The sequence below is a fragment of the Lycium ferocissimum genome, chromosome 9 (genome assembly GCF_029784015.1).
Source record: "Lycium ferocissimum isolate CSIRO_LF1 chromosome 9, AGI_CSIRO_Lferr_CH_V1, whole genome shotgun sequence".
NCBI classification, from domain to species: domain Eukaryota; kingdom Viridiplantae; phylum Streptophyta; class Magnoliopsida; order Solanales; family Solanaceae; genus Lycium; species Lycium ferocissimum.
The window spans coordinates 24,443,735-24,515,158 of NC_081350.1; the positions used below are offsets into that span (position 1 = coordinate 24,443,735).

The 71,424-nt window shown below is 34.7% G+C and overlaps 4 protein-coding genes, 1 long non-coding RNA gene and 2 pseudogenes across 11 annotated transcripts; 3 read left to right on the plus strand and 4 right to left on the minus strand.

Annotated features, from left to right (window-relative positions):
• Positions 1-58: 58 nt before the first annotated feature.
• LOC132069331 (polyphenol oxidase E, chloroplastic-like) lies at positions 59-4,341 on the plus strand. Its single transcript, XM_059462710.1, has 2 exons — positions 59-1,701; positions 3,724-4,341. The coding sequence occupies exons 1-2, from the start codon at positions 447-449 to the stop codon at positions 4,077-4,079; spliced, it is 1,611 nt and encodes a 536-aa protein (XP_059318693.1). The 5' UTR covers positions 59-446; the 3' UTR covers positions 4,080-4,341.
• Positions 4,342-11,718: 7,377 nt separating this feature from the next.
• Positions 11,719-12,322, plus strand: LOC132029977 (putative ripening-related protein 2). Its single transcript, XM_059419409.1, has one exon. The coding sequence runs from the start codon at positions 11,774-11,776 to the stop codon at positions 12,239-12,241; it is 468 nt and encodes a 155-aa protein (XP_059275392.1). The 5' UTR covers positions 11,719-11,773; the 3' UTR covers positions 12,242-12,322.
• An 18,337-nt stretch (positions 12,323-30,659) lies between these two features.
• Positions 30,660-31,743, plus strand: LOC132069332 (late embryogenesis abundant protein Lea5-like). Of its 2 annotated transcripts, none has more exons than XM_059462711.1 (2): positions 30,660-30,838; positions 31,404-31,743. In XM_059462711.1, exons 1-2 carry the CDS (start codon positions 30,777-30,779, stop codon positions 31,624-31,626), a joined length of 285 nt encoding a protein of 94 aa, XP_059318694.1. In that variant the 5' UTR covers positions 30,660-30,776; the 3' UTR covers positions 31,627-31,743. The 2 variants fall into 2 exon arrangements, with proteins under 2 accessions (XP_059318694.1, XP_059318695.1); XM_059462712.1 differs by having other exon boundaries at positions 31,407-31,743.
• Positions 31,744-32,429: 686 nt separating this feature from the next.
• On the minus strand, positions 32,430-42,475 carry LOC132029978 (poly [ADP-ribose] polymerase 2). Of its 6 annotated transcripts, none has more exons than XM_059419411.1 (22): positions 42,188-42,473; positions 40,948-41,228; positions 39,909-40,002; positions 39,703-39,784; positions 39,135-39,370; positions 38,751-39,003; positions 37,855-37,931; positions 37,657-37,738; positions 37,116-37,351; positions 36,662-36,785; positions 36,515-36,570; positions 35,570-35,643; positions 35,387-35,433; positions 35,133-35,182; positions 34,595-34,657; positions 34,209-34,289; positions 33,865-33,975; positions 33,673-33,748; positions 33,438-33,580; positions 33,186-33,259; positions 32,927-33,032; positions 32,430-32,711 (listed from the first exon to the last, which is right to left on the minus strand). In XM_059419411.1, the coding sequence occupies exons 1-22, from the start codon at positions 42,275-42,277 to the stop codon at positions 32,619-32,621; spliced, it is 2,529 nt and encodes an 842-aa protein (XP_059275394.1). In that variant the 5' UTR covers positions 42,278-42,473; the 3' UTR covers positions 32,430-32,618. The 6 variants fall into 6 exon arrangements, with proteins under 6 accessions (XP_059275394.1, XP_059275395.1, XP_059275393.1 ...); XM_059419412.1 differs by having other exon boundaries at positions 37,855-37,955; positions 39,909-39,985; positions 40,964-41,228; positions 42,188-42,472; XM_059419410.1 differs by having other exon boundaries at positions 37,855-37,955; positions 42,188-42,472.
• A 1,500-nt stretch (positions 42,476-43,975) lies between these two features.
• On the minus strand, positions 43,976-48,706 carry LOC132029980 (uncharacterized). The gene is made up of 2 exons (XR_009407965.1): positions 48,537-48,706; positions 43,976-44,235 (listed from the first exon to the last, which is right to left on the minus strand). It is a non-coding gene; the product is annotated as an uncharacterized LOC132029980 (long non-coding RNA).
• A 7,752-nt stretch (positions 48,707-56,458) lies between these two features.
• On the minus strand, positions 56,459-59,310 carry LOC132031698 (nuclear transport factor 2-like; annotated as a pseudogene).
• A 6,553-nt stretch (positions 59,311-65,863) lies between these two features.
• Positions 65,864-66,743, minus strand: LOC132029981 (catechol oxidase B, chloroplastic-like; annotated as a pseudogene).
• Between the last annotated feature and the right edge of the window lie 4,681 nt (positions 66,744-71,424).

Here is a 71,424-nt window from a genome sequence, read left to right on the forward strand (position 1 = left end):
TTAATATCCTTTTATAGTTGCTAAAACAAAGAGGAAGAACAGAAATTTATTAAAAAGGATGAGTCACATTAAGTAGGCGTTCGGTCATAAATTCCAAATATTTTCGTTTTATTTGGAATTTATGAAGTTGGAGTCAATGATGGAGTTGTGTTTGATTATATATTTTATAAAAGAGAGAAGAGAGCACTTTATTTGAAATTTTTGAAGATAGTTGAAATACAGTTTTTCCCAACAAAAAAAAAAAAAAAGAAAAAAAAAAAAGAAAGAACGAACTTCATGGATGAGGAATGGTATACAGACCTCCTAAAAATAAAACTCAATAATATGGGTCCCAATGATATATATACTATATTACGTTAAAAACGTTCCCACTTATCATCCTTAATCTCCCACGTAGCCATTACTTTAAAGTCTCACGCAAGGTCTCAAAAAACGTCAAAACCAAAATGTTGAAGACAATTCTCCTTATAGGAGAAATGCTTCTTGGTTTAGGAGGACTATGTGGTGCTACTATTAATTTAACAACTCCCATTCCAGCCCCTACTAATTATTGTGGCACCGCCGAAATTAAACCCGGTTTAAATGTACCTTATTCTTGCTGTCCCCCGAAGCTAGAGATTGATCCTAAAGATATTCCTTATTACAGGTTTCCTCCCGTGTCGAAGCTCCGTATTCGTCCAGCCGCTCATGCGGTGGACGAAGATTACATGGCTAAGTTCAACTTAGCCATGACTAGAATGAAGGAACTCGACGTTAAAGACCCTAGTGATCCACGTGGGTTTATGCAACAAGCCAATATCCATTGTGCTTATTGCAACGGTGCGTACAAAGTTGGTGACCAAGAGCTACAAGTTCACTACTCGTGGCTTTTTTTCCCCTACCATAGATGGTACTTGTACTTTTACGAGAAAATCTTGGGCACTTTAATCAATGATACAAGTTTTGCGTTGCCATATTGGAATTGGGACCATCCAAAGGGAATGCGTTTGCCTCCCATGTTCGATCAACCAAATCTGTACCCTGATCTTTACAACCCAAGACGTAACAAGGATCATCGCGGTGAAGCAATAGTGGACCTAGTTCATTTTGGTGACGATGTACAAGCAACAGACTTACAAAGGATGAGCAATAACTTGGTTCTAATGTATCGTCAAATGGTTACCAATTCACCATGTAAACAACTATTTTTTGGTAAGCCATATACCATAGAAACCGGACCCAAACCAGGGCAGGGAGTTGTTGAAAACATCCCTCATACTCCTGTCCACATTTGGGTTGGCACAGTGGTGGGTTCTGATTTGGGTAACAAGAAATCGGATGGTGAGGACATGGGGAATTTCTATACATCAGGTTTAGATCCTGCTTTTTATTGTCACCACGCGAATGTAGATCGCATGTGGACAATATGGAATACATTAGGAGGAAAACGCAAGGACATCGATGATCCAGATTTTTTGAATGCTGAGTTCTTCTTCTACGACGAAAATAAGAAGCCTGTTCGCGTAAAAGTCCGTGACTCATTGGACAATAGGAAAATGGGATTTGATTACCAACCAATGCCAACTCCATGGCGCAATTATAAGCTACTCAAGAAAAGCAAGACCAAGCTCAATGCAGGTTTACTTCCTCCAACTACCCAAATATTCCCTATTGCAAAGTTGGACAAAGTCATATCATTTTCAATCCAAAGGCCAACTTCAGGTATTGTCAACTGTCTACCCTTACTATTATAAAAACACGAAGATTCTAAGGGAATATTGACAGACTTTAATTTTTTAATTACCCTTTTAAAATATTTCATATTGGATTAAATATCATCAATTGAGTTTTCTTCCCTAAAATTTAGGAGTTCTAAATCAACTAAATTTTGTTTACTAAATCCTTCCTTATTTAATTGTAGGAAGTTCTAATATTAAATATTAAATACTCCTTTGTATAAATATTTTCTTATTTGAATTATGTAACATAATGTTATAAAAGATAAGTAGTACCAAAACTGGAAAAGTTCAAAGAGAATTAGTAGTAAAGTAATGTTGTGGTTTTAACTAATGTTCATTCGTCTATCAAAATAAGGCCGAATTCGTTCTGACAGTAGGTGGAAAAAATTATACGGTAATATTTGGCTGAAGTCATCGGCAGACCCTCGAACTTATCCGTAAAATTCATTTAGATATCTCAACTGAGACTTGTACTTTCCGAACCCTCCAAGACCAATTTTATTGTGCCACTTGAACACAAAATTAATATGCAGCCAAAAACACAAAGTGCGTGCAATTCACGCGCCAAATAACAAATAAAAAGGAGACACGTGGATATTAACTTTAAAAAAAAAAAAAAAAAAAAAAAAAACCTTGTTTCTCTTTTTTTTTTTTTTTCAGCAAAACAAAAACCCCGCCACCCCCCCCCCCCCCTGCCTTCCCTCTCAAGTGAACCGGAGCTTCTTCAACTCCCTTACTTTTTTCAATTTTCTCCCTTTCTGTTCAAATTTTTCTTTCCTTTTTAATGTCAAGCACTATCTCATCTCTTTGATTTTGGGAGAAAAGATTTTCTCCGCATTTTTGCTCACTGCGCCACCGCCGAAGCTCCGACAACGCCGTTCCTCGGAGCTATTACTTAAAAACAAAAGAAATTGTTGTTAAATAAAAAGATCAATCAACCATGTTTCTCTTTGTTTTTTGGTCTCCCCCTATTTGTGGATTTGATTGTGTTTGTTGTTCTAATTTCTACGTGGGTTTTGAAATGGGTTTGTCAAATTTTCCTTTGATTTTATGTTCTCTTAATGATTGTGTCTTTTCTTTTTCTTTTTTTTTTTTAAAAAAGAAACTGTTAAATAAAAAGATCATTCAAGCTCTTAATACACGGTGTCTCAGTTTCAAATTAGATGAACTCTTTATTTAACAGTTTGAAAATATGCTGGGTTAAAAATATGTTAACTGTCCTTGTTTTTTTTTTTTTTTTTTTTTGGGGTACTCAGGTGAACTCCATGGGTTCTTTGAAGGCAGATCAGGAAAGGGTGGGTGGGTTTATTTAGATTGGTTTTCTTTTCTTTTTTTGTTTGAAATTTTTTATTATTTAAAAAGATTTAAAATAGTTTATTTCTTATAATTAATTTTTTGATGATTAAAAAAATGTTAAAAGCAAAAAATTGGAGTCTCACGCTCTTTGAAGCAATGCGATACACGCACTGTGCCACCTCAACAAATTGTGTTCAAGTAGCACACTAAAAGTGGTCTTGGAGGGTTCAGACGGTAGAAGTCTCAGTTAGGGGGTCTAAATGGATTTTTTTAAAGTTCTGCATAAAGTGATTATTTTTTAAAATCAACCAAGTGAAATACAAGTTTTTCAATTTTCGCAAAAAGTTAAAAAAACTTTTTTTTTTTTTTAATGACATGGAAACCCGCAGCCGCTACCCTTCGGGTGCGCGTGATAAACCCATTCATGTGTAATAGCTCGCAAACCACACGGAGAGATAACCCACACTAAACAATAGGTGCGACGAGCTCACTAGAAGCGCAAATCCTTGTCGTAAAGCGAGGGTTTCGAACTTGAGAAAAAGTTAAAACAACTTTAGAGACGTTTTTATCAAAAACTAACCTCTTTTCTTTTGGCAAATGTTACGAATTTTTTTCCAACACATTTGTCAAAATAATGGTCATTTGAGCATCTTTACACGATAATTAAAGAACATATTTTTAATCATTTAATTATATTATGTCTTAATAGGCAGGACTCAGCAGGAGAAATACGCAAAAGAAGAGATGTTAACTTTCAAGAATCTCAGGTACGATGTGCGAAAGCAAATGAGGTTTGATGTGTTCCTTAACGCTGACGAAAACTCGAATTGGAATGAGCTAAACAGGGCAGAATTTTCAGGAAGTTATACTAACTTGCCCCATATTCAGAGAAATCATAGTGAACCACATATTGCCACTATTAAACAATTTCAGCTGGCCATTACTGAGTTGCTTGAAGAAATTGGCCTGGAAAATGAAGACAATATTGTAGTGACTCTGGTCCCAAAAATTGGGGGTGAATCTGTCACCATTGAATCTGCTGAGATTGTACTTGAATCTTGTTGATGAATGATGGTCCGTTCAAGTTGATTTTCTTAGCGATGATGCATTTTTGACGGCTATGCATTTGCTTTTCCTTGTTGAGATCAGCTAGTATTAAAGTTGCATTTGAAATGTTTGAACTATTCTTTTCCTCTTAATTTAATTCAATTAAGCATGATTCTTTTTATTTCTTTAGATAACACATTAAAAATTTATTGATTTTTTTATTTGAAACGTGGTTAATTTGCTTATTTATTTATGTAGGATTACTATTTCTTGTATTGAGTTTGAGTTTTGTCTCGGTATCTTTTTGTATTTGTTAACTACTCCCTCTGTCCATTTTTTACTTGTCTGGCACGCTTATTAAGGAGCCAAAAATAGAATGACAATTTTACTATATCACCCTTTGAATATAATAAATGCATTGATAAGTGATTATATAGTAAATAATAAGGGTAAATTAGGAACTAAGTGTTAAATTTTGTCTTGATTCTCTAAATTGGACAAGTAAAAATGGACATCTATTTTTAATATAGAGGATAAGTAAAAATAGATGGAGAGAGTAGTATTATTATTAGTATTTCTAGTTATGTAATTTAACTTAGATGGGTTTTAATAAAACAATTTTTTTTATTTTCTAAAGAAACAGAATTATATGTTTAATTAAATTAAATAATTGATAAAATATTAAAGAGGCTAAAGTAGTGATGCATTTTTACTACTATAGAGAAGAACCGGTTTATAAGCAAGATCGTCGTCCGTCCTTTGGTCCCACTTTTTTATTTAAGGACAAAAAAATCCTTTGTGGTCCCACCCACTTTTTTATTTAAGGGCAAAAAAATAACGTTTTATACTTTATATTACCAACTCTTCTAAAAAGTAAATAGAAATACTTTATTATATTTCTATTTTTCTACTATATAGAAGTATCGATTTACCCAAGCTTCTGTCACACCCCTACCAGGAGTATGACGGGCTCCGACCAGTAGGCCGGGAACCACCCGGCTTATCCGTTACTTTGAACATTATAAGCCATAACTCAAAAAACACCTTCACGCAAAAAAGGCCCACAATAGGAATATCCGCTCATTCAGCACATATGTACATAAGCGGACCGACAAGGTCGCCACAACATAACGTATATCATAAAGCCGGCAAGGCTAACAATAAAGTATCAAGAGCTCAAAATAAGGCCGACAAGGCCACCAATATATTATACAACAATATGAACCGGTGGAGCTATAAAACATCTAACTGTACACACACGTCTACGAGCCTCTACATAGAACACAAATGATCATAAGGACAATACCAAATAGAATGCAGCTCCGAAGTAAGTGGAGTGCTCCTGAGAATCCGCTGATAGGACACCTACGGGTCAGATCCGTCTCCCTGCCTACCTGCAGGCATGAGCGCAGCGTCCACAAGAAGGGACGTTAGTATGAATAATATACTGAGTATGTAAGGCATGAATAACAACATAATATAGCTATGAAAGGTAACATGGAATAAGAGAGATAACCTGTACATCTGAATGCCTCATAAGGCGGATGTCATGCATGCTTAGCCTTTAAAAAAAACATTTCTATACATATACATAGTACCATGCCCGGCCATTAAGGCTCGGTGTCATATATATAGTATCATGCCCGGCCATTAAGGCTCGGTGTCATATATATAGTATCATGCCCGGCCATTAAGGCTCGGTGTCATATATATAGTATTATGCCCGGCCATTAAGGCTCGGTGTTATCATTATTAACTCGCGACCGGGCCTCCCGCAACCTGGGCAATATCATAACATGCCTACTGCAGTAGTGTGCACATCTACGTGCCATGCCCGGCCGACTATAGCGCGGCGCGGTGTGTGAAAATACATACATATATATAAAGCATGCATGAGAGCCAAATAAAAGCCATAAATACATCGGAGTGACGTAAGGTCGGTAACCTCCGATTATATTATGGAATAATCATCATCGCTCTATCTCACCTTGAAGGAGCAATTATCATAAGGCGAGATCAACAACAATGAATAAAAATCAAGAAAATCACGAAAATAACTCAACATTCTCATATTCACATTGAAATCATAAGCTTGGGACTTTTAAACATGAAATCATCATCATCGTCGTAATCATCACAGAAACATTTTGATCTTTAGCATCATCATTAACATTTTAAAAACATGTCCATTGTTGTTGTCATAAAAGCTTATAGAATCATAAATCTTTGACTCGGAAAATAGGGACATTTTGGAAAATATTTATGGATTATCAAGAAAGAAGTCATGCCTTTGAATCATGAACTCTATGAATCATGAACTTCTAACTTTTGGAAGTAAGAAGGTTATGAAAACATATATGGAATCATAACATAGGAATCATGCCTTTTGAAAGAAAGGGACTAGCCTTAACATACGTGGAAGATAATTTCTCGACTTCCAACTTACTTCCTGTCTTGCAATTCACTTAAGATCATTCGTAGCCTCGTAATCTACATATATAACCATTCATACTATTGTTAGGCTCATCGTCATACGCTCGTCTTAAACCCTTAATTTAAATCCGTTTAGAATCTGTCGAAATTCGGGTAGCATCTCCCCTGTTTATATGCCTAGCCCGAAATCACAATCCAATAACCAACAACAACAACAACAATACCAACATCACAACAACATTATCAACACCAATAGGCTCCATAAAACATCTCACCCGATGTTTCCCAAGTTTCTCAACTATCCAACTTATTATACGACTATGTACTAACTTTATCTCCATAAATAAACTGAAATTAATATTAATAAGGAGAGATTCATACCTTATTCTTTCAAGAGAAGCAATATATTCAATATTTACTTGAATCCAAGCCAATTCCGCCGCAAGACAAAACTATAATCATGACTACACGTTGTCCGGACCTCGATTACTACTCCGTAACTTGAAATCTCTCAAAATCCTCGCTTTTATGTGATATATAAGCTCTCTTGCTTTGGCTGAATTTTTTGGAAATTTTTAGAAGATTATGATGGAGAAAAATGGGGTTTTTAACCCTTTTATAGGTGCTAAAGTCGGTGCCGTAGCACATGTAGCAAGATTAATAGCAATCTTTATGCTTCGTTCCTCTTGTCGAATTTATAACGTCCATAATTCTCTGCTCTGACGTCGTATCGATGAGCGATTTGTTGCGTCGGAAACTAGACTCGACAAACTTCATTTTAAGCTTTTGAAACACCTTAAGACTCCCCATATACCTGGAGATATACCCCTCCAAAATTGACCCAAAATTCTGTCCTTAATTCTGCCAACTTGTTCCAAATTTTGACAAACTTATTTTCTTTGATTTGCTTGGTCCTGGAATCTTCCAAAACTCCCCCTACATGATATTTATCATTTATTATACTTGATAATGGTCATGTTCTTGTGTTTCAAGATTGTCCTTCCCGATTACGACTTACGAGATCGTAATTCATCCTTTACTTAAATCATATACTTAATAATGTTTCGTTCCTCACACTCCAAAGTTATTTTACCTAACCATAGCTCGACATACTTACATTCAAATTTAACCAGTGCTTCTCCGACGTACGGGGTGTAACATTGAAAGTGCAGGGTGTAACTGCTTCGTCGTCAGTCACTCTTAAAAAAAAAAAAAAAAAAAAAAAAGATGGACCCCATACTAAAAACATCAAGTAATATAAAAAAAAGTGGACCCCACCCTCTCCAAACTCATAAAAAAAAAAAAGTGGACCCCATATTAAAAAAACAAGCAATGTCAAAAAACAAAAACAAAAAAAAAAGTGCACCTCATATATTAAAAAATCAAACAATATTCATGTAATTCCCAAAGTATCCCCCTCAAGTCAATAATCTTTGGATTCATAGCCACATGCGTATCAACCCATTAGTGGGAGCAAATGAAATTATTACACAGCAAAAAACACGGACCCCATATTATTACTTTTCTTCAAAAGGTTAAGTAGCCAAATACATACAATTTCCTTTCTTTTCTTATATTAGCCTGAGATCTAATCTAGATATTTAATTACTGTATTTGCTATTCTGCCATGTCATTTATTTGTTATGTTTACTAAAATAAATATAGTTAAAATATTTATATTTTAAAATAAGATAGAATTTAATTACTTTTTCATTTTTATTCTTACTCTAATAAATGTGAAAACAGATTGATATCAAATGGAGATCAAATAATGAATAAGGTAAATTAGAAAAATTATAATTCTAATTGACGTTTCCTTAAAAAACCATGCAAAAGACAACATGACAAGTAAAATGAGCTAAACTGAGAATATTTACCAAAAATTAAAAAATAGTATTTCTTCGTTTAAATAGAAAATCAATTTCTACTTTGTTTCGTTTTAAACATATAAAATTAATTTAATAATTCGAATTAGAATTATCGAAATCAAAATTTGATAAAAAATAATAAGTATTTTACACCTTTAAATTAATCGAATTAAAATTAAAAGTATGAACTGATGCTTAAATATTGCTATTGTTTTATCTCAAAGAGAGGAAAATATTTTCCTTTTAAATAAGTCTTCTCATTTAAAAAGTATTAATAATTTTTTGCCGACTTTGTATTCGTAGCAAACACGAATATAATAAAGTTTTAGATCACAAACTACAATGTTATCGTGTTTTGAACATAGTGTGTGTATATATATATATATATATATATATATATATATATATATATATATATATATATATATATTATCACTATCCAAACACAACTACATACACATAGATACACTATAATCCAAAGTGTTGGGCCCGTGCGCAGCACGGGCATAGGCCATCTAGTAACTATATAGAAGATTGAGTTGCTCACTTTTTCGTCGTCCGTCATTAAAAAAAAATTAAAAAAATAAGGTGGGCCCCAATCTTCTTTAATAGTAGAAAAATTGTAAAAAAAAAAAAAAAAGGTGGGATCCAATCTTCTATAATAGTAGGAATGAAAAAAAAAAAACAAATTTAAGGTGAGGTCCACTCTTCTATAATAGTAGAGATTAAAAAAAATTAAGGCGAGGTCCGCGTGAAGAATTAGGAGATAATTGCAAAAAATAAAAATAAAGGTGGGATCCGCGTAAAGAAGTAAGAGACAATTGCAACAGAAAAAAATAGGATATTTAAATAATGATAATAAGTTCAAAAAATGGTAAAGGTACGCTTAGAGAAAATATAAAGAAGAGAAGTTCGAAAAAAAAAAGATTTAAATTGAACACAAAAACCTCTAAAGAAGTCATAAAACCAAATGATTTAAAACTTATACCCAACACATACGTCTCACACAAATAGTAAGGAATAACATCAAGAAGATGAAATATAAAAGGTCAAGAAACGTATACACATATTTTCTTAAAATGATGAAGTTGGTCTATACTTAAAAATTTAAGACTACAGCAGATGCTGACACATGAAAGCGCTTTTCAGTATTATTGAGTAGAAAGAGATGATGGCATGAAATTCGGTAAGAAAAGGTAAATTTCAAATCTTTCAATAGAGAACCAAACCAGGAAATTCATATATGGGAGAAGCGGACTAAGTAAAATAATTTATTGATATTCTCAATTAATTGAATTATAATATTTTCTGTAATAAAAATTTCATAACTATATTACTAAAAGGTACTCTCTCTGTCCTAATTTGTGGTCTAAAACAAGTCATAGATATTTGTGTGAATTTAAATAATTTCATTAATGGTAAAAGGAAAAATTTCAAGTTAAATGATTTCTAAACATAAAAATATATCTTTTTTTTAGACAGTCTAAAAAAATGTGGTACTATTTTTTACCTGGAACTCATGTTGAAAAAAAAAAAACATGGACCCCATATTTTAAAAAATCAAGCAATATAAAAAAATAAAAAATAAAAAAAACATGGACCCCATATTAAAAATAAGCAATATCCAAAAAAAAAAAATGTGGACCCCATATTAAAAAATCAAGCAATATCCATGTAATTGTCAAAGTATCCTCCATTAAGTCAATAATGATGGATTCATTCAGTTGGATTTCTATACCACGCGCTGCATTTGCAGCATTTTTGCCAGCCCATTTGAAGGACAATTCGTGCAATTTCTTCCATTTTTTTAGTTTTTAATTTGTAATAGACAAATTCCTTTTTTAAAACCTAAACTATATAAAAGCATGAGTTAAAGAAGTGAATCGTCGACCAAGGGCAATTTGGTCAAAGCACTTGCCATTGAATAATTCCATTAGTTAAAAGTAGAATCTTACTGTAGCTTAGTATTAAATATATTCGTACTTTCCCTATTTTGCCCTGCTCATAAAAATTGCATCACAACAGATGGTGTCATTTCAAGTGGCGGGTATTAATTATGTTTTTGGCCACGTGTCACTTTTACACTCTTTTTACTTTTTATAATTCCACTTAATAGACAAATAACATTTGTGTATATGTATTAATGTTCATCTATATATATGCATCGACAGTGCAAATTTAGGTATGTTTATTAGCAATATAAAATATATATATTATCACTACCCAATACATATATCTTTACAATTGTGTAGACAACATGACAAGTAAATGAGCTAAACTGAGAATATTTACCAAAAATTTAAAAATAGTAGTTCTTCGTTTAAATAGAAAATCAAATTTCTACTTTGTTTCGTTTTAAACATGTAAAATTAATTTAATAATTAAAATTAGAATTATCCAAATCAAAATTTGATAAAAAATAATAAGTATTTTACACCTTTAAATTAATCGAATTAAAATTAAAGTATCAACTTATGCTTAAATATTGCTATTATTTTATCTCTAAAAGAGGAAAATAATTTCCTTTTAAACAAGTCTTCTCTTTTAAAAAATATTAATAAATTTTTGCAGACTTTGTATTCGTAGCAAACAGTAATATAATAAAGTTTTAGATACAGAGCACAAATTATAATGTTATATTAATCGTGTTTTGAACATATTATATATATATATATATATATATATATATATATATATATATATATATATATATATATAATCACTATCCAAACACAATTACATACACATAAATACACTATAATTCAAAATGTGCACGGACATACGCCATCTAGTTGGAGAAGAAAACATAGTACGTACATACACAATTAAGACGGTCAGACGGACTAAACCAAAGCAATCCAATCTTTAGAATTAACAAAATAAAAAAGCAATCCACTTGTCATCAATTTAAGCTAGTATTGATATTAACTGGAGCCATTTTTAGTGGAACTGAGCTGCTCTCTGAGGCATAATACCTGGATCGTCCCAAATCGAATCCCAAAGTGCAAAAAGTTGACTTCTGTTTCAGTCCATAATACCTGGGAGTTGCTCTCCTAGAAATTCTTTTGTTAAAAAAATTCTAAATTAAGGGACCTTAAGATGGATCATAAAAGTTATTGGATATAACCAAACTTCAATGACAGAGGAGTACTAAAACACCACTTTCAATTCTTTTTAAAAATTTACTACTAGCACATGTTTAAAACGACCTAAATTTTAAAAAATGTCACATCTACAAAACAAAAAATAGAGTTGCAACATTGTGTTCCATGGTTTGGATTTACAAGAAACCGCTATTTAATTCCAAGTTCCAATTATATAGTTGGCCGGCAAATCTTTCTATAAATAGCTATTATCAACTCTTCACCACACAACCATACCAAATTGTAGTAAATTCTCAAAACACTTTGGATGATACTTAGTGCAAAAATGAACAAGGGGACTAATCACCTCAGCGTAGTTCATTTTGTTGCTTTGTTGATCGTTATTTTGTTGGCTTGTAGTAACGTTACATTAATGGTGGAGGCTCAAAAGTACAAGCCAAATGGTGGCATAAAGGCAATGCTAACTATCAACGACTTCGAAAAAGGCGGTTCAGGTGGCGGTCCATCAGAATGTAGTGGCAAATATTACGATAACTCAATTCCGGCGGTGGCTTTATCCACTGGATGGTACAGCAAAGGGAGACATTGCCTTGAAAATATTAATATCTATGCAAATAATGGGATGAGTACACAAGCCATGGTTGTTGATGAATGTGACACAAGTAGAGGGTGTAAGGCTAATATTGTTGATGCTTCTGAAGCTGTGTGGAAAGCTTTGGGTGTTTCTGAAAAAGACCCAAAGTGGGGTTTGATGGACATATTCTGGTCTGATTGATTAATGAAGTTAATGATCTTAGTATTGGTTTTCTTGGTACATTGCACCATTTCAATAAGTACGTGAAAGAAATTGATAGCAAGGTTCACTTGCCTTAATTATGCTATCACAATAATAAAGATTTAACTTACGTGTACACCGTCAATATAAGGAAATTTAATGTTATCACACGATCTCTTTTTTTTATGAACATGTTATTTATAATTATCTTTTAGGAAATCTGATAGTTCAAAAATTCATTTACATTATCCGTGTATAAAAGTTAAATTCTAGTGATAACACTCTCTTCTTTTTCTTGGTTATCTGTTAGAATGTCCTTGGTAGAAGAGGACTGCAGTATTTACAAGTAGTGCTTTTAAATTCTAGTAATAACACTCTCTTCTTTTTCTTGGTTATCTGTTAGAATGTCCTTGGTAGAAGAGGACTGCAGTATTTGCAAGTAGTGCTTTTCGGAACTAATAAACATTCAAGAACTTAATGCAATGCCAGATTCATTTTTAGGAAAACAAAGTTTATTCCAAGCACTCCAATGGTATTTATTTGTCCCCAGAAACCCCCTAAAAAAAGTTTGCATTATGTTTCTCAATGAACTCAAAAGTGCTTTTAGGGGGATTGCCAGCAGTTTAGATATAAGTAGAGAGTGCTTGATTAACGCTAGCTCTGTTTACAGAGCTTGTTTACCTCCAAAGGAAAGCATGTTCCCTTGCCACTCCGTTATTCTTCTGATAACCTTATTAACCCTATCAAAATAGCAAATCCAAAAAGAATGCAACTTAGGTTTACATTTATGTCAATAACACACATACTTCGATGTCGCTAAAATTTTTCACATTTCCATAAACCTCTCCCAATTCAACTATCACAAGTGAAAAGCTATCAAGCATATGAGAAGGAAAATTCTCAAAGTATTCAAATTTTTGTATTTGCGCAACGGCTAGTGCTCTTTGAATTCTTGAAGCACGATGGAAGGGGAAAAGGCATAAATTCAAATCCCAAACACCACTCTTCTTCCTCATTTCTCTCAAATTCTGAAGTATATTCTTAGTTAACAAAGCTAAATGTTGTCAATATGTTTGAATTGACTCTTCCTCTTGGTTCCAATTGATTCATTTAGCGGAAAAAAATTGTTTCGTCATTGCTTGCTCGCACCGAGAGTTTAGCCCGCTCTCTACTATTATTAAAGTTTTTGGAGAAAAATAGAAATGTGCAAAATATTTATATAAAAAGAATGAAAGAAAGATTGTCTACTTCTTAACAGTAGAAATATTTTAGGAATTTTGAATTAAACTGCTCAAATCTTCATCTTAGTAAATAATGTTTCTTACAACAACATCCAAGATAATGTATTACAATCACATGGCTAACATCTTATTAAGTTAAGTTAACACTTTCCCATATAAATAATAATACCACTATACGAAGTTGAACGTTTTATGTCTTTTAAGAATACATTATATTATAAACAATAAGTATGAAGGGAGAAAAAGACAACAATAACTTTTTGCATGTGTGTTTATAGATACTTTTAAAATAAAAAATACTAAGATCTCTTATTAAAATTTGACTTTAGGCACAAATTTTGCTGTGTCTGCCTTATCTATCTCCTATTCTTAAATTTGTGTGCATCAATTTGACACTTATGGTTTGAATTGTGCATTGTCTTCACTTAAACCCATCTCGCAATTCAACACATCTATTTCAAGTATTTTTTTACAAAAAATTACCGCCAAACAACTTTTTTTTTTTTTGCATGTGGTAAAAAATTTAGTTTGCATATACACAAGAAGAAAAAAAAACAGATTAGGATCTCCTACAAAAAGTACCCAGCCATTTAATATATCCAACAGCCTCATCTGTATTTTTCCCTTTTGCTATGTCGTCAAACTCTAACCTATCAACAACATACAATGTAGCAGACTTCACCAACACCATTTGTTCAATCCTTTGTAGGTTTGATAGTTGTTGTTTGTTTGAGGGCTTACCCGGTTACCACTTACCACCCCCTTACTCTCTCTCGATCCCGACGAAATCCAAACATCGAATATCAGGCAACCGGCAACAACACATTTTCACTGTAAAATGCCGGAAAATCTATTTCTGAAGTTTGTTGTAGAGTCATTTGCGAAAGAAGTAGCAAAAAGCCCAAAAATGGCTGAATTAGCCAAAAAGTTTGGCATGGACTCTTCTGATCTGAAGTTTCAATTCTACATTGCGGTTGGTGTCTTAGTCATCAGTGTTTCGGGAAAGGCTGCCTATCACGCATTGAAGTCTAGTCCAAACAAAAAGGAGAATGAAAAACTCCAAGCAACATTCGAAGTGCTCAAAAACTCCGTCAAAAAGCTTGAACTATCTTGCAAAGATAGTGTCGTTAGCACGGAGGCTCGACGTTTCATTCGAGCCAAGCTAAGGGCAAACAGGGAAAAGGGAAAAGATAAAAGAGGACGTGAGAGAGATCCTGAAGAATCAATGAAGTACTCTTTTTTTTTTTGTTATTTTTGTTCTTTAAATACATAAGGACATAGATCTAGGCCTGTTTCATATGAACTGAGTACGTTTGTCCACCTGCTTCATTGTCTGTTTCATATGAATAGAGTACGTTTGTCTCGGAAAAAAAAAAGGATAGTTGTTGTTTGAGCCCTTTTTACCATTGTTAACTTTCAATCCTCACTCTGCCAAAACAGGCGAGTGTTTGGCTTTCGGATAGTTGTTGAGAGGGCTTTCTTGGCCTTTTATACTTCATTGATGTAAGTATGTGTAACGTTCCGTAAATTCGGGTTAGGTGTGAATGTGTAAAACTAGTATAAAGATGATGTTTTAGCTATATTAATCTATTCGGCATGAATTTGGGTGATAAGCAGTCGTTTTGAAGTCAAACCAAATAGTAAAGTTCGTAAGAGTTCTCAAACATGTCTAAATTGCAATAGGTCTGACTTCTAAGACAGTTTCATGAAAATTGGTTGGGAATTTGGGAAAACTTCCTTCATGAAAGTTGTAGATCTTTGAAATATCTTTCCAACGATAGGTCGCCCAGCTCGCTGTGCTAGGAGTTATGCCCATTTTACTGAACATCATCAGTGCAGTGTAAAAATTAGGCGTGCACGGCACCCTAGGCCAAATTTTCAGGAAACTAAAAATTTTGACGCAGTCGAAATAGGTATACTGTGCGCGACGCCCTAGATGTCGTCACCAGGCCATTTTATGCTTGAAGCGATTTTTCCCGAATTTTATAAAAGCTAACTTTGTTATATTCATTCCCACTTAGTTTTGGCCGACTTTTTGAGAGGAAACAACCCTAGGGTTTCCCCAAAACATATAAGGTAAGTTCTTGATCAATTCTCATCATTACTTCATCAATCTAATATCAAATTAACCTTAGTTCATCTCTCCAAACCCTAGATTCTTGAAAACTCTAGAGAGGAGAAGAAGGGGCGTGTAGAACTTCATCTAAAAGGTATGAACTTTGGTTTCCCTGATTTAATTAATGACTTTTAGGCTAGTATAGATTAAGCTACGCGATTGAAATCCACTAATGATTCACATGAGATTCAAGAACACGTTTGTAGGCTTAGAAAGCCTTAGTTTTCGAAACGAATAAAGATTTAATCTTTCTCATCTAAATCCATTGTAGATTGATTGTTGAACCCCTGGAATTCCGTTTTGCTAGCTTTTAGCGGGATTTGAGGTATGTCTCTTTTGAAAACCTTCTTTTGATGTATATCCCTTTTAAAAATCCTTTTTGACTTCAAAGGTGATTTGTATGTGTCTTTTTTAACATACTCTTTTGAAACGATTTGTGTGACTTTAGTTGTGGTTTACATGCGTGAGGGACAAGCCCACAGTAAACCTTATTTGTACTATATTATATATACGTATTCATGATTGTTTTCCTCTCTAAGGGATGATTAAAGATTGAGACATAAAGATTTGGTCTTTGAACTCGAATTACCCTTAATAGATGTTTAAACTTGAGATTTGGACAGCTTAATTATCTCATGTGAATGCTCTATAAATGGATTGTGTTGAACGTGAAACTTGTTTAAAGAAGTGAGTCTGTTTTCTAAAACTGAAATGAATTGATGTACCCCTATAATGGGAAGATGAACATAATCCATGAGGAATAATTTGGCTATCATGATATGACTTGGGATTCGGCTTCGATGGATTGACCCGGTGCATCTATTGTTGTGTTAGTCCAGAAGACGATTGACCTCCGAGGAGTATAGCTCGGTGCAGCTATTGTTGTGCTAGTTCAGAGGACGATTAGCCTCCGTGGTTTCCTAGCCCGGAGTATCAATTGTTTGACCTGCCTGTGAGTGGCTTGTTTCGTATCTTGGTTTCCTGTGAGTGGCTTATTTCGTAACTTGTTCGCCTATGAGTGGCTTGTTGATGATATTGGTCTCGAATGGAAAAGACTCAAATGGTAATAAATGGTATACTGAATCGAAAAAGATATACACTTGTCTTGATGGTTTTCTATTGATGATTTTGGAGTTGTACGATTGATCTTGTCTTTGATTTCAAATTATTCTATTGGAACTGTTTTCACTAATCATTATTGTATTATTTTGTTATATTACTTATTGTCCTCGAGACACAGGTATACCATTGTTGTTTTTGATGGTATGTAAGGTAACGAAGAAGAGCAGGTACAGACAGATCTCGCGGATTAGGAGTACTTGCTGTTTTCCAGACTTAGTGGTGAGCCCACATTCTTGTTCATGGGACACCCCATCTATCTAGTTTCATGGTTTAAGTTTCTGGGCTGCGTCCCGAAGTTAGAATATTATTTATGTCTCTTAGAAGCTCCATAGACAAGTGTCATACTGTGGGTAGATGTTGAAGTCTCCTATGACTTTTTGAGGCATTTGCCACGTTCATAAATATTCATTTATATTAGACTTCCGCTGATTTTGTTTCATAATTGTGATCTTAAATTTTATTTAGTTATTTATCACTTGTTTAATTAAATAATGAAAGATTATTGAAAAAGTGCTTGGCGTTATTGATTTATAAGGTTCTTCCGATGTTTTTCATGACGTCGGAGTCAATCACGTAGTGGGTGGGTTTTGGGCGTGACAGTATGCAAAAATCTCCACGCATGAGAGAACGTGGAGACAACCCCTACATCCTTAAGAAGAGAGAGAGAGAGGCTGCTCAACTGAGGCTTCATTAGCCATCAATGGCCCTACTTCCTATGTTTTCCCTTTGTGTACTAAGGAATCAAGAATGAAACTAAAATTAGCAATGGATTGATTCAGCAAAGCAATGCTGAAACCCTGCCCGCTGCGATTAGCTGAGGAGATTTGGCGGTGATATTTAATGACAACGATTCCTCAAAGATCGTTTTCCTTTTATTAACACTCTAAATGACTTCCATAAAAGATACAGTACTTAGTAAAACGGCTATCCATTATTTGTCTTGAACTTTTTTGCTAAAACTTATGTTATCAACCTCTTTTTTTCAACTCAGTGATGCTTTTACTTGAAGATGACCTAGTTGAATTGTTCTATAGCAACTTTCTTTCTTGCCTTTTATTTTTTTATTTTTTAAATATAGAGGTATGTCCAAGCTTTGACATATATTGCTATGGATTGACGCTTTTACAAATTCTCAACCATCAAATCACAACCAATGTTAGATTTGTGTCCAAAATGTGTATAAATTGGCGGATGGTGAAAGTATTATCACAAAGAAGTTGAAGAATAGTCGATGCTACGACTAAATGAAGTTAAGTATAGTTGGGTTTTTTCCCCTTTATATTTTATCCAAATAACGAATTTCAGTTTGATAAAATATGTCTTTTACTTCTTGCTTAGAGCCACCATCCTTCCAGTCTTGTCTTGTAAAGCACAGGAAACTTCTTTATGCTAACGTTCTATTTTTATGCAAATAACCCGAATTTACACCATAAATTAAGGGTGTCAAGTGGGCAGGGCCGGGCCGGGCCATTTAAACGTGGACCACAAGGGGTCGGGTCAGGGCCGGGCCGGGCCGTACGTTAGGGGGCCAGGCTTGAGAAGGTAAAGGGTGTCCGGCCCAGCCCACCCCGGATAGGGGCTACACCTCGGGCTAACCTGATCGGGCCGGGTTATAGTTAGTGGGCCAGGCTTTTTTAAAAAAAAAAAGTTCTAATACAAAAATAAACATTTACATTTACTAATAATAATAAAATTAACATTTACATCTAATGATAAAATTGCTAAATTAAAAAAAAAGTTTAGTCATCAAATTCAAAAAAGCTAGCTGTTGTAAATTTAAAAAATTAGTCGTTGCTAATTTTATTTGAACCCCTAAATTTATGAATAACTTCACTTTGGTCATATTTTCAAACTATAAATACTCCTCCATTCTTCTTCATTTTCACACAATTCTTCCACAATTCTCTCTTTATCTAAATTTGTTATTCAACTAGTGTACATTACTTCACCTCCACCTTCTCCTCGAGTTCGAAGATCAACTTCAAGTGCGGTGTGGATGCATTTTGAGCGAGTAAATGAGGAACATGTTAAATGTCAACATTGTGGTGACATATATTTTCACAAGTCGAGCGTCGGGTATTAGCCTATTAGGGGGGTGGGGGTGGAGGGAAGTGCGGTGTGTTGAGTAGACACTTGTGAAAAGACATGAAATTGAACTGAATAATTTATCAAAGGTATATTTGTTGAGATAAGTACTATCACAATCTAATATATACTATATACTGAAAATGTATCAAAGGTATATTTGTTGAGAAAACAAGATTGTCTAGCTTTAAAATACAATTTTATAGAAAACTAAAGTGCTTCGTAAAAAGAGACTCCTAATTTATTGGGATACAATGTTTTTAAAATACTTATTATTAGTAATAAATACAGTATTTATCTTGTTTTTTTTTTAATTTTATTTGAAGTGGATCGGGCGGTAGGTGCCCGGTGGGCCATCACCGGGATCTTGGTGGGCGGGTACAGTGGTTGTCCTTGTCCGGCGGCCAAACCCTACTAAATCCCACCTAGCCCGGCCCCTTAGGCCTCTTAGTGGGTTTTAGGCCGGTGGTGGCCGGGTTCAGCCGGGTTTAAGCCTTACCACTTGACACCCTTACCATAAATAACAAGAGAAAATCATAAAATAAATGAGCATAAGACATATTCGAAAGGTCAAATAGTTTGCATGAACTTCGGTAGACAATTAGGCTGAGCTTAAGACGTTAATTTGGCACCCCAACAGTTTTGACTATAAATCCTGGTGATATGAACAAGCAAGTTTTGTCATCAATTTGAAAATAGTTAGGATTTGTGGCCATCAACTTGAAATCACCAAGATTTGTGGCCACAATTTTGGCGATTCGTCAAAATTTGACAAAAAGTCTTGGAGATTATTATAACAAAGTAAGTTTTGCCCGTCCATTTCAAATCCCGATGATTTGTTATCATTTGCTACGCAGACCTTTCTGTGAATCTATGCTTACGAAACTTTTCTTAATGGGGTCAATGATTTGATCGATAACCCATTCTCTCTTCAATACAAAATCAGTCTACATCGATTCTTTTAATTTACTTCATTGGTTTCACTTTATAAGACATTTTTTTATTTTGTTCCTAAAAGATTGCAAATTTTTAAATTTGATAGATTTTTGGGAATTGATTAGTGGGGTGACCCTTTCGCTCTTCCATGGACTGATACATATATCCAACGCTCAAATGCAAAAACTTGAATTTTGAAATTTCGGATTAAGGGGGGTTGCTTCAAGAGTTGTTTTTTCAAGATAGCCTCGTGAAGACATTGGATCTAACCAACTTTGAATAACAAAGGAGTTAACTGAAAGCACTTTCAAATCTTTTTAAAAATTTACTATGTTTAAAACAACCTAAAATTTCAAGGATGTCACATCGACAACACAAACAAACAATAGAGTTGCAACATATTTTACTTGTATGATCGATGTATCTAATAGAGCCAAAATTTTCCTAGTAAAAGTTGTTATTCTTGTGATATTCTTTTCTTGCTAGTATTATTCTTACCCCCATTGTTTTCCATGGGCTGGATTTACATGACCACCTCTATTTACATTCCAAGTATTGGTGGTCGGCAAATCTTTCTATAAATACCTAAGCAATTCTATCAACTCTTCAGCACAAAAAGCACCAAATTGTAATAAAACTATTAAACACCACTACTAAAAAACTGCCAAAAACCGACGAAAAAAATCGACGGACCGCGTCGGTTTTTCCAATGAAACCAACGGGAAACCGACCCTTTACGGTCCGTCGGTTTACATAGCCTCGCTTTTTGAAAACCGACAGACCGCGTCGGTTTTTTTGCGACGGACTGTGTCGCTTACGTGGTCCGTCGGTTTTTATCCAATAATTTAAAAAAAATAAAAAAACCGACAGACTGAGTCGATTTTTTTTTAATTTCTGTTTTTTTATCTTAAATAAAAAAATATAAATTTTATGAAAGAACCGACGCCTTTGCGTCGGTTTTTTGTTTAATTTTTTTATTTTAAATAAAAAACCGACAATACGTCGGTTTTCTTGAAAATTTTAAGAATTAATTTCCGGAAAACCGGATTTGCGTCGGTTTCTGAAAATTTCTGCATGCAATTCTTTGCATTTTCTACAGCCACATTTTTGCTCAAAAATCGGTACCAAAATTTGCTTTTCAAAACTAGCATTAAAATGCTCCAAATCAATTCTAAAAGAGCTACAACACATAAAATCACCCTAAGTAATAATCAAACACATCAAACACTATCTAAACACATTAAATACGATCTAAATAGACCTTTAAAGTTCAAAAATATTTAAATGTCCAACCAAAAGTACCATTAACTAGTTCTACATAGTTTTAACATAAGTCCATAAAGCATAAAACATAAGTCCATTATGAAATCCAAACTAAAACATAAGCCCCACGACTATATAAATGAACCCTAACCTTCTTCGGTTTCAAATACTTCTTACAACGGCAACGAGAACAAGCACACCTAATTACCCCTTCATTTTGAAAAGGGTGAAGTGACATTGCATGTGTGTAAACTTGTCAACAAATTCATCGTGTACACTATTATTTATATTATACATCCACATACGATCCATCTACAAAAATATACCCACAAATTATTGAGGTTATAGAAATATATTTTAACTTAAGAATTCTAACTTAAAATATAACTTAAGAAAACACAATCCCAACCAATTCTAACTTTGAATTCTCAATAACAATTCTAACTTTAATAACTTATGGATTCTAACTTTAATATAACTTTTAAAAGCACAATCCCAACCAATTCTAACTTTGAATTCTCAATAACAAATCTAACTTTAATAACTTATGGATTCTAACTTTAATATAACTTTTAAAAACACAATCCCAACCAATTCTAACTTTCAATTCTCAATAACAATTCTAACTTTAATAACTTATGGATTCTAACTTTAACAATTTATGGATTATAACTTCAATATAACTTTGAAAAGCACAATCCCAACCAATTCTAAATATTGAAAAGTAAATTTAGCCAAATAAAGTCTACATTTTAGTTTTGAGGTTATAGAAATATTATGACTTAACAATTCTAACTTTGAAAAGCACAGTCATAGCCAATTCTAACTTTGAATTCTCAATAACAATTCTAACTTTAACAACTTATGGATTCTAACTTTAATATAACTTGAAAAAGCACAATCCCAACCAGTTCTAACTAAGCTAACACAAATACATTGACAATGAACATAAAAAATAGCACAATCTTAAGCAAATATATATATATATATATATATATGAAAAGTAAACTAGTCAAATAAAGTTTACATTTTTTCACAAATTCAACATCAATAATTTTTAAAAGTACAATCCCAACCAATTCTAACTTTGAATTCTCAATAAATATGGATTCTAACTTTAATTCTAAAAATTGAAAAGTAAATCTAGTTAAATAAAGTCTACATTTTAGTTTAGAGGTTATAGAAATATTATGACTTAATAATTCTAACTTTGAAAAGCACAATCACAATGAATTCTAACTTTGAATTATCAACAACAATTCTAACTTTAATAACTTATGGATTCTAACTTTAATATAACTTGAAAAAGCACAATCCCAACCAATTCTAACTAAGCTAACACAAATACATTGACAATGAACATAAAAAATAGCACAATCTCAAGCAAATATATATATATATATATATATATATATATATATATATATATGTGTGTGTGTGTGTGTGTGTGTGTGTGTGTGTGTGTGTGTGTGTGAAAAGTAAACTAGTCAAATAAAGTTTACATTTTTTCACAAATTTAACAATAATTTAAGAAAGCACAACACCAACCAATTCTAACTTTCAATTCTCCATAACAATTCTAACTTTAATAACTTATGGATTCTAACTTTAACAACTTATGGATTATAACTTCAATATAACTTTGAAAAGCACAATCCCAACCAATTCTAAAAATTGAAAAGTAAATCTAGCCAATAAAGTCTACATTTTAGTTTTGAGGTTATAGAAATATTATAACTTAACATTCTAACCTTGAAAAGCACAATCCTAACCAATTCTAACTTTGAATTCTCAATAACAATTCTAACTTTAATAACTTATGGATTCTAACTTTAATATAACTTTGAAAAGCACAATCTCAACCAATTCTAAAAATTAAAAAGTAAATCTAGTCAGATAAAGTCTACACTTTAGTTTTGAGGTTATAGAAATACTATAACTTAACAATTCTAACTTTGAAAAGCACAATCTCAACCAATTCTAATTTTGAATGCTCAATAAAAATGCTACTAACTTATGGATTCTAACAAAAAGCACAATCCCAACAAAAAAAAAATAGTCAAATAAAGTAATCACTTTTGCATGAATTCAACATCAATAATATTACAAACAATGATAACTAAGCTAACACAAATACATTGACAATGAACATAAAATATAGCACAATCTCAAGCTAAAAAAAAAAATGAAAAACAAACTAGTCAAATAAAGTTTACATTTTTTCACAAATTCAACATTAATAACATTACAAATGATGTTTAACAAAGCTAAATAGACTAACATTAGGCCTAAAATCTACAAATAAAACTAAAATTGAAACTATTTTAAAAGCCCTAATTTAAAAGAAACTACCTCAAATTACAAGTTAAAAACGGGGCTGGGGTAGGTGGGGTTGGGCTGCGCAGGTAGCGGCGGGTGGGCGGCGGCTAGCAGCAGGTGGCGGGCGTGGGCAGAGGGGGGTGGGCGGCGGGTTAGGGTTTTTTATTTTAGAGAGAAGTGGGGTTTTTTGGGGGAAGATGGCAAATGATATGCCAAACCCGTTTCTATCATATTGTTAAAAAAAAAAATCGACGGAAAAAACGACGCGGTCCGTCGGTTTTTTAAAATGTTGACCAGCCTTTGACCAAAAAAAAAAATTAAAAACTGACGTAGTCCGTCGGTTTCTTTAAAAAAAATTCGTTTATTAATATTTTACAAAACAAAATGAATTATAAATTATTTAATATATTTTAAAAAATTAATTAATTTTTTTTTTTTAATAAAATCGACGTGGGGACGTCGGTTTTTGTAAAAACAAAATTGGCGGAAATATAAGTTCAAAATTTTGCGGAAAAAACCGACGTTGTCCGTCAATTTTTTAATAAAAAAAATTAGAAATACACAAAACCGACGCCTTTGCGTTTGTTTTCCGTCGGTTTTTCAAAGCGACGCAATCCGTCGGTTTTTTGTCCGTCGAATTTTGCCAGTTTGTGCAAAAATGAACAAGGGAATTAATTATTTCAGCCTAGTTCATTTTGATATGACATTGTGCTTATTGACGAGTCGCGGAGCGGTGTTAACGTGAGACTGGAGGTTTGGCGACGAACTGCAGGTCGAAAGGGTTTCAAGTTGAGCGGGACTAAGACAGTACTTAGAGTGCAAGTTCGGTAATGGGAGTCAAGTAGAGGACGAGGACGTGCAGCGGATACTCGGGTCATCCGAAAAAAAGAAAGTTTCAAGTACCTGGGGTCGATCATCCAAGGGACTGGCGAGATTGACGACGATGTCACACATCATATTGGAGCGGGATGGATGAAATAGAAGCTTGCATCGGGAGTGTTGTGCGATAAGAAGGTGCTGCCTATTCTAAAGGGAAAGTTCTACAAAGCGGTGGTTAGACCGGCTATGTTGTATGGGATGGAATGCTGGCCAGTTAAGAAAGCGCATGTCCAGAAGATGAAGGTAGCTGAGATGCGGATGCTGAGATGGATGTGCGGGCATACCAGGAGAGATAGGATTCAGAATGAAGTGATTCGGGATAAGGTAGGTGTGGCCCCTGTGGTGGATAAGATACGGGAAGGAAGGTTGAGGTGGTTCGGCCACGTGCAGCGGAGATGCGCTGATGCGCCAGTGAGGAAGTGTGAGAGGATGGCAGTGGTGGGCACGAAGAGAGGGAGGGGTAGGCCAAAGAGGCTCGGGGAGAGGTGATTCGGCAGGACATGGCGATACTCCAGCTTACCGAGGACATGATCGGTGATAGGAGGGGGTGGAGGTCGAGTATCAGGGTAGAGGGCTAGTGGGGGGCCGCAAGATTTCCTTTCTCGTATTAGGAATATTTTTATCCTGCTTCTATGTGTTGATCTTGTCTATCTTTGCTATTTTATCATGACTTCGTTGCTCTTGCTATTTCTCATTTTCACATGGTTTTGATTTGCTTGTCCGTATCTGACTCTTTTCCCTTGTTTTCCTTGTTTTCTTTTGAGCCGAGAGTCTTTCGGAAACAGCCTCCCTACCTTCCAAGGTGGGGGTAAGGTCTGCGTACACTTTACCCTCCCTAGACCCCACATTGTGGGATACAACTGGGTATGTTGTTGTTGTTGTTGCCGCCTAGTTCATTTTGTTGCTTTCTTGATTGTTGTTTCATTGCTTGTAGTAACACATTAATGGTGGATGCTCAAAAGTACAAGCCAAATGGTGGCATAAAGGCAATGCTAACAAATGACTTTGAGAAAGGCGATTCAGGTGGCGGTCCATCAGAATATAGTGGCAAATATTACGGTAACTCCAGTTGTGGCTTTATCCACTGGATGGTACAGCAAAGGGAAACGTTGTTTTGAAAATATTACTATATCTATGCAAATAACGGGATGAGTACACAAGCCATGGTTGTTGATGAATGTGACACAAGTAGAGGGTGTAAGAATAATATAGTCGATGCTTCTGAAGATGTGTGGGAAGCTTTGGGTATTTCTGAAAAAGACCCAAAGTGGGGTTTAATGGAAATCTTCTGGTCTGATTAATTAATGAAGTTGATCTCAGAACTGGTTTTCTTTTTCTTGATGTATTGTAAAGTGAATTACAATCTTTCTCCTTGCTTTCATTTCAGTAAGTACCGATAGCAAGTCTCACTTGCCTTAATCATGCTGTTTTCCGGTGAAATCGGATTTGACCAAAAAATCAGTTAGAGATTTGTTTTCTAAGGGTTTAGACAAGTGGGATCGTATACGATCCCGAGAACTCTTATCTGTGAGTCCGTTTTGGAGTAATGGCAAGTATAAACGCGGCGAATAAGGAATAAGAATAACAAAAATGACCTCAAGAATGCCCCCGGACTAACTTCCATGAATCTCTCCATTATTAATCTAGTGACAGTATTACAAAGTGGTGGGGGAAGTCCCAGGTCTCGCCTGCTCCTCTTTCTTCCTCAGCCTTTTGTTTATATAGACCCGAACTGGGCTATCCTACCGTACAAGTCATGATGACAAGATTATGCGGAAGTCACCATGCCCATGTGCGTTATGGCGCTCTGCCTGGAGTGGGTTGATGTGACGGGATTTGACAGAAATGGGAGACAGCTGTAATATGTCCCCGAGTCGTTGTGGTCTCCGGATATGCCAACTCGCCTGGTGTCATCTTTTACCAAATACACGTGCTATCACATTAATAAGGATGTAACTTTTGTGTACACTGTCAATATAAAGAATTTTTATGTTGTCGGCGTTGTTTAACCTAGTAACTAATCTTATCTTAATTTAGGTTACGACCCTGCTTAGTGCAAAAATTCTCTTATGTAATTCGTGTATAGAAGTTAAACTCCAGTAATAATACATTGTTCTTTTTCTGTTATACAATTGGTTCATTTTAGCCCCCCGATTTCTTCTTTTTCATGATATTTCCAGATGAATACTTGTAAACTCCTGACAGAAGAGAATTTTAGTATTTCCAAGTTGTGCTTTCGGAACTAATAAACATTCCAGAACTAATTGGTGGAAAATATTAAATGGAAGTATTAATTTCGTTAGAACAGCTGTTAATAAATGAAAAAAATGCAACAATAACAATAAAAGATGTAAATGTTTTTGGTATATTGCAAGAATACAATCTTCTGGGCTTTTAAATAATTAGTTGCTGAAATTTCCCATAGAAACTGATAGCAAGACTTATTTGCCTTAATCATGTTATAACAATAACAAAACTTGTTTCTCGCTTCTATGTTAAAAGATACTTTAGTATATGTCATCACTATGTATGCAGTTGTTTGAACTAAGGAGCCGTTTAGACATGATTTGAAATCATGAGATGAAATCCTATTTGAAAATGCAATTTGGATTTCTTAAGTTGCATTTTTTCTTATAGACATAAAAATCCCACAAGTTGTGAAAACCATCAAAACTTTCCTAATTATTATACAATCTTACCAAATGAACAAGTCATAGTTCATAATAAAATTAATACGCTAATAAGACATTTCTAAAAAATACAACATCAATTGATCAAACTTCGGTTCAATAAAAAATAAACTTTAACATAAATAGTAATGTAACTACTTTTAATATAATCCTCCCACATGGTATGAATAATCTCTTCACGCCGAGCATGCATTTCCCGATCAGATGACCGAGAAGACGAACCAACATTGTTACATTTAAAAATTTTATGGGTCTTTTTTTTTTACAAAATATAAACTTATGGGTCAAGTCTTACATTTAAAAATTTTGAGATCATGATTTGAAATCCCAAATCATGCCTTTTTGGATGATTTGGGAATCGCATGTCCAAACGCTGATTTCATCTCATGAGATGAAATCTCATGTCCAAATGCCTACTAAATTTAGCATTAGTAGTCTGCTTGTAAAAATACACGTGATTTATCTCATGTCTAAACACCTACTAAATTTATATATGTGTTGGTACGAAATAACTCATAAAATTAGTTAAAATGCACACAAGCTTAAAAATACACATGATTTATCCTCATATGTCGAAGCCACGGCCAAAAAAAAAGTCTTCAACCGTTGAAGAAAAATTATATCGTGTAGACATATCAATTATTACGTATTATAGATATGTATTACATATTGAAAACCCTTTATATATATATATATATATATATATATATATATATATATATATAATGTATATGTTGCTACACATTTTGGATTAGGGTTTTGTACCACTCCATCTCTCTTATTCCAGAACAAGTGCGTAATTTATTAAATAATTTTTTCCAACTTGATCAAAAGCATTTCCGCTAATAGTACAATAGTAAAAATAATCATTCATTTTTTTTAATTAAACCATTACTTATACTTAATTGTTCTAATTTTTTGCATTTCTTTGTAATCCTAGTAATCCACTATTTGGGTCTTCTCCGTAATTAAAGTATGTATTTTGTTAGTAAAGTTATATGGGTTCTCCCATGGATACTAAGTGTTGAAATTCCATTGGGAAATTTTCTTTGTATGCTTTAATAAAGTCTTTGTTGATTCTCCTAAAAATCTAGATATTTATACGTTCGTGTTATTATAAGTTTTTATTACGTATTATAAATATATATTACATATTGAATACCCTATGTTTAATATATATATATATATATATATATATATATATATATATATATATATATATATACTTCTTCTAAAAAATTGTTCAGGAGTTGTTCTTTGAAACGGACTAGAACTAAATGCACTAGATTCCATTATATATATTACTTCTTCAAAATTCGAACACCTTTGAAGAAATTTCTGGCTCCGCCACCGAAAGTTTTGGCTTGGGCTATACATATGTGTTAAAAAGTTCACTAAATATATGTAAATAATATATTGTGAACCCAGTAAATTTGATGAAAATGGCAAAATTACGAATCTAAATCCATAAAGTTCAATTCCTAGATTCGTCTTTGAATTCGAACACCACAATTAAAAAAATAAAAAAATAAGAGTAGTCTGCTTATGGTTCCTTTGAGTCAATAACTAATTCATAAGCTAGACAATCGGTGCCATAACTTCGTGGAGTGTTTTATAATTTGCAGATAAATTTCTTGAACAAAGGAAATAAAAGAGAAACAGTGAGCTTTAGTTTCATCTTAATGGCGCTGTTAGATTTGTCAAAAGTGTTGAAATGTGAAGAAAGGTCTACTTGGTCTTGACATGTTTGATAGTCACGCAGACCTAGTCCTAATTGACTCTTAAACTTGCTGAGTGAATTTATTTCTTGCAGAAAATTCGTCCCGAAGAAAGTTCCTCAACATATATATCTTTGTACAACACAAATTCCTTTAATTCCCCAAGATTTGCAAAATCAATAGAGTATTAGGTTGAAATGTCAACAAGTAAAAAGGTTAGTTGAGAACTTTTCAACACATCAAACTTGAAATGATAGAAAGCAATCAAAGTTAATATTCGTCTGATTTCTTGGAGTTAAATGGAAAGTCACAATTAAAACATAACGGATAACCATTTGAAAGGGGGGAAATGTACACATGTTGCAATTAAAATATTATGCTAGAATTGTAATGTTGGAATCATAATACTGGAATTAATAATTCTTGGATTATATAACACTAATTTTTTGTTTGATTCAATAAATAAAAAATGGATATATCGGTATATGGTCTAAATTTGTTTAATGCAGTCTGCTTTTTGTGGATAAAGCTTTAACTAAATGAGATATTTTTTATTTTTAATTATTTGACCTCTTTCAGTGTATTATTAGTTGATGTCAGATACCTTTATTTCTGTTTGTTCCCAGCTCCCGTATCAAAGCCCCGAATACCACAGCAGCAATTGGAGGGTTTGCAAATATATGGGCTATCTACTACTACTATGTCGAAATTTTGTTTTTATTATCTGTGTTTTCTAGTTTTGAATTTCAAAAATCCAATTCTGATGAAAAAATTCAAATTCAAAAATGAAATAGAAAAGATTCAAAATGAAAATTAAATATCACCAAAGGTGGGTCGTATAATGGTAAGGCAAAAGCCAAAAATAGACTTAGGCCCCTTTTGTCCATAGAAATAAAAAAAAATTCACTTTTTTTGGAATTTTTAGAGTTGGAGTTGTGTTTAGCCATACTTTTTGAAATTGTAATTTGTGGTGAAATGTAGTTGTAAAAAAGTGAAAACGGTGAAAATTTTTTAAAAACAAATTTTTGGAGTTTTTGATATTCTGAAGTTGTATTCGGAATTCTTATGGCCAAACACTAAAAAGTGAAAAAAATTTCCGGAATAAAGTGAATAATTCTTATGGCCAAACCCCTACTTAATTGGTTTCTTATGTACATTTTTTCCGCTGATGTGCATTTTAAATATTGAAAAAGAATTAGCAGTAACTTTTCTCACCTGACCTATAAATATCAAACCTTCAACCAAAAACTTTTTTACCTCTCAGTCTAATTAGTAGGTGCGCCTAAAATGTCCAAGAGTTTTGTTTCTAATATTAGATGCGAAGTGGTAGCCAATAAAAGGTGGCTAAATGGTGGCATTTGCTTCAAAAATAGGGGAAAAGGTTTGGAAAATCTTTTCAAAATTTTCTTTTTTTTTTTTTTTTAACTGAACATTTCAAAATTTTCAACAAAAAGAAAGTTCAACCAAAAGTCGTTAGAGAAAAGAATTTCTGGAAAATCTTTTTAAGAATTTCAGTTCAAAAATCAGTAGTGTAAGCAATAGGTGGTTAAAAAACAAATCAGATACTACCTCTGTTATATTTCTACTTCAATTCTTAAGCAAACATGACTTATTTATTCAAACAACATAGTCTTTTCTTTCTTCTTCCTTTTTCACCAAAATATCAACCATCCAAACGAATATAAACTTTTAGTACTATTACTTACTCCTATATCGTCATTTCAAGTTTGATGTGTTAAGTTTTGACTGGCTGACATTTCAAACTAATACTCCATTAATTTTGCAAATCTAAGGAATTTGAGTTGGACTAATTAAGATGCTGATCAAGTACTTGTGAAATGAATTTTCTACAAGAAATAAATTCGCTTTGCAAGTTGGGAAGTTAATTATCAGGAAAATTGGTGTTTGAAGAAAAGTAGAAAACGGCGCTACATGTCAGAACCAAGTAGACCTTTTCTCACATTTCAAAACTAATTTTGACAAACCCAACAGCGCTGAAATAAAAAACTGTTGGCCTCTTATTTCCGCTGCTTATAAATATGGCCACCTCTTCTTCCATCCAAAACTCTCAACAAACAAACACAAACATTCTTCTAAGCAAACAACTCATATTATATCCTCTTTTCTTATTACCACTCTACTCTTTGGCGTATCATTTGGATAATAATGGCTCGCTCTTTTTCCAGCGTTAAGCTCTTTTCTGATAGAGTCTCTCTTGTTGTATGCAGGTAACTATGCTTTTCAATCTTATACTCCCCAGGGCCGGAGCTAACCTTATTTAAGGGAGTCAATTGATATTTCATTCGACGGAAAATATACAATGAAAAATTATGTATATACTCTTCCGTTACAATTTATGTGGCACGGTTGAAATTTCGAGAGTCAACTTCTAAACTTTAACAGTGAATTCGGACATAAAAACTTTAAGTTTTTTGAAATAAAATCTATATATTTAAAACCTATATGAAAAGTAATATAAATCACAATAATTAACAACCTAAAATATTTAAAAGACATATAAAGAAATTTCGGTCAATGAAAAACTTGATTGACTCTCGAAATTCTAACTGTGTCACATAAATTGAGACGGAGGACGGAGGGAGTATATTTTATGTTGATTTTCATTGACTCTTTTCTGTGCTTACTTCTTTATATTTTGAATTCTCTCGTGTGATTCACCACTGATGCTCTCCAGTACGATTCTTTTGTTTTCCAAAAGTTAAAAGAAAAGTTGTTTTTGATTGAGATGAGGCAAAAAGATCATCTTTTTTTTTTTTTTTTTGCTACATTTAGTAGGAAGGGATATGCAGTGGCAGCGACAGAAAGCAAAGGAATTAGAGGAGGTGGTGGGGTGAGCAACATGATGATGAACAACTTGAAAGAAGAATCAGCTCCCAAATCACAATGGATACCTGACCCCGTAACAGGTTATTACAGGCCTGAAAATCAAGCTAATCAGATTGATGCCGTCGAGCTCCGCCAAATGCTCTTGAAGAGCAAGTTCACACGACACTAACAAATTGTATTTATCTGAATAATTAGTAATAAGCCTTTCTTACCAAAAGTAATTGTTATGTATATTAGTGCTCTAGATGATGAGTATTATAATAAGATCACAAATTCTTCCCCTCTTTTTTGTTGGCAAATGAGAATAAATTATAGTATACTTAATTAACTCTATTAACTTTCCGTGTTTGAATATATATGACATTGAAAAATAGAAAGTACATGAAAATTTGAAGATTTCTCTAAAGTAAATTTCTTTGGTCAATAATAATAAGTAAAAACAAATATAGTATATTTAATTTGCTAGGACTATGTTAGAAGAGAAGAGAAGTGGAGAAATGGGTGTTATCGAGGACTACGTTATTTTGCAATTACTTAATGGAAATGTGATCATTATTTAGGGGAAAAATTATTTAACGATTAACAAAAAAAAAAGACCTATTTTAAAGCTCTCAGTAACACTAGTAAGATGCATCCAAATCACAATACTCTGCAGGGAACGCTGAAACTAAAATGAATCAAAGAATCGACATCTGAAATTGTCTGACATAATCTTCTACACCTGATAATTCAGTTTATATTAGCTAACATTGGTATTAATAATTTAACGGAAAATGAAAATGCTCAATTTTGAAGAACTTAAGGGTTGTATATATACGACCTGCCGAATTTAAGGGACCGTTTGTGTTAAAAACTCAAATTGTGACATTCTAGTTCCCACTCACATTAATCCCAGAGGAACTAAATTCAAGCAGCAATTTTATGCTCTACAAGGAGCACACAAGCAAAGATAGTGCTGATACAAAAGGAGGATTTAACAAGAGCATTCCATATATACCTAAACAGTGGCTAGTTTTTCTCATTTTTGTGGATATAATACTACCTAGCTAGAATCACGTTCACGATTCAAATGTATCAAAATTTACAAGATACAATGCCTAAACAAAATTCCTCATATTCTAAACTTAAAGATGAAATTCCATAACCTGAAATTTACAATGATTATCTCCCATAATTGAACTCAACATGGATAACATAGCGCATCCTTATTTGTTCCACATTGTAAACTATGTACTCATTATACAACAAACTACCCTGCAAAAAGATTTAAACAATGTTTAGTATGACATCCAATGAGCATATATGGCACAAGGCCTAAGGGACTAGGCAGCTAGCACGCGAAGTTCATTTTAACACAAAAAGTAGGATTTCTCATTCATAATTTCACAATCACGAACATCGTATGCACATAACGCTTCAAGCAAATGGAATAGTGAAATAAAGATGGTGTCAGAAACAAGAGAGCAAACCTTGCTGTTTGGCTGCTCCTTAGGATTTCCCAAAGGAACGATTACACCATCTTCAAGTACTTGAGCTTTTTCAAAATCTGGGGCCGTGGCACCGACTCCTTTAGTGCTGCAATATCAGGAATCATGATATTCCCATGAATCATTCTTTTCCAGCTCAAAAACAGGTTTCTCTATAACCACAAACTACAGTTTTCTTCTTTCTTTTGTTGTATTTTGAGTTTACTCTCTGAGAAATAACATAAAATGAAAAGAATGAAACCTTAGCTTTCCCGAAGGCAACTTATCAGCATTGCAGTTGGCTGACAGCAGCTCATTCATGTCACCGAGAGCAACCTGTAAGGAAAGTAGAAAGATCATTAATTTTCCATCCTATCCAGAGCTTGAAAAAGAGAAGATGTGAAACAGAAAGCTGGATATAGAGAGGTTGTGGCTCACAAAAAAGGATTTGTCTAAAGGAGTGACATAAAAATGAGAGGGAAAAGAACTGGGCTAGATTGAAGGGCTAACTAACCTCACACAACAGAAGCACACCATCCCTAGCAGAAGAGGAAGCAAAGCAATAATTTGCACTTTTGGAGAACATATCAGCAAAATAAACACCTTTCCCAAACATGTACCCTGTCGAAGGTGCTTCTGGAGGAGCAATTCGTAAACCTAGTGTATCACGCGGGAATCAATCATTAAGGGATTATAAGATGACTTAAAATACGCCTGAAGAAATTTAAACAAGAGAATAAGCAAACAACCCTGTGAAAGAATGCCAGCCCAGTTTGTGAGCCGAGAACCATGCCATAAAAGCATCCTATTACTTGTATCAAAGAACTGCTTACAGAGAGAGTTACACAGATTTTACATCAGTCTTGGGTGGTAGAAGTAGTTAAAAGTTAATAAAATAGAAAAACCTGTTGTAATGAATTTTATGAGACTTCAGAGTTCACCTTCTGGAATCTTTCAGTTTCACCTTCTCTTGACGCCCTAAATACTTGAACAATATTGGCAGCATAACCAGAATGTGTTTTTGCATGAGTGTTCTTCATGTAGTTCTCAATCTGACCAAAAATAACACCATTCAGCTTCATACACTCCAGAGATGAATAATAATCTGAGACGAAAATAAAGATAGTACAAGACATGACGTGCTGATTACTCCATGCACCAGATGAACAAATAAAATACACAATGTTCATACTTGTCTTGCTGATCAACACACTGAATGAAGGAATACAATAATCAGAAGATAAAAGACCCTGAAGTAACAGATCCAATAAAAGAAAATTCATACCATTTGAAATTCCTGGGAACCAATTTCAACTGGAATAAGTTTGCAACGAAGTTGTTCATATTGATAATACAAGGGATCCTCCTACAAGAAGATGACGCCAATTCTGAGTCATATCTCAAACATCAAAACAGTTATTGTATGCAAAAGCAAATTAAGTTGTGCTAAAAGCTAGATCTGTTGGAACATAGCTTCAACCAAAACCATTTTCTTTATTATTTCAAAGATAAATCAAGAATCATTCAACTGATAATGCACCAAGATGGAGAAAAAAGTTATAGTATTTTTTAATTTTTGAGCTTTCAGAATATCTATCTATACAAAAAAGAATATTCTTGTTGCACCAAAATTAAAGAGAATACTTTCAACCGGACTCGGCAAAGCAGTACCTGTATTTTTGTGTTATCCTCCAATAACTTAGTTGCTACTTCAATTTCAGCAAGAGCTTCGACCTTTTCGTTTCCAAGAGTTTCATCACAGCAAAAAGATCAGGTAGAAATAAGTAAAACAATAGACAAGCAGCACGAGAATAAACGTAGAAAAATATTGAACTAAAATTTCATTGTGAGGATAATTTGTGACTGACACCAGCTAATCTCAACTTTCTAATATATGCTTTGTTAGCTCATCTGCATAAACCACATACATATCCTACAGTTGAAGGCGTACAATAGGACAACTTAGAACCAACTCATTGGTAGGGAACATCAACTAACAGTAATAAGAAATTCATGCTTCAAGATGGACATAACAGTTGATGAAACATCAAACGATCAGTCAGTCCTACAACTGCCAAAAGCACTACAAAGCAGACACTTTCACCCCTTTAACTGAGGATGCACACCTATGACAGTGTAATACATAGAGAATAATGATCAGGAGGAAAGAGAAAAGGAGTGAATTTAGAAAGGAGAAAAAAAAAGTCACCATTTCAATTTTGCGTTTTAACTTCTGAGGGGTGTCGATGACAAATTCACCTGACAGTACGACAATGAGTATATTAGTAAGTTACACGAAAATTATCTAACAGAACCACTACCATTACCATCTACCTAAAGTAACTGAGGAAAAAAAGGACATAGGGAAAAAGAAAGACTGGAGGATCATGCAAGCAGATGAAGCTGGACAAGGAGGGAAAATGAGGCTTTGCTGGAAAAGGAAAAGGAACTAAGATGACTTACGCATCTTATAGAAGCCAAAATCATGAGGAATGACTGTATAGAATTTACTGCGACATAAAAATGATGAAAATATCAGCAACCATATATTCATGGTTACAAAATACTCCTGAAGCTTCTAAAGCTCCAGAAATAACGTGGTTAGGGATAAGCAGACAACTTGCAGTAGGGATGAAGCAAACTTACCTGCTCAAATCTTCAAGCAGTGTTCTGTTAGACTGGCCAATTACATCAGAAATCCTTTTCAAGACATCATAGCCCTAAACAGAGACAAACTTTTAGTTGAATAATCCATAGTAATTCTCTTTTTTCTCTCATTTGTTAATCCATTTACTTATGAGATAATTACAGTCCAATGTCTTTCGGTAATCCAATTTACAAAATAGCCAGCAAATGTATAGGTTTTGTATAGTAAATATAAATATACATATAATATACATATTGTATAGATAATATACATATAAATATAATATACACAAAATATACATAATCAGTGTATATGTTTTGTATATTTTAGCTAGCGCTCGTAATTAATTTCGGCTGACCGGTCAAAAATGAAAAAAGCCCTTTACTTATTTGTTTATGTCTTGGTGAGTGTAGTAAAGCATGATAGATGTCGTCCTACCTAACTACTTTCTCCCTATACACCCTTCAATACTTTTAATTCTCCGTGCCTAATTTTTTCATTTCTTCTGCAAAGACCTTGTGAAAGCCCTCTGCATCAGATTCAAGTCGGGCAATCTAGCAACAACACGGCGAATTTTCTGCCCTCCAGGACAGCACCAATCAATACCTCAAAGCTTTGATGAGGAAATATTAGTGGGAGTAAAACTATGTCTCACCAAAAAAAGAATTATATAATAGAAATAAGTTATACTACTTAGAATGTTTCATTCCTACATAGAAGGAATAGAACATCAGGAGGAAATGGTAAAGTCAAATCAAGTAAAACTGGAACCAAAGATATATCAAATTTTGAAGATAACTTAGGTTTAAGGGAATCTTTACATGATTTGGCATATGCTTCATCGACTATTTTTCATTCAGGACCACACAGATTTAAATAAATGAAGACAAAAATAAGTGGTTTAGAAATGAGACACTAAAGCATAAATCACACCAGATACTTGCCTTCAAAATAGTTGTTTTGCTCAATTTACCGAGTGGCAACTTGTTGGCGTTGTACCCTGTTCAATAATAACAAGGATATATATCAGTTATGATAGAAGTGATGAATATCAAGATAAGAATCATTATGGTGTAAAAGAAGTGCTAAACCTATTTCCATCATTTGCTGCCTCATCATATTGATGTCGCAAATAAGGGATATGAACTTTGCAATTGGAGCCTCCAGCTTAGTCTCACGAGGTTGAATTGGTACTTGGTTGGACTGTCCTTGGACCTGTTTGAGAGGTTCATGAAGCCCTCAGATCAGTATACATCACTTTATATATATAGCATTGTCGACTTGATAAACAAGAACAGTACTTCAAACCGAACTGCTTATTCATATGATAGGAATATTTCAAGTTATTGCGTGAATTTTGTCAGAACTGAACTCGGATGCAACAGCAGAAAATAGAGCAAAAGATTCTAAGTTGATGGAAAGAATAACGAGTTTAACACATCTACACAATTGCGATATAGAGCAATAGATTCTACATCAATTCAGAAATAATAAGTTTACTACATCATTGTCCCAATAGAGTACAAGTAACTTCAAACAACTTACTGATGACTCTTTCCCGTTGTCATCATAGTCCATTTCCAACCAAGCATATTGCTTTGGTTGACAAACAAAATCTTTGCGGTTAGACCAATAGTTCTTGGTCTTCTCATAGAATTTGCTCTCAAACTCAGATGTGGCCTCATTAGCGGACATATAGGGACCATTGATCTTCGTTCCACCTTTTGCACCAACTCTGCCCCATCTTGTGTAAACAAGGAAATTCCTACTACTATCATTCTCTGCAATCAGATGAATAGAATCAGGCCGAACAAAAATGGAGAAGGGTAATGACACAATGTAGAAAGTTCCAAATATGCAAGAGTTCTGATTGTTTCTAGAACATGATGAACCAAAATACAATATCACAGCTTTTGTCAGGGTTGACCCACCATCAGAAGTAGTCAGAGGATTTAGCCACCAATTAACTGGAACAATTTATAGTATATATTGCTCCACGGCACGGAAAACTACTTTAAAAGGAAAACCAAGCAGCAGTTTGCTTCCAACAAATTAAGACTATATGAGGCAACAATTAGAGAATAACCTAGAACTTGAATGATATAAAACTTGTTATTGTTGTTCCCCACATTTGTTTGGTTCAATGTGGCATCATAAATCTCCTTGCCCTGCATATCAACAAGCATTCATTGAATCCAAATGAATTTTATTAGAAGGATAAGAGAAAAAGAACAATGCAAATACTTCTTTGCAGCGAGAACCAAACACTTTCTAAAATACTTACTTGTTGCAGGACATGGTAACGTGTCTTGATGTCATCTGGCAGGTACTGATCCAAAACAGCTGCACCCTTCTTTGTTGCTGTGACCAATTTCTCTGTCTCAACTTCATCCCCAACAGCCAAATATTTTAACAGTAAACAAGACACAATAATTTCTCACTAAAAAGGGATGAAAAGGACAACCAAGATGAATAGAGTAAATAATCAAGTTAGTTTCAGGCTAGACTGTCGCACTAAGTCGAACACACACCACTTAACTACGTTTCTATAGTAACCAGTACTATAATATAGTGCATTAGTACCATTCTGTAGCATTAACTACTGTAGTATATACCAGTATTTATAATAACAGTCCACTGTCTAAAAGCTTTCTGAAAAGTTCCAGGCTACTTAACAGCTACTCCCTACTTTCAAAATTTAGTCACTCTTGATTTAACCGATTCCCTTTGCAAAAAAAAAAAAAGTTAGACAATCACAAAGCTATATGAAAAGTGTAATAATATGCCGACGTGTCATCTCAAATTGACGAGTTAGTATTACACTTAAAAGTTATTGGTCATAGCCACTTTCTTTCGCAAAGCAAAAAATCTAAAATTATGCGACGAAGTAAAATGTCAAATCAAAGTATAAGACAAGACTAAACATAATCGAGCAAACAAGCAGTAAACCAGTATAAATAATTCTTCCCCTTGGTCTGACTAACTTTTAGGGTAATACTTCACTAAAAATCTCCAAATTTTGTATAGAATTGCAATCAAAGAATCTAAGTTTGGGTTCCAAAACAAAATAGTTATGTTAATAAATTAAGAGATGGTTAAATTTCATAAGATTTTAACTTTATGACAGTTAATTTGGTATAAAGTAGAACAAGAGATTTGTCCACACAGCAAGTTCAATACCTCCAAGATCATCTTTTGACTCATTATTCTGTGAATCAGAAAGCCTCTCAACAAGTTCTTTCTTCGACCCAGTACTGGAAATCCCACGAGAAGTGGCTACCTCCCTTAACTCCTTAACACTCATCTTCTTATACTCCTCCACAGCATTCATCTTCCGTGACCCAATTAAGTCAGAATCAACCCTCGATCTTTTCCTATCACCATTCAATTGCTTCTTGTTTGCCTCCTCAATAGCCTCCTCCAATCTCTTTACCTGCAATTTCCCCAAATGGGTGCTCAATGAAACCAAGAAATGCACGAAAATAACAAGCAAGAGACAAGTTTGAGCCTAGCAGAGGCAGCACCCGGTGCATCCTTCCCATCTACACAATTTAAACAACTTACTGATGACTCTTTGCCATTGCCATCATAGTCCATTTCCGACCAAGCATATTGCTTTGGTTGACAAAAAAAATCTTTGCGCTGAGACCAATAGTTCTTGGTCTTCTCATAGAATTTTCTCTCAAACTCAGATGTGGCATCATCGGCGGACATATAGGGACCATTGATCTCCGTTCCACCCTTTACACCAACTCTGCCCCATCTACTGTAAACTAGGAAATTCCCACCACTATCACTCTCTGCAATCAGATAAATAGAATCAGGCCAAACATATGGAAAAGGGTAATGAAACAATGTAACATCACAAACGTTTCAAATATGCAACAGTTCTAATTGTTTCTAGAACACGATGAACCAAAATACAATATTCACAGTTGTTCTTAGGGTTGGCCCACCAATCTTAAGTAGACACATGATTTAGCCACCAATTAACTGGAACAATTTATAGTATATATTGCTTCCATAGCACAGAAAACCTCTTCAAAAGGAAAACAAAACATCTTTTACACTTTGCTAGGTAGTATGCTTCCAACAAATTAAGGCATATATGAGGCAACAGATAGAGAATAACCTAGAACTTGAATGATATAAAACTTGTCATTGTTGTTCCCAACATTTGTTTGGTTCAATGTGGCATCATAAATCTCAGTGCCCTGCATATCAACAAGAATTCATTGAATCCAAATGATCTTTATTAGGAGGATAAGAGAAGAAAATAAAAGAACAATGCAAATACTTCTTCGCATCCTGAAGAAAAAAGTTTCCAAAAAGACTTACTTGTTGCAGGACATGGTAACGTGTCTTGATGTCATCTGGCAGGTACTGATCCAAAACAGCTGCACCCTTCTCTGTTGCTGTGACCAAATTCTGTCTCACCTTCATCCCCAGGTGCCAAATATTTTAACAGTAAACAAGACACGATCATTTCTCACTAAAAAAGAGGATGAAAAGCACAACCAAATAGATAGAGTAAATAGTCAAGTTAGTTTCAGGCTAGACTGTAGCACTAAGTCATTTTACTACATTTCTGTGTTAATCGGTATAATATAGTGTATTATTACCATTCTGTAGCATTAACTACTGTAGTATATACAAGTATTTACGATAATAGTCCACTGTCTAAAAGCTTCCTAAAAGAGTTCAATTCTACTTAGCACAAAGCTACTCCCTAAGTTTCAAATGTAGTCACTTTTGATTTAACCGATTCACTTTGCAAATAAAAAGTTAGACAATCACAAAGCTATATGAAAAGTTTAATAATTTGCAAAGGTGACATCTCAAATTGACAAGTTAATAATACACTTCAAAGTTATTGGTCATAGCCACTTTCTTTTGCAAAGCCAAAGGAAAAACTGTGCGACGAAGTAGGAAGTAAAATGTAAAATGTCAAATCAAATTATGAGACAAGACTTAACATAATCGCGTAAACAAGTACTAAACCAGTATAAATTACTCTTCCCCTTGGTGTGACTAACTTTGAGGGTGATAATTCACTTAAGATATCCGAATTTTGGATAGAATTGCAATCAAAGAAACTATGTTTGGGTCCCAATGCAAAGCTAGTTTTTTTGTTTTGATAACCGTGGTGTCCGGATCAGCTTGCCTGATTCCACTAGATACCTAACACCTTCCACCAGCAACAAGTACCGGGTAACTTTGTCCACCAAGGCTAGGAAAGATAGGAAGAAATCACCTAGTGTTTTTTGTCCAAAGCAAAGCTAGTTATGTTAATGAATTAACTGATGGTTAAATTTCATTAATTTTAACTTTATGAGACAGTTAATTTGGTAGAAAGTAGAACAAGAGATTTGTCCACATAGCAAGTGCAATACCTCCAAGATCATCTTTTGACTCATTATTCTGTGAATCAGCAGAAGCACAAAGCCTCTCAACAAGTTCTTTCTTCGACCCATTACTGGAAATGCCACGAGAAGTGGCTAACTCCCTTAATTCCTTAACACTCATCTTCTTAAAATCCTCCACGGCATTCATTTTCCCTGACCCAATTGAGTCAAAATTATCAACCCTCGATCTTTTCCTATCCCCATTCAGTTTCTTCTTGTTTTCCTCCTCGATAGCCTCCTCCAATCTCTTTACCTGCAATTTCCCCAATATGGATACTCGATTAAAACCAAAAACTGCAACAAAAAAAAATAATAATAATAATAATAATGATAATAACAAGCAAGACACAAGTTTGAGCCTAGCTGAGGCAACACAACTATAACTGGCCTGACTAACACCATTATAGAAAAAGTACATACTCATACTCCCTCCTTTTCAATTTGTTTGTCTTACTTTCCTTTTTAGTCGGTTTCAAAAAGAATGTCTCTTCCCTTTTTTGACAACTCTTTAATTCCAACTTTTCACATGGCATGTTTAAGACCATAAGATTAAAAAGCATTTTGATACATTTTACATATCTTTAGTATATATGAGGGTGTTTGATTGGACACAGAGTTTAAGAAATAAGGGAAGAATTTTGAAATTTGTGGTCCAAAATAAGCCTTAGATATTTTTGTAGCCGTAAATCATCTCATAAAGTTAAATTATTTCTACATATAGAAAGGTGATATTCTTTTTGGGACTGACTAAAAAGGAAAGAGTGTCATATAGAATGGGACCGAGGGAGGCTCAGTTGGTTGAGCATGGGGCTTTCATAATGGAAGTCTCACGTTCGAAACCCCCTGCCTCCTACGACAACAGGGGATTTGCCTTCTGGGTCGAGCTTGTCGCACGGGGCATGTCTAGTGCGGGTTATCTCTCCTGTGTGATTTGCGTGTTATTGCACGGGAGGAGCTGGGTTTACCCCGTGCGCACTCAAAAGTCGTTGTTTACTTTCTTAAACTCCATGTCAGATCAAAACAAGACAAATAAATTGAAACTGAGGTAATAACAAGCAAGACACAAGAGTTTGAGCCTAAGGCAATTCAAGGTGAAATCTTTCCATCTACACAATTACTGGGAACTATTACAGGCATGAATAACACCATTATAGTAAAAAAATATATATATAAAATAACGAAAAGAATAATAGTGAGGTTGTAAGTGCTAACCAAAATGGGTTTGGTTCCAGTGGTGTCAAGACCACGAGTTGAAAGCTGGTTACGAAGGTCATCCACTTTAAGCTTGGCGATGGTGGCCATTGTTTGAATGTTTTCAGTGGTGACAAGTTAGTTATATACTATTGAGTACTACTTAGTAGCGAAGGGGAAAAAACTTGCCAAGGAAGATTGTTGGCATAATTTGTGCAGCGCACGGTTTCCTTTCTGACTTTTGAAGAATTAAAATTCGGAAATTGGAATAGTCAAAGGGACTCTTGTCTTCTCCCCTTTTCTTCTCTTTTTTCTTTTCTAGTACATAAAAAACTTTTATGCATTTGCCCTCAACTTATATATAAATAATAAATAAAGATATTCCCTTGGAGGTTAAATGGACCCTTGTTATTAAAATGGGTTATGTTTACTCTTTTTTTCGAAAGCATAGCACCTTTTGACAATACAGTCCAACCTTCATAACAACATCCGCGTATATGAGCATCTTTTTATAACAGTTAAGTTTTTTTGGAATCGATTTTTTTATGTTATATTTTATTTCTCTATAACATCATTTTACATATAACAACAACAATCAACTCCTTTATAATAGTACGCTCTTTGTAAAATTACTCCCATATAACAGCTATCTTCTTCTTATGATAATATAAATAACTAATCATCTTTACAAAAATAGAATATCTATAATTACCAATAATACGTGTAGAGATTTTGACTGAATATTTTAATATTTTAATACACTATTTATGACAAATAATATTATATAAATTTATATTTCCATCATTAATAGATTTTCCTTCATTATACAAAGTGTGATTAAGTTTAGAATTTGACAATTACAAATGAAAAATTTGATTTTATGCATCTTTTTTTTCCTATAACAAATATTATTACTCAAATGTCAATGATGTTACTCCTCTCCTTCCACCACTGTCATCTCCGCCAGCATCTCTTCCCCTTTCAAAGTGGAGAAGGGTCATCTATATTTTTCCTTTATTCGTGCAAAGCATCATAAAAAGAAAAGTAGGAGTAAAAAATTGTATTTCCTTAATTGGTTAATTTATTTTAGGAAAAATAATATTTACTAGAATTTGAGAAAGAACAGTACAGAAAGAGTTGCATAGCTTATTTAAGACAAGGTAAGAAGATTTAAGTTTGATTACATTTAGAGAAAAACAAGGAAAATATGAAAATGAAAATCGAATATCTACAGGCAAATTGGTAGCACTGGTCTGTGTATATTTCCTTTACAAACCACAAGAATGTAGTGATAAAATTCTACGTGAATGCACGTATTTGAAAAAGATTAGACCTAAAAGTAAGTCAATTATAAGAATAAAACTCGACTAGGTTAAAACATTGTAATTTATGTTGCCCCACACAATCACACATTCTTTAGATGAGTGTGTGTAGAGTTACTCTACATTAAACTCATCTTGACAAATTCTCTCGAGTATACATGAACTTCATTTTGATTGCTTAACAAAGTAGAGTAGTTGATATTTTTTTCTTTTTAATTTGTGCGTGAAATATTTGAATTTTGCTAGCTTAAAGTTCCACCAACAGCCTAATCATATTACTTGCAAGGAATCCATGGTTTGATGTTGCGGTTTGCTGTTTCTACACTTTATTCTTCACATAAATATTTTTCTCAGGTACGCAGCTTTCTATTCTATTTCCCTCCAAAAAAAAAAATTGCTTTTTTTTCCTCACGGAAGTAGGGGGTGGGGGCAGAGATTAGGGTCATATATAAATTAACTCGTGGAAAAATTATAGGAAAAAAGAAACAAACAAAACATCAGTGTTTGAACTTTTATTGTTTTCTAGTTTACAGTATTCACATAATGTTCATTCTATTTCACAAAGCAACCACCATCAGCTTGGACTCTGCTTTTTTAACAGAGTTTTTACTAATTCAAAGGTTTGAGAACAAAAGCAAGCAATTTCCCAAGAAACAGGACATGTTATTCCGAGTTACTTGGAGGCTTTTCCTTTGGATGCTTGGAGCCATAGTGATCAACAAGTTGGTTTTGATTTGCTAGCTGCGCCTGAAAAAACAAAACAAACTGCTTAATTGAAAGCCTCATAAAACCAACAAAGACCATTGCATGCCTTGAGAAAAGGAGTACCGCACATATGTTGACAATTCAACATAGAACATGTAGCATTTGATTAAACCTAGTGCAACTATAAAGTAAGTTTTAATCATTTGTGGTACAAACTTTTTCCCGGTCTAAACATGTAGTATGACGGACCCAAAATACAAATCTGCTTATAGCTCTTGAACGCAGTAATCTGCAAGGCATTGAAGCCTAATTAAATGTAAATCAAATGCCTAACAAGATTCACTACTTGAACATAACAGAACACATGAATGAACTAGCAAAGACACGTATATTAATGTTGCTAAGCTTCTTAAAGACTCGAGAAGATAATGAGCTTTTTCACTAATACGCGTTCTGCCTACATGATCAGCACTAGAAGAAGTACTCACAGAAAATGATGTGTGACTCATAAATTTCTGTAAGAACATTTCTGTGAAGGAGAACAAATCACTTCCCACATTGACCATTGATCATTTGAAGAAAAAGGCCCAAAGGCAAGTGTATAGATGCCAGAAGAAGCTGATTTACCTTATTTGGTAAAGACTTACTTGCACGGGTTTTCATCAAACCGAGAATGCATATCACTTAATCATGGTTAAGTGACAAATGTATGAAACACTTCTTTTGCATTCATTGGTTTGATGTAAACAGCGGGTGCAGGTAAGTTTTTATCCTATCTTACACATAATGTCATGAAAACTTGTTCCTACACTCAAAATAATTTTTTTTTTTTTTTTTTTTTTTAAAAAGAAGAACATAGGCATGAAATTACTAAGGAGTCTGCGACCAGCGTCATTTCATGAAAAAGAAAACTTGACCATTTAAACAAATATACTCGAGGAAAAAACATAGACCTTGATAATTCTAAAGACTGGGAAAAGTTTTCTACACATGGATCACAACAAGGAAGGACGGATAGTGTGGGTTGCTATGGCAATGCGATGCAATACAGGAACCATAGACAGGTAAGAAAGGACTCCTGGGAGAATAGGAGAGGGGATTGTGGGGCTTCTAGCCACTTCCCTTTCAAAGGGGTAAAGCCGATTTTCTCTTTCCAAGTTTTTGTTTAAGTGCATTCACTTGAGAAGGGATAAATTGTTATGTGCTTTGAGTATAATGAGAAGGGGACTGCACCGTAACGAGCAAACAAAACAAGTCATAGCTCTGGAAGTGGCCTCAAATCTTCAAATCTGGACATGATTTGGACAGGTCATAGAGCAAGTCATAATGAATTAACTACTCCCTCTCCCCAACACTTTCCGCTTAATATGGCAATTTTAAGTTGTTTTTCTCTCAGGCGAGGATCAGCACATCATATCACTTATTGACAGTGCTAGGCATGATTATCCTCTAAAACTTATACTGGAGAATGTCTATGGGGACATCGACAAGGAACAGCTATTGGAAGGACACAGAAGAGGAAAAGGCCAATGAGGTTTTTGTTGGTCTGTTCTGTAATACTTGAGATTCATTACATGTACTGCCTCTTTCTCCTGTTCAACCACAGCCATCACAGTTGAACTGATCAGTCCGCTCTGAATTTGAAAACACTACGCATATAGCAGCATCACTAATTTCACTCCAACTCCACAAATGATGTTATACCATAAAATGAATTCAAACGGATAATCATTGTTCACTTGATATACTTTTTGGGTTTTCGTTTGTCAGAAGGAGGGCAATATGTTGAAGAAATTATGCACATTCCTTTTCATTATAGGTATTCTGAAGGACAATTGACCAATCAAAGAAAATTTCTAATGCCAATAGATTCACTTCTCAAAGATAGCAGTTTAAACAACCTTAGAAACTCTCTTGTACAATCAGTATTTCTTAGTTTTCAACATGTACAATCAGTATTTCTTATGTGTCAAAATGTACAATAAATATTTCTTATGGCTATGGATCAAGTTTTAGCAGCTTTTTGGTGTATTTTGAGGGTTTTATATGAAGTACCCACCATGTCACACTCATTGAAAGGGTAAATGAAGAGTTCCTTCAAAGTTTCTTCCAGACACTCAATTGTCGATCTCTATCGCAGGGAGCATGCCACTCCACATGCCTCCCTCCCCACACCCTGGGACCCGAATTCAAGACAAGTTAAGCTAAGAGTAATGCAACCAACAAAAAGGAACTCCACAATCAGCAGGCCACTTAGACACTTGAACAGCTAACAAGTTCCACAAAGTTAGCCCCACCCCAGGCATCCCTATGTAAGAAAGAATTTGGTTTAAGACGGAAGTCCCATGAGCAAGTATCAAACAAGCACAGAATCTTGACAGTAGAGACAAATTAACAAGCCTGAGGGAACAAAAGCACGAATAATGCCACTCTCAGTACCTAAAATAAAGAGAATGGTATAACAAGAAAATATAAACAAGGAACACCAACTATACATGCCACTCTCACTACCTAAAATAAAGAGAATGGTATAAAAAGAAAATATAAACAAGGAACACCCACTATATATGATGTACCACTATGCAGTTATTACCTTAGATCCAGCAAGCAGAATTGAGAGAACTCTCATGTATTACTATTGGACAAAGTTCCATGTAGGGCGTTTCAGACTCACAATGCTATAACAAAAATAGCGGAAATAATAGAACTAAGAAGCTGTAATGCAGAATAAATAGCTAATTAGGAGGAACGAAAATGAGACAAAGTTTAGTTAGTGATTTGAGGCAATGAAAAAAGAGAAGTTATTCAGCCACCATTTTTCAACAACAAATTGTTAACACCTAACTAAAGTAGAATCCCAACATTCCACTACTATCATGAGTGTTAAACTCACAATTCCATTGCTAATATAGCTGAATAATTGTACTAAGAAGTTGTAATGCAGAATAAATAGCTAATTAGAAGGTAAAGAAAATGGGTCAAGGTTCATTAGTGATTTGAGGCAGTCGAAAATAAGAAGTCATTCAACCACCAATTTTCGAGAACATAGACTTGGGCCCTAACTAACATAGAATCCCAACATTTCACTAATCTCACGAGTAACGTGTTGGACTCACAAGATCCTGCAGTTTACTGGAACAATTCCTAGAAAATAGATAGACAAAAGGAAAACTATGGCCAAGCTAACCACTATAAAGGAAAGTTACTACATCACCACAGGGAGCAAATATAAAATGTTTAAAGAACTCTGGATAACAAAGCAATCACTTGGTTATTATTTAGCTGCTCCCAATTTTCAACAGAACATTCCCACTTGTCATGGGCAGCTGAATGACTTCAAGCAGCCTTGACCCTTTACAGTAAAGATACTTCAATATAATGGTGACTTCCTCCAGCATTATTTTTTTGGGGCGGTCGTATATCAAAAGGTAAACTGCTAATAAATGAAGGAATAACACCATGAAGCATTGTTCAAGGAATCTAACAAACTGCACACCGCAACCTAGTTCAACGGAAATACAGAAGCTCTGGCGCCAAACATAATAACCCCATCTAATTATACAAACACTAGAAATCATCACATACTCCATGTTTCCTTATATTTTTACGATAAAAAGATTTTCATATTTCTATCTTAAACACAAATTGCCAATATATTTGAAGTTATAAAATTATCTTCAGGAAAGTTTCAAGAAACATCTAAAAACCATAACAGATGAGGAATGTAATCCAAAAACAATAACAAATTGTGGGAAAGTAGTAAGCGAGTAAAGTGAAAAGGACAGGTACAATTACTAGGCAGTTGAATTAAGAACACGGGATAACTTCAGGCTAATACAATAACAAATGAGAAACGTAACTAACAGGTGCAACGGAAGCTACTTAACGGGGGTAGGAAGTTGGAACTTTATTATTAATACGTATGGATAACCGATTAACCAACTATCAAATTCAGATGCGCTTCCTTTCAACGCTAACTTTTTTGTGGTGTTGTTTGGATGCCCAGAACAGGAAAAGAAAGTGTTGGAATGTTAAAAGTGTTGTGTAATTTTTCTTCTATGTATACATATTTGTTCAACGACCCTTCCACAACGAAGGTTAGATGATTTAAAATACCTTCCTAACAACATCACCTACCAAAACTATACAAAAGAGGACTTAGATCCAGACCACTACCCATAAAAGAAAATTAAAAAAAAAAATAAAAAAAATCAAAGAAGCAGGTCGAATTGTTACCAAAATTCCACAAATTAGAGGCAAATCAAGAGATAGAGTAGAACATACAAGCGAAATAATAGAAAAAGATGAAAGGAAAAGGAAAAGGGTGATTGAGTTTTTTTTACCTTACAAATGGGACAGATGACTTTGAGGCCAACAGCACGGGCTTCAAGTTGAGATCCTTTGCCTTTCTGATTCTTCTCAGCATTTTTCCGCTGGGCCTCTATCTTTTGCTTTCCCCTTGTCATCTCTCTTCAATCTACGCACCTACATTTACTCCCTTTCTACCCAATTTAGCTTCACGGTGTTTGGATTCCCTTATTTTAACTTCTTCTTTTCTTTTTCTTTTTTTGGCTTATAACCACTTTTCTATTTTTTTTTTTTTGTCTTGTTTGGGAAAACACTTACTTTTAAGTCAAAGCAGTACAAAAATAAGTGTTTATAAGCCCATACATCTCGGTTGGATACATCTCGGTTGGATACTTGGATGGTTGTTGCACATCGTATTGTATTTAATTTAATTAAATTAATTATTACATTGAGTACGATATTTATTTTCTTCGTTACTAAAATTTTATTGTATGATATTATTAAATTTTGTTTATTATATGATAACGAAAATTGTAATCTTAGGTCATCAGTGATTTGGTGTCTTTGTGTCATTAACTTATGTTTGTCTCATCTTTCTTTTGCTTATTATTTAATTTGCTCTTTATTCATATTTTTTTAACAATAACTCTACCTGACATCTTAAGTTTTTTTAATAGTAATAATAAGGTATTCCTCGTATTGGTGGTGCATCACATTATGAAACGAGATGTAATAATTTATCAAAAAGGATTAGAAAATGAGGATTATAGAGACCTAATTACCATCTTTATGGACACTTCCAAATAATTATCTCACATAATAAGATTATTCATAACATAACAATTCAAGCGAATAAAGAGTTCCTTAATTTTGTACTTCAAACTTGAGAAATCCATTTTTCCTAATTTTTCCCGTTTTCTATCTCGCTTCCCCCCCCCCCTCCCCCCCCCCCCCCCTCTTTCTCTCTCTCTCATGCCTCTCTCCCTAGAAAAAATCAAAATTGGTAAAGATCATTTCTCCCTCCAAAAGCAATATGTAACACTTCTCAAGAAGTATTTGATCATTTCGATCTTTGATGGTGGCTATGATAGAGATAGGATGGTTTCTCCCAACCAATAAAAGTAGGAAGATTGTAGCTTTGAATCTTGTGCAAAAAGATCATCGAATGGATCCTTAGTCTGCTCAAAATTCGGTAGCACGAGAAAATTCGACGTCCGCATGAGCTCAGACTGAGATGACGAAGTGGATGCGCCTTGCAACAACAATAACAACAACAACAAAATACTAAGTGAATGCACCTTGATTTCCTCCTACTCTTTACTTAATATCGCAATAAAGTTCTCACCTATTTCTTGTGATGGTATGGCGAAGTATGTGTAACATACATATAGGATATAGCATACACATGATATATTCCGTCGTGACAGCGGCAAACATCACAAATTAATTAGATGAACTTTGACGACGACAAATGGAGTTGAGAGGAGAACTTCGGCGAGATTGTACTGACAGAACAACACCGACTAGAACTTGTGGGAAAAAAAGACATGAGAATCTCCAAAATCCTTAATTTTGTGAGCTTTGATTGAGGTTGTATGTGTTTTGTAAAGGTTTTGTTGCTATATTTTGAAAGTGAAAATATATTTTTATTTATTGTAAATATAAATTTATTTTAGTATATCTATCTCTCATCTTTAAATGTGCCTTAGGCAAACCCAAATCTAAATTAATTGAGTTAGTATATTTCAGATACCATATGGTTGTTTTAAAAAATTTAAAAAATTAAAAAACTTTGAACTATTTCAAAATATTTATCGAGAATATTCTAAAAGGAGAAATTTTTACAATAATTTGGACAAATAATATCTAACGATTAAGATAAATTTATCAAGTGGAGTATTTCGTTTAATCTATATATAAATATTTTATACTAACATGTTTTTAAGTGACTTTACAAATTTACCAGATAAAAAGAACATATTAATAAGAGTATTTGGCTTCACATACCAATTATTCTGAGATTATGATGTGGCAATAACTATAAGGTGACAATAATACATGAATTATGTAGGATTATGATACCGAAATCAACAATTAATTTTATCATGATAATATTGAACACACATATATTTATTTCGCATGCTATCACGTGTAAAGTGATACATTGTCACATAAGTTGCGCAAATATTATTTATGTGGAGTTTTATACCAAAACAACACGGTACATAAACAATTTGTAATACGATGTTTACTATAAACCAAACAATACATTCATAATGCAGAATTTTATGCTAAAAATAACAAATCAGACAAGCTATTAGCATTTGTATTCTAACGATCCGTACCTCCGGGATAATACTAGGAGTGTTTGTCATGTTAAGTAAGTCATGTCAAAAAGTATTTAAATCATATAATAGTCGTACGTTAAGTTTTGAAGTCAAGCAAGTTGTAATTTGAAAGTCGACGAAGGTCGTTGCAAGTTAGCATTCATGAGTTCCTCTATATTTTGATCATTGTCCTTGGAGCTTTTCTCCCTATGTATTTGGAGCTAAGGAGTGATCCACCTATCAAATCAAATGTCTACTAATCTAGTTTCCAATGCAGTAAACCGTTCGTCGATATGACGTCAGAGCAAGAAGTTATCAGCATTCTACCATATCTTTGTCCGGGCCAGAAACGACCTCACTACCCGAGCTCATAGCGACCATGTTGGTTGCGATGGCAGTTATGATTAGCATACACAGCTGATAGCCTTGTAGCATTAGTCTGACACTGATTATTACTATACACAGCTAATAGCCCTTGTAGCATCAGTTTGGCAGTTCTGATTATTATATACAGCTGACAGCCCATGTAGCATCAGTTTGGTAGTTATGATTATTATGTACAGTTGATAGCTCTTGTAGTATTAGTGGGACAGCTATGATTCTAATTGTAATGACCCGTTTGGTCGTTTTGAGCCTTTACTCTGTTTTGTTCAAAATACCCTTCATGTAGTCCCTTTTGGTATTTATGAGGATGGGTGGCGCGGTTCCCGAGGCAATTGGACTTTTGACTAGTTTTGAGGATTTTAGAAATTTATAAGTTGAATAAGTGAAAAGAGTTGACCAAAAGTTGACTTTTGGGTAATTACGTCCGGAATCGATTTTTGATACTTTCGTTAGGTCTAGAATGTGATTTATGACTTAGAGGAGTCGTTGGTTCGGTTCCCGAAGGGTTTGGGTGCGATTTGGGTCGAGAAACTAGTTAAGTTAAGGAATTAGAGTTGACCACGATCAACATCGGGTCAAGACGACCCCATACCAATGTTTTGAAAGTTCCAACAGGTTTGTATGATGATATTGAACTTGTCCGCAAGTTTTGGTGAGATTCTGATGAGTTTCGAACGGATTTGGGTTGTGTCGCGGTCATAGTCAATATTTTCGGCATAGTTTCATTGGCCATAAAGAATACCATATTGATCAAACTACTTTTGGTTTGTGTTTCGATTGAATCATTAAATCCGTATCGTAATTACAAAGCCATAGCAAAAAGAATCGTCAAGTTTTGACACCGTATTATGCCCATTTTAGTATCGGAGAGGATTGTTGTTCTGGTGTGGCCGTGGGTGAGCAAAAAAGGGCCCACCTGCGAAGCTGCAGGTGTGGAAATAGGAATCCAGGTGCGGAAATGCCACATGGCAGGCCTCAAGTGCGGACTTTTGGCCGCGGATGCGAAAATTACTGTGTATTAAAAAATCAGACTTCGTCCATTTAGTATTTTGAGCATATCTTGAGTTCTAGAGCTCTGTTTGAGGTGATTTTCACGGCGTTGTTCTCTTCTTAATAAAAGGGTAAGTATCTAAACTTTATTTGATGTTTCCTCAAAGATTATTTCCGTTGGTTATTGATTTTATCCGTGTTTGGTTGAGGAATATTAGGGTTTTGAACCCAAAAGTTGAAAAGTTGTAAATCATGGATTTGAGGATCAAGATGATGGATTTTTGAATGGTTTTTCTAGATCTAGGCTAATTACGCTATGGATAAACTAATTTTAAAATAAATTTCCAGTTTTGCCCTTGCGGCTCAGGGTTACCTTTTTGGGTTCATTTTTGGATTCTGAATCAACGTATTGCAATATGGGTATCATTGGACTCGTTTAAACTCGTAGATTACTGTTTTGACTATATTGAACCTAAATTTACAATAAAATTCTAGTTTCACCCTTGGGGCTCGGGTTTGACTATTTTGAGTTCGTTTTAGGGTTCCGAATAGAAGTATAAATAATATGGGTATTGTTAGACTTGTTTGACCTTATAGAATACTATTTTGACTATATTGAACTCGTTTGGATAATTTGGACACTGTAGAGCTTCCGGAAGACTCAATCTTCGTCTGGATCGGGATTTTGACCATTCGGATACATTTCTGAAGGGGAAGGCTCAAGTTGGATAGTTCGTGGTACCTGTTCGACATTAAGGTAGGTTACGACTTATCTTTTTTAGACTCCTATTAGAGAAACGTATATAGATGATAATTATTGACAGGGAAAACATGATAGGCCTTCGAGCATAGTGGTGTTGATAAACCCACTGGTTTGGTATGGACGTTGTTATATGGGCTTGTCGCCATGTTTGTTATACTTGTGAACTTGATGTATTTAAATTTGATGTATTTATCTCTGTCTCTTGATATCTCAGTTATCTCATGAAAAGGAAGGATAATATGGATGAATTGAGTTTTGATTTGCATTTTATGGAAAGTATCTGCGGATCCAATGATATGCGACGTTGTTGAGGTTGATTTCATGCATGACATGCATTCCATATTTCATATGTGATTTAATATGATTGTGATTGGTAATGATGATAAGTGAGAGAGTGTAGCCTCCGAGGTCTTCGCCGGAGAGCGTAAAAGAGAGAGAGAGTGCTCGTGATCCGTGGTCTTTGCCGGAGCAAGGGAGTGCTCGTGATCCGAGGTCATTTACCAGAGTGAGAGAATGATCGTGTCCGAGGTCATTTTTTGGAACGAGGGTACATAGACTTCCCAGGTCCCACATGGGTCATGCCTTTGAGGCATTGCCATTAGCATGTGTGTACGGTACAGAGAGGAGGCCTGGGGGGCATTACATAGCATTTGTATAGCACTACATTCCATTCCAATTGTATTATACTTCATAAAATTGCATAGCGTATGATCTCATCAAGTTCTTGGTTGGTGATTTACTTGAAGTTGTTGCATGTTGTTAGGTGCCTATTAAAGGTTCCGAGATCAAGTGAATCGAAGAAATTAAGTTTGTCAAAACTTTGGGAAAACTTGGCAGAATTCTGGACAGTATTTTTGGTCCAATTTGAGGGAGGTATATCTTCTGGAATATGAGGAGTTATGGAATGAATAATCTATGTAAATTCAAGTTCAGCGAGTCTTCCTTCCAATTCAACTAATAGATTGCAAATCTGAGAAGTACGGGATAATGTACGTCCCGTACCTCATTTTCCAGAATTTTTCAGAAGTTGGCAGAAAGTTGAAAAATTGACATCTCATGTACGGGATACATGTACGGGACGTCTAACAAACTAATGGAATTTTTGTTTTGATATCTTTATGATATTTGTTAATTTCAACATACACAAGTGCTCAAGCTTTAGCTAGCGTTTGGCCATAGATTCCCAAATTTGTATTTGAAAGATTCGATTTGGGTTAATTTTTCAAGTTTTGAAAATGTGTTAGGCAGTAGTTTTTTAAAACACATTTTATTTTTTGTTTTGGAAAACATGAAACATTACCTATACCCATAAGTTCTAAATACTATCAAGAATACCCAACCATACAAAACATACATACTTTGCTAATCCCAAATTATCCAGAACATGATATTTTAATAGCAACTGCTAATAACACACTTACCAGCTACTACAATTCAAATTACAATACAAAGATCCATCTGCGCAAGAAAAAACTTATAGTAACTTATTATTCTTCAATATAATCTTCCCACATGGTACCAAAAATCCCTTCACCACGAGCATGGTAGATACGGCTTTAATGGAGGAGCATGGTAGATAGAATTAGTTGGGTCATAAATAGACGGCGCTTTTGTAAAACACGAAAGTTTGGGGTAGTTTTTATAAGTTTTGAAAGGCCAAAACATAGACCTTGGCCCAAAAACAGTTTTGAGCCAGAATTTGGAATTTGAAGATTTGTTTTCAAAATCTGTCAAAATTTTATGGCCAAACGAAGATTTGAATATAAATCTTCAAAATATGCTCCTAGAATCTATGACCAAACGGGAGCACAAACTGTGCAAGTGAAGTAGAGAGAGAAAGAGAAGTGAAGAAATGAACAGCTCAATAGTATTAAGAGTGATTTTGATGGCAAAAAATCTTAGAAAGAGGAAGGTTGTTTGCGTCAGCTGGTGTTACATGTGCAAGGAGACAGGGCAGGACGTGGACCATCTTCTTCTACATTGTAGTTTACCATGAGACTGTTGTGGGACATATTTGGGTGGTTCAATACTTCTTGGGTAATGCCAAGAACTGTGAAAGAGTTGATAGTCAGTTGGAAGAGCAAGAGGCAGAGGAGAAGACAAAGGGCTTGGAATATGGTTCCGCTTGCATTGATGTGGGTAGTTTGGAATTAGATAAACAAGAAAGCTTTTAAAGGAATAAAGTCAAGTTTTTCTCAACTGAGGAGTAGTCTTCGCTCCCTTATTTTCTTTTGGTGTAATCAGAATGTTCCTAGCTGTATAGAGGAATGGGTGGAGTTTGTAGAGAATCATATTTTGTAGGTTCTTTATATTTTGGTATATCCCTTGTATACGGTCGTTCTTTGGCCATGTTTATGAATGAAAATATTTTTATTTGATAAAAAAAATCTCCTTCTACTGACAACATTTGCTCTGCACTATTAGATAATAACTTTTCTTTACAAATACACATATGTATGTGCACACACACACATAAACACATATATCACTTTTAAAAAAAAATACTCACGTTATGGATGTAAGAGAATCAATTATGTTCTTATGAGATTTTGATGATCGTGAGAAATTGTTGGAACTATATGAAGGAGTCTCGAAAGCTGGGCACTAGTCAAAGCAGTAAAAAAGGGCAAGTAGCAAGCCGGAGCAAACAAGGGCTTTGCGGTCATTAACAGGAACAAACGTTTATCGTGTCTGTTAATATTACAAGTATGATGGGATCCGGCATTGTAGGTGTTTCCTATGTGAAAGGGCACGAGAGTCTGCTAATCACGTACTTTTGCATTGCGAATTTACCTGGCAGATTCAGACTATGTTTTTAAACATTTTTGGAGTACAATGGGTCATGCCCTAAGGTGTGAAGAATATACTTCTTAGCTGGTATGGCAGAAAGTTGATGGCAGATTTAAGAACGCGGGAAATCTATCCCTATATATAGCATATGGAGTTCTTTGGTTTGACAGAAATCGGAGATATTTTAATAGGGAAAAGCATCATATTTCTTTTGTAAATTATGGATGTTTAAAGAATTTCTATTGTTGGTGCAAGGAACAGATGGTGGGGGAATGAGCTGAAGATCATTTTGTTAAGATGTAATTTCTCTTCTTTTGTACTTTTACAGTAGCTCCTCGGTACTAGTTTTAATAAAAATTATCTACTAAAAAAATTACAATTCTATCTTCTCGTATTATTTTCTTCCCTTCGCATCAACAATTTTCAAATTGAATGAATATTTTAAAGCTTGCATTATATCAATTTACCACCCACGACTGCAAGATTTGTGGCTTTGCCCAATAGCACAGACCTTGTCAGACGGTTTGAGTCTGATAGGTTCATTACTCCTCTAAGCGAACAGTTGCTATTTCGATAAATAACCATTATATGTTGAACAATACCCATATCAAAATCTAGCATGTCATTAACCATTATATTCCAAATAAAATTAACTTCAAAATCTAGCATGTCATTGACCATGTACATTCACTCTTTTTTGTGATCAAGGGTCCTTCATATCTTCTTGAAGAGTCTAATGAGGAAGCATATCATATACTACCAAGTCTAGGAATTCAACACATTCTAAATTTTAGAAGTAGATATTTTCAGGGGGCACAAACCTGTATGGCACCGTGCATGGAGCTCTCATATTCAAATTCAACAATGTTAAAGCAGAATCCTTGTTGCTATAGAAAAGGGAATAAGTGGACACATATTAATGATAAGTAGGAGTAAGTGAACCAAGATAAATATAATGTGTGCTAAACCAATCCTATTACTTCTGACTTGTACACCTCCTTGTTTAATAGGCCTATGTCTCTTAAATTCAGCCTCAAGTTGGTCTACAGTAACATCTAGAGGCAAATTGCGGACATAAATAGAGTGCCTCTCAGCTGCAAGTATTAAAATTAAGTAAATTAGATGCCAATGTACTATTAATGAGATTGTAACCAATGAGAAAACAGAAGCAGAACAAGCAGACAAGCATCATGCAAGTAGATCAAATAACCCAACATCTAGATCAAATGCAAAACACATCTACTTATCGTGCTCCTTCATTTGTTCAAAATCAAAGATGAACATCACTATTCCATTTTTGTTACATATAGATGTGTCCATCTATTAGACCTACTATTACTAAAGTCTATAATTGCAGGAAGAAGGGCGAAAATAAGGCCTAAATATTACTATTTTATTTAATTATTACTATGTGTATGTATTTATAGCAGTTACCTAGCAGTTAATTAGAAGTTAGGATGGTTATTAAAGGAAGATAGACGATATTACGCTGTAGGTTTCTTCATGGTTAACGGAGGATAAGGTTCCTCGAAATACCTTGATTGTTGGGTGTATTTTCATTCTCAGATGTTGTTTGTCTACTTGTAAACTTTTCTATTTGTCCCTGGAAACAAATAACAGTGAAATGTGTTATTATTTTTGTGTTGTGTTGGGAAATTTACAGCTCAACGTTTGGAGAGTTTTCTGGGTTCCTAACACCATCACAAGATTTTTCCTAGATAGTAGTAATGAATATATTCCAGGCAAGTTTCAAGAAAATGTACCTTCATCTTCAGTATGATTAGTCTCAGGTACATTAATTCCACTAGGGCTAGTAGGATTTGATGCTTCAGGAGCTGGAGTTTGTGCTACTGCAATAACTGGCTCCTTTGACCTTTGGAGGAGCCGTTCTGGAAGTATTAGTAGGTAAATAGATTTTGGTTGGCCCTTTCTTTGATGTGAACTGAAAATTGATGCATACGACTTCTTTTAAGCATCCTCTTGGGCAACAGAATTAGCTGATTCTATATTTGCAGGGTTCTGGTCCTCACAGAAATGGGATACAGCTGCCACAACAATCTCCCTTTCATCACCAACTTGTCTCCCATCTTCCAAAGAGTCATTGGCTTTTTCCTCAATATGTTGAACATCTTCTGCATATAAGCCATCTTAGTCGAGATTTGGAGGATCAACCACATGAGTAGGATCTGGAATCAAAATGAAAATAGTAAAAGACTTAAAGAGAGTACAAGAAAAAGTACAATTATCGAATTAGGAAAGATTTCCAACCTGGATTAGGGGTCAGAACCTCTGACTGCACATCCTCAGTTTCATTAATCAATTCTGAGATATCAGTCTCATTTTCTTTTAGGGAAAATGGTCAAAAATATCCCTCTACTTTGTTTTAATGGCTAAAAATATCCTCCAAACTAATTTTGGGTCATTTATGCTCCTGCTGCTACGGAACTTAACAATATACCCTTCATTTGACGAAAATTCCCAAATTGATTCAAATAACTTAATTTCATTAAAAAAAAAAAAAAAACTCATTCCCCTATGTTAACATCTCTGACCCACCTTTTGAAATAGCTCATTCTTCCTTCTCTCTCATATTTTCTCCTCCAGTTATGAAGCCCGTCGATGGAGACTTACTTTCCCTTTAGCCGTTGACTGATTCAAAAGTTAGTGTCATGTTTTAGGAGCTACAATTTTTATGTTTCAGTTAAGTCATCTTAGGAGTTGTAATTATATTGAAATTAGTTAGGTGATAGGGTCATCTCTTTTAGCCATTATTTCAGGTCATAAGTTAGTGATAAGTTAGTGCTCAACTTATTTGCTTAGTGGGTTTCTCTACTGTACTAACTATTTAAAGGTATGTACTGGTTGTTTCCAAAATGACTGTCAATTGTTTCCGTCTTTCTTTACTTTCCTTTCTAAGGGAAGAGCTTGAATCGAATTTCTATTCAAATAATGAATAACAGGTTTATAAATTATAGATGTTTGACAAAGTTGAAATTTAAAATGTTTTATGGTTTCAAAAACCACTTCTTAATCTTCCTTCTGGTTATAATTGATGGAATCGACGGCTTGAGAGCTGTAGGAGAAAATATGAGAGAGAAGGAAGAATGAGTTATTTTAGGAGGTGGGTCGGGGTGGGTAAACTAGGAGAATGGGTTATTTTTTATGATATCGGGTTATTTGACTCAATTTGGGAATTTCCGTGAAATGAAAGGTATATTTGTTAACTTTCATAACGGCAGAGGCGTAAATAACCCGAAATTAGTTCGGAGGATATTTTTAGCCATTAAAACAAAGTAGAGGGATATTTTTGACCCTTTTCCCTTTCTTTTATTACCTAAAAACATCATTCAAAACAAAATAACCCTTGTCCTCTAGGGCAAGAAAAAATGTATGGGTGAATTTCCTTCTCAAGTTATCCTTTCCAGTTAAGCATCGAGTTACCAAAACAATCACCCCATCCTTAAGGGATTCCTGTTCATCTACGGTCTTTATTTCTGCCTTGTAGTTATTATAGTCTAATGAGCATATCATATCGTTGATATTTTTCTCAAACATCAAGAAAAGCGATAAGGTTTTAAATATTGCAAGATATTCAATTTATCACCTTATTATGATTCTAGTTTTTGAACACGTGAGTTTTAACCGGTAATATTTTATTTTTTTCGATAAAAGAACCACACAGCAATAGCTGGTGATGTTTTATTAATAAAGAGTAACTTATTTACACAAAGAAATCAAAAAGCAAGAAAAATAAACGGTCCTAAGATAATGAAGACTAATACTATGTACAACAAATCTAAAGTTTGATGCAGAGGAAACAAAACTTCCATCTATTAGTCAAGTCTGCAATCATCTGCTGCTTTGGATTGATGCCACTATTAGCCACCTCAAGCTCTCACCAGGTGCTATGGTATCAAATCCATGAGAACAAATTCAAGTAGTAAACTGGAAAACTCCATCTGATGATATTTTGAAACTCCTACCTTCTAGTATGAATGAAAGTCATATAAAACAACAGCCCGTATCATGTATGTTAGCCTGTAACAATCATCTAAAGAAGTCCTTCTAGTAGTGTGAACAGAAAATCTATTAATACCACTCACTAGATAGGATAACCTTAGATAACTATACAGTCTTAAAACTGGAATCTCCATTCAGACTGCTGTAGAATTATCATCAATCAATCTGGATCTCTAATCTTATCTGCTAAATGCCTGATGTATGGCATTGCACTTTTGTCACTATTCAGAATCTTCCTTGCTGCTGTTGATAACTCCTGAAAGCTATGTATTTGAATTGCACCTACAAAATCAAAAACCATGTTAGCTAAATAATCTGCCTGTGCATTGCCTTCTCTCAAGATGTGAGAAAATTGCACATGGCCCTTATTTCTCCACTGCTTGATCCTCCTCACTTCCACACTGATTTTCCCTGGACTATCCCAGCTCCCTTCCAAAATGTTGATCATGGTCAATGAGTTTAGGCCGGGAACTGCAGGAACCTGATGATTAGAAATACAGTATTCTATACCATCCTGGATAGCACTTGCCTCACCACCAATATTTGTTGTATCGTGCAGCTGTCTTGCACTAGCATATACCAGATCACCTGTTACGCCTCAAAATTTTTTGCGTCTTTTTCATTGTAAGTAAATTAACGTAAGCCCGGAGAGGTTATGGTTATGGAAACCTTATAAGGTTAAGAAAGACTTATAACATATGCTAAGCGAGTGTCTAAACGTTTCGGGATCAAGCGAATCGAAGAAATTAAGTTTGTCGAAATTTTGAAAAAAACTAGGCAGAATTTTGGACAGGAAATTCTGTCCAACTTGAGAGAGTTATATCTCCTAGAATATGAGGAGTTATGGAATGCATAACTCATTTAAATTGAAGTTCAGAGGATTTTCTTTCCAATGCAACTAACAGATCACAAATCCGAGACGTACGGTGGAAGATAGGCCCGTACAAGATTGTACGATTCCTCTGATACAATCGATACTGTCGAATAACAATGGTACCGTCGAGCTTGATGTCGTTGTGAGGCGGTGGAAATTGTCTATTTGCTATAAATAAAAGGGGCCACGACTTGGGTTCATTTTATCATCTAAAACAGATCCTTCTAGACCCTATAAGCTCTTCAAACGCTCCAAATCATTCCAAGCCATCACAAGAGAAGATCAAGCTTTAAATCTGCAACTAGTTTATAAAAGGTGATTGTTCTTGCTTATAATTGGAGTTGTGATGAACTTGGTCTTGAAACAAGTTGTGTGAGTTGAAGTTCTTCAAGTATAAGGTATGTTCTTCATCTTGTTTCGTTGATTTGAAGGTTAAACAAGTCTTATTAATGAAACTAGTTATGGAGGAAAGATCATAAAATATTGTGTGGTAGTTGTTGGCTATGGATGGAATTCGAAAGGAGATTTTGGATGGATTTGAGTCTAGTTTGAATGTAATCTCTTGATTATGGTATTGTTGATGTTGTTAATGATGTTTGGGAGTTGTTTTGGAATTTGTAGGAAGTAGATGATATAGGGGAAATGCTGCTCAAAATTTTGTTAGCTTACCTAATAGTTTAATTTGATCTTATAAGCATTTCAATGACTTAACCTTAGTATGAATCATCTTGAATGTAGATTTTCAAGTTCGGGAAGATAGGCCTTTAGTAGTTAAGGAGACGACAAGGTATGTTAAGGTTGTCACTTTCTTTCTTAAGGCATGATCCTATTGTTACGAGTTTACACAAGTGATATCCATAATGACTCCATTCTTAGAAATATTATAAGCTTATGGTTCTTGATTGTCACACCCCTATCAGGAGTATGACGGGCTCCGACCCGTAGGCCGGGAACCACTTGTCTTATCCGTTACTTTGAAAATTATAAGTCATAACTCAAAGAACACCTGCACGCAGAAAAGGCCCAACATAGAAATATCCGATCATTCAGCACGTATGTTCATATGCGGACCGACAAGTTCGCCACAACATAACGTATATCATAAAGCCGGCAAGACTAACAGTAAAGTATCAAGAGCTCAAAATAAGGCCGACAAGGCCACCAAGATATTATACAACAATATGAACCGGTGGAGCTATAAAACATCTAACTGTACACACATGTCTACGAGCCTCTACATAGAATACAATGATCATAAGGACAATACCAAATAGATCGGTGCCAAGTAAGTGGAGTGCTCGAGAATCGGCCGATAGAATACCTACAAAGTCGATCCATCTCCCCGCCTACCGCGGGCATGAGCGCAAAGGTCCACAAGAAGGGACGTCGCACGAATAATGTACCGAGTATGTAAGGCATGAATAACAACATAATATAGACATGGAAGGTAACATGGAATAAGAGAGATAACCTGTACATCTGGATGCCTCATAAGGCGGATGTCATGCATGCTTAGCCTTTAAAAAAAAAAACATTTCTATACATATACATAGTACCATGCCCGGCCATTAAGGCTCGGTGTCATATATATAGTATCATGCCCGGCCATTAAGGCTCGGTGTCATATATATAGTATCATGCCCGGCCATTAAGGCTCGGTTATCATCATTAGCCCGCGCCGGCCTCTCGCGTCCGGGGGCAATATCATAACATGCCCACTACGCGGGTGTGCACATCTACGTGCCATGCCCGGCCGACTATAGCGCGGCGCGGTGTGAGAAAATACATACATATAAATAAAGCATGCATGAGAGCCAAATAAAAGCTATAAATACATCGGAGTGATGTAAGGTCGGTAACCTCCGATTATATTATGGAATAATCATCATCGCTCTATCTCACCTTGAAGGAACAATATTTATAAGGCGAGATCAACAACAACGAATAAAAATCAAGAAAATCACGAAAATAACTCAACATTCTCATATTCAAATTGAAATCATAAGCTTGGGATTTTTAAACATGAAATCATCATCATCGTCGTAATCATCATTGAAACATTTTCATCTTTAGCATCGTCATTAACATTGTAAAAACATGTCCGTTGTTGTTGTCATAAAAGCTTATAGAATCATAAATCTTTGACTCGGAAAATAGGGACATTTTGGAAAACATTTATGGATTATCAAGGAAGAAGTCATGCCTTTGAATCATGAACTCTAACTTTTGGAAGTAAGGAGGTTATGAAACATGTGTAGGGAATTATAACATAGGAGTTTCTAGAAATAGGATCATCCTCATCATAAAACATGTTTATCTTTAGATCATAAATAACTCTTTAGAATCACGAATATCTAGCTTCTGAGAATAAGAATATTCTCGGAAAACATTTATGGATTCACATAGAGGGATCATGGGACATTTGGAAAACACCTATTAGATTCATAAGAAAGGAATCATGCCTTTAGAAGAAAGGGACTAGCCTTAACATACCTAGGAGATAATTTCTCGACTTCCAACTTACTTCCTGTCTTGCAATTCACTTAAGATCATTCGTAGCCTCATAATCTACATATACGACCATTCATACTATTGTTAGGATCATCATCATACGCTCGTCTTAAACCATTAATTTAAATCCATTTAGAATCTGCCGAAATTCGGGCAGCATCTCCCCTGTTTATATGCCTAGCCCAAAATCACAATCCAATAACCAACAATAATAACAACAATACCAACATCACAACAACATTATCAACACCAATAGGCTCCATAAAACATCTCACACGATATTTTCCAAGTTTCTCAACTATCCAACTTATTATACGACTATGTAATAACTTTTTCTCCGTAAATAAACTGAAATTAATATTAATAAGGAGAGATTCATACCTTATTATTTCTAGAGCAGCAATATCTTCAATATTTACTTTGAATCCAAGCCAATTCCAACGCAAGACAAAACTATAATCGTGACTACACGTTGTCCGGACCTCGATTAATACTCCGTAACTTGAAATCTCTCAAAATACTCGCTTTTATGTTATATATATGCTCTCATATGTGGCTGAATTTTCTAGAGCATTTGAGAAATTTTTGTGAAGAAAAAATGGGGTTTTGCCCCTTATATAGGATGCCAAAGTCGGCATCACTGTAGCACTGTAGCAGCACTGTTTCTGCTCTGTCAGCTGAATTTGTAACGTCCATAATTCTCTACTCCGGCGTCGTATCGATGAGCGGTTTGTTGCGTTGGAAACTAGACTCGACGAAATTCAATTTAAGCTTTTGAAACACCTTAAAACTCCCCATATACCTGGAGATATACCCCTCCAAAGTTGATCCAGAATTCTGTCCTTAATTCTGCCAACTTGTTCCAAATTTTGACAAACTTATTTTCTTTGATTTGCTTGGTCCTGGAATCTTCCAAAACTCCCCCTACATGATATTTATCATTTATTATACTTGATAATGGTCATGTTCTTGTATTTCAAGATTGTCCTTCCCGATTACGACTTACGAGATCGTAATTCATCCTTTACTTAAACCATATACTTAATAGTGTTTCGTTCCTCACACTCTAAAGTTGTTTTACCTAGCCATAGCTCAACATACTTACATTCAAATTTAACCACTGCTTCTCCGAGGCACGGGGTGTAACATTGATGTTCTTTTGAAATTATTGATCTTGTTTACTGTTGTTAATCTCATCTTATGATCATTGTTCCTTCAAGGTGAGATATGTTCATCATGATAGTTCCATAAAGATAATTGGAGGTACAACGACCTTATGTCACTCCGATGAATTCATAAATGTGTTCTCAAGGAATATTTTGCAAGACATGTATAGTATGCTAGTTATGAGATCCCTAATGAGGTACTTAATGCTAGAAGATAGGCTTATGATACATCCAGGAATTGACTAAGGCTTAGTTAATCAGGAAGAAGTCTTAATGGTCCAGAAATGTGCTTATAAGTCAAATGTGATCATGTAGGCATTAACTGATAAGCGATGATCATGAGAAGTGCATAGAAATTACTAGAGGTATGGTTATGATGTTGATTATATTTACCACGAGGGGTGGGGATGGTACGGTATTAGAAACTTCGGTACGGTAATTTCGGTACGGTTTTTAAAAATACTATACCATTACCATACCAAATTAATTCGGTGTGGTTCGGTATTTTGAAGTTCGGTTTTGGCATTTTACGGTACGGTAAATTGATAACCATAGTTTGTTCGACTTCGACTTATATATATTCATATAATAGAGAATTATGACTTCGGCTATTCAAGAAGCGTCTCAATAATATCGTAGTAACGCCTTACACATGTAAAAATATTCAAAAGAAAGCACAAGCAATCCCCTTCCTAAATCAATTACACAAAAAGAGCATTTCAATCAAGTTTAATTAGTCAATATTCCAACATCTAAATAATTAATTTGGTAATAATACTAGATTAAATATTTTTTAGTATTCTAATACTAACATATATGAATTTTATATGTAACTATATACTTCGGTATGGTATTCGGTATTTCAGTATATTATTTATAAATACCAAACTTTTTAAAAATGCATACCAAATACCATAATACCAAAACCATGGTATAAAAAAATTCGATTTCGGTATGGTAATCGGTATATATCATACCATGCTCACCCCTAGTTTTAAGATTCTTTAAAGTTCACAAATAATTAAAGAATAAATTATGATTTGCAGAATTCATAAAACACAAAAGAAAATATCCTAAATAAATAGGTAAAATTAATTTTTTTATATTCATAATATTTAGGTTAAAAAAAATATCATAAAAAAATAAAAATAAGAGAGGCAAGTAAACCACAGAAGAAGAAAGTGTTACAAAATCAAACTTGGGGGAGATTTATGTAATTATTTCTTTAATTTTTTGGATATAATGACTCTATAGGTAAAGTAGTCTAACTTTGAATGACATTTTTTATCCAAAACAAACATAAGTGACTTTATTAGTGAGACATCTGCTGTAGTTTAATGATCTTTTAACTTATTCACTGTTTTCATACTATTATTTGGACTAGTCATTTTAAGGCTGATTAAGTTATAAAATATCATACATTAGATTATATTATTCAGTGATTAGATCATGTTTCATTATACATACGCCGTTTTATTTCACTGAAGAATTTTGACATCACCAAATGAAATTAAGCCCAGAATAAAAAAAAATGAGATTGATGACAGAAATTTGCATGGAGGCAAATATTTATTTCAGATCTAGCAACAACTAGAAAGACACTCAGCAGTGTAGCTGATATTTTTCATAGAAATAAAAATAAAACCAAACACTGCAGTTTAATTTTGGCACCATAGCCACCACACCAGGACCTAACACTCCACAAGCTTGATCTCCGCACTGTCAATGGGGATACCTTCGCCACCTTTCTTTGAAACCACAGTTATCGCAATAGTGTCTTCATCTTCCAGGCCATTGTCCTCCAACAGTTCAGTGATGGCCAGCTGGAAAGTAACACTCGTAACATGAGTCGTATTATCTCCATGAACATGTCGCAAGCTAGTATAGCTCCCTGCAAACTCTGCCTTGTCAAGCTCATCGGCATTCACAGTCTTGTCCACGTTGAGGAACACATCGAACCTTGTTTGCTTGCTATCATCATACTGTATCTTATTGAATGTCAGCATCTCCTCCTGTGAAGTCCTTGATGAAGCTGGCCTATTGATGGAAAAAGAAATGGCTCTGTCCAGCTTCGCGAGTGGGAATACCTTGCTGGCTGGTGGAAGTGAACCTGTATTCACTTTCCCTGTTGTAGTCTTTCTTATTGGCTTAAAGTTACGCCATGGGGTGGGCATTGGCGCGTAATCATAACCCATCTTTTTAGTGTCCAAACAGTCTCGGACTTTCACACGGAAAGGGTTGCGATTTTCATCGTAGAAAATGAACTCTGAGTTTAACCAATCTTTGTCAGATCCCTTCTTTTGCCTTCTGTTTGTTTCCACTCGGACCACATCCGGTCCACATTAGCATGGTGGCAATAGAAAACCGGGTCTAAACCAGCTGAGTTGAAATTACCCATATTCTCTGTCACGACCCGACTAGGGGCCATGACGGGTACCCGGGGCTAACCACCGAGCACCGCTCATACTACTATTCATCATACCCATCCCGCGTTCATTCATTATTCTCATGCCTCTATTCATAGGGAAACCATTTTCACTTTGAAACATAATCACCTTTATATACATAAGCCCTTCGGCTATCAAAACAATATATATACATACGAGGAGAAACCGTGAGACCATACTACCCACACATATGTATCTACGAGCCTCTACTAGAGTACTAGACATATGGACTGGACAGGACCCCGTCATACCCAAATATATACACAAAAGAATATATCAAAAGGTGGCACCTCCGGAGTAATAAGGTGCTCCCGTAAGCTACTGATAAGACTCCTAAGAATCCGGTCCGTCTCCCTGTCTACCTGTGGGCATGAACACAGCGTCCATAAAAGAAAGGACGTCAGTACGAGCGATGTACTGAGTATGTATGGCATGTATAACAACATAATGACAAAAAATATAGGAAATATGGGATAAAGGGAAAACCTGTGACATATGGCCTCTTCAGGCGAAATCATGCATATTAACTTTCCTTTAGCATCTTTCGTACGTGCACTTATATATATATATATATATCATCATACATCAACATATATATACATACATATGTCCATATATAGCCGCGGAACGTGCGGCACGATCCATTTATCCACAAATTCCGCGTCCGGGCATCCCGCGTCCGGGATGGTATAATCATATCAGATACCAACTGATCAGGTGGTTATGCGTCTATAGCGCTCTAGCCCTTTTCCCCTTTATCCCCTGTATTCATGCTCACATATCCATATACATCATAGAAATATAATCAATTAGCAAATGATCATGCGTCTATAGCGCCTTCCCCTTCCCCATATCTCATATATATACATATATGTACTCATATGTCCCTTTACCTATATATGTACACATATCCCGTACTATAGAAACATATATGAGTATTCTGGCAAGAGTTATAACTTTATCGGAGTGACATAAGGTCGGTAGCCTCCGATTCCATTATGGAGTAGTCTAGATCATCATGTCTCACCTTAAAGAACTAACATCATAAGGTGAGACTAGCATAAAAGAATATCGTCGAGGAATCGTGTAAGAATCATTGGCTTTACAACAATATCATATCACAAGCTTTAGGATCTTGAGAAATGAAATCATCACTATTGTCATCATTATCATAAAACATATCTATCTCTTTCTCATAAGAACTATCAAGAATCTTTATCTTTCAACATTTTGGAATACAAGAAGATCATGGAAACATATATAGGAAAACATTCTATAGGAGTCATGCCTTTGAAAGAAAGGGACTAGCCTTACATACCTTGTCTCCTTAGTATACGGATCCCTCGAGTCCTCGTGCATTCTATAAATGATTATCTACATTAAACGAAGTATCTGTATCAACGACGGGTTCATAACTTTTAAGAGAACTCATTTAGACATTTTGTCGAACATTTCATGTGCATGAGATTCATGTAGCTTGTTTCCCTCGGTTCTATACTAGTTCCCTACCCATCTTCACAACTCACTTAGCAATCCAACAACTTCATATTACAACTTTATTTGTTCAAACCAGCCCAACAACATCACAACCATACCAAGTCTAGAACAATTCATACTCAAGTATAGATAAGAACAAGTTCTAGCACAACTTAAACCTTACTTTCACAATTTCTCCTTCACCCAAGTTATATAAATGCCAAATAATACTATAAACATGAAGATGGAGTGATAATCTTACCTTCAATCACAAGGATCGCCTTAAACTCGAAATTCCTCCACCTCCAAGAATTCTCCAAATTCAACACCACAAGAGGAAGAACAATCTAATGATGGTCATGGAATTCTTCATGTTAGTATCACTTGGTTTGCCCTTGATTTTGCTCTTAGATCATAAGAGAACTTGTTGAGAGAGTTTCTAGAGATTTCTAGGTCCAAAAATGGTAAAATAATGAGTTAGGGTCGAATTTGGGCTATTTATAGTGGTCCGTGTTCGACCAACACAACATGCGCGAGCTTTGCTAAACGCATGTCGTGTCACGTACCTTGCGTAATCACAAAATTTCTTTGTCGCACTTTGTCGCGCAACCGCGTGGCCGCAAAGCGCGCTTTCTCGCCGTACGTTGCGCCACAAAGTGCGCTGAATGTGACATTTTACCAAACTTCCACCGAAACTTAACTCCGATGATCCGACGAGTCTTAAATCTTCCCGAGGCTTACTAAACATGGTTTTACTCCATTATATACTCAAGATGGACATATCTATCCCCATGACCTCGAAAAAAAAAAATTCCTACTTCCCAAGGCTAGGACAATTAGCATTTGGCGAAACTCAACGTATGAAAAATGCGAGGTGTAACACACCATGTGGCTGCCTAGGGTTGTCACCGGTCCAGATGTGTATGGGAGTATGAGGAATGTTTTCAATAGTTCCCATCCCTGGACTTGGATCAGCTCCTAGAGGGTAAGGCTGACCAAAGAAAGCAACGGGAATGGAGCATTAATTATCATTTGACGGTACATTAGAGTTAAGTTATTAGTCATCGTTTGGAGTTGAGTTGTTTGGACCTTATCACCGAAATGACCAAGATCGACTATGGTTCCATTGCAGTGACTCTGGTTACGTTTCTCGAGGTTCCGGTTTCGAACCCCTGCTTAGTCAAAAAAAAAATCGCAAGGTAAGATTTTTGCAAAAAGTCTGTCGTCTCGGGCATAGGTTCTATGTAACTTCACTCGAATAGGCATAGATTCCTAGAAACCTATACCTTGCGAAATTATTATTATTATTGTTTACTCTGTTGGGTTTCGAACCCAAAACCTCCAGATATTTTCAGCCACCTTTTTAAGCGAAGGACAAAAATTAAAGGCCAGCGAATTGAGGGGCAAAAATTAAAGATCAGTCCGTATGAAGGACAATCGTGCAAATTTCCCTTAAAACTTAAAAGACAAAGATTCAGGAAAGTTTCCTGGAAGGCGTTGTATATCATTATGCGACTTCACGTGATTGTCTCATCTAAATGTTTATTAAGTATTTAGTTATATTATGTGTCAACATTTTTCCTCACGTTTGCGTCTGATTTTTTTCATGAGCCAAATACGTGAACCCAGACCTCTTGTTTGTTGTAATATTTCTATTGTTTCAGTTTACGTGACACATTACCTTTTTAGTATGTCAAAAAATAAAGTCATTTTTCTATATTTAGAAATAATTTAACTTTAATAGTCTCATTTTAACCTTTATTAGATGATTTATAGCCACACTAATCACTTTATAAGGCTTGTTTTAGATCAAAAATTTCAAAGTATTCATTTTTTTCTTAAACTTGGCGCATATATGGGATAAGAGTATCGTACAAGATAATAAATTATGTGACCATCTAATCAAAAACCTTAAATTATTAGAAGAGCACATTTTTAATTATCTAATTGTATTATGTCTCAATAACAAGGATTGGCTAGGTAGTTCCTTCTTGTTATATGACGAAAACCGCACCCTTCTGAAAGTGACGGACCAAGATTGCATAAACAATAAGAAATTAGGGTCCTATTTGCATAAACAATTAGACAAACATTATGTATTACTCTCTTTTCTGTTTTAGTTGTTTGTCTAATTGTCTTTCTAAGTTTGTGTATTTTAATTAAAAAAATAAAGTTCTGTTGCATATATACTCCTCAATTACTAATGTTATAGAAAGTAATTTTGAGTAACCTATAAACATGAGTATCTAGCTAATTTTTTTTTTTTTTTTGGTGAATGAAGAAACTTTTATAGACTGAAACGAAATGCAGGAAAGTAACAACATTGTTTGTGCTAGTTACATGGAAAGGATCTTAACGATGACCTTCCTAAATAGTCATTAGTTAATAGCCGAATAAACATAGGGTAATCCCAAAAGGTTGGTTCTCCTAATTGTCAGTATTCAGTCCAAACTTTGCGAGTTCATGCACCACCTTGTTGGCTTCCCGAAAGATGTGCTGAACTGCTGCATTCTCCATGGCATTTAGGAGGAATGTGCAGTCATCAAGAGTATTTGTCTGAGCTATAATAAGTGTTCTCCTGTTTAAGTGTTCTGCTAATACTTGATTATCGACTTCCACTATGAGTGGAAATAGATTTTTAGTGTAAGCCAGCTCCAGGCCCTGCAATAGCGCTTGGATTTCTACATGAAGGGCTGATTGGGCCATGATACGTGTTGCGAATCCTTGCAACCAATGTCCTGCTGTATTTCTAATAATGCCTCCTGCGCCACTTTTGTTTGTGTTACTGTGGTAAGCCCCATCAGTATTTAATTTGTACCAGTTCATGGGTGTTTTTTCCCAACAAATAGCCGAGGTGACTCTATTATTATAAGTAGATTATGAGTTATTGCTATGGGTTAGGTGGTAGTATTCTAGGACATGGTCTCAGAGTTTATCAATGTTTGTGGTATTATGAGTATTTTGGAATAAGTTGCTATTTTGATTTAGCCAGATGTGCCATAAGGCCATGGGAATGAGTGTCCTTAAAGGCATTCTATATTGTTGTGGTAGAGTGATGTATTGGCTTGAGATGCAGTGGGCATGGATCCAAGGTATGAAATTTATTCCATTCGGTGTGGCTATCCCAAGAATTTGCCATAGGTCGACGTTTTGGGGGAAAAAAAAATATGTTTGC

Coding starts and splice junctions, on each gene's coding strand:
- LOC132069331 (XM_059462710.1), top strand. CDS start 447: ATGTTGAAGACAATTCTCCTTATAGGAGAAATGCTTCTTGGTTTAGGA. Junction 1,702..3,723: donor AATCCAAAGGCCAACTTCAG/GTATTGTCAACT, acceptor ATGTCTTAATAG/GCAGGACTCAGCAGGAGAAA.
- LOC132029978 (XM_059419410.1), bottom strand. CDS start 42,277: ATGGCCACCATCGCCAAGCTTAAAGTGGATGACCTTCGTAACCAGCTT. Junction 40,003..40,947: donor GGAGGTATTGCACTTGCTAT/GTGGACAAATCT, acceptor GATGAAGGTGAG/ACAGAATTTGGTCACAGCAA. Junction 34,658..35,132: donor TAAAACGCAAAATTGAAATG/GTGACTTTTTTT, acceptor GGAAACGAAAAG/GTCGAAGCTCTTGCTGAAAT.
- LOC132069332 (XM_059462711.1), top strand. CDS start 30,777: ATGGCTCGCTCTTTTTCCAGCGTTAAGCTCTTTTCTGATAGAGTCTCT. Junction 30,839..31,403: donor GTCTCTCTTGTTGTATGCAG/GTAACTATGCTT, acceptor TGCTACATTTAG/TAGGAAGGGATATGCAGTGG.
- LOC132029977 (XM_059419409.1), top strand. CDS start 11,774: ATGATACTTAGTGCAAAAATGAACAAGGGGACTAATCACCTCAGCGTA.